Below are 72089 nucleotides of genomic sequence, written 5' to 3'. Positions count from 1 at the left end.
AAAGATGTTAATTATACAATATATTTTGTATTAGTTATATAATATGTCAAATGAAGCTAACAACACGTTAAATTGAACTTCACCAACAACAAATAAATCCCTAACTGACTCATCTTTCGTTCTTCTGTAGCCGTCGGCAAATAAAATAATCCACTAACATCATCATATGCAATTAAAAAGCATGCGTTTTCGCTATTAACAATAATCATGTTATGAGCTCTTAAAAATGATTGTTAATGGTTCATAACTTGTTGATTGTTCATAGCGTGAATCATCTGCTTGTTGATTGCACATGGTAATGCTAATGGATTCTTTTATTACACTTATCATCTAATAAGTTTATTTTGTGAACGTATCTAAAAAAGTGTCTCATCAGTTGGTAAACAAGAGGTTAAAGAGTGTTTTGTGAAGATTTGTTTGATTACATTTAAGTGCTATTTTCTGATTATGCGTATTATACATGCAACAATAAGAAAGTTTGTGTGTGCAAAATGCCATTTTCATTATCGCCAAACACATGCTTACTTAAATGAGGCGTTTTCCCTTGAATGAAGCCGATCAATTTATTTGGGCAGGTTCTTGCTGGCCATAATTTTTTTCCCGAGTCTGGATGAAAAGTTAAGCATTTAGTGTAAACTATAAACGTTTTAGAGTCTATCGTATATTTGTAATTAGCTGCATGGTTAATACATTAAGATTGTAATTAGAAACAAATTAAATATAAATTAGGGTTATGTCATTCTAGGAACGTCACGTTGCTCGTATCAAATCAAAACGGTATGAAGCCCAAAACCAAACTTGAAGTCTTTTAACGTTCTTTTTCCCTACAATTTTTTTGTATTTGTTATGATGATTGGATTCACGATGTCTTGCGTCCTACATTCTGAAATGGATCCATTAAGATTAGAGGCTATGGTTAATTTTGAAATTTATATATTTTTGTTAAACTATATCACAACCTGAACAAACACATGTTTGAGAACCAGCAAAAAACTTGGGTGTAGCTTAGACTTGGGAAGACGGCATGCAGAAGAAGGTATGAGAGTCCGTGTTTGAAAATACGAATTAATTCTAAGATTATTCGAGTGATTTAGGATTTACGTTGATTGTGATACCGAACGTGAAACTGAGTGTGATAGTGAAAGCGGCAATGACTGTGATACAACACATCAGACAAAATGTAATTTTATGACTTTTATAAATACAGAAACTAAAATTATATTTATAACAATAAAGTGTGTTTTAATGATGCATTTACTTAGAAAGAACTCTGAAAATTTGAGTTTCATCGCCGTTCTTATGACTAATGTCTTGATCTCCATCGTTTGATAATCTGTTAGTATTTATATGCTTAGTATTCAATAATTATGTTGTGCTCTTTTTCATCTTGTTGGGTTTAAGTTTTATGGCCTTCTACTATGAAAAATCAAGTAACATGGAAGCGAAATGAGCAACTTTAAACCTAACATAGAACTGAAAAGTATTAACGTAGTAGATTATAAATTTAACAAATTTATAGACATAAAATTCTTTTGACTTCTAGAGAAGCCTAATGAAATTCAAGCTCATGAGATTGGTCCGAGCGGCGGTAGCCCGTCAATGGGTTCGATGTTTATAAGGTGAAGTTTTAGTTTAGAATGGAGGATTATGTTGGTTTCTCCATTTGAGAGTATCTAAATCTCTAGGATAGCTTAATAGGGACTTGAAACAAACACCGGTAGCCTTTTAATGCCATGAGTAATAGTTTGATGTATGTACCAAGTAGTTTAAGTAGAGAAGAGAGCCTAGTAGCAATTGTGTTGTACAAGAGGTTGAAGTATGTTAACGGATGGGTAGATCAAAGACGAGTGTAACTTGGAATCCAAGACTTCGTAGGAATACATTAGGAACAATCGGGGAAATGAAGGGTTAATTCTAATAGTTCAAGTATGAAAGGCCAAATTGGTTAAACTAAAAAAGTAAGAGGGTTAAAGATTATGTAATTGTCTAAATAAAAAAACCGTCTCGGTATTTTCCGACCACTATGTGTGCCCGTGATCTCTTAGTTAATCTGTCATAGTAAGACCACGATTGGCGAACTACCTTTTAAGAAAATCCAACCCAAAAATGTTTACAACATAGGAAAAAACCAACTTTTTGTATATTTTAATTTTTTTTTATGTGGCTGTATGTTATTCAATTTAAAGACAAAAAAGTTCTCGAATTATGCTGCAAAATTTTTAAATGTCGTATGAAATAATTATAGACATTTATAAAAACTGAGAGAATTTGAAAAAAAAATAGCAAAAGTGGCCATGCTAAAAATACCATATACTCTTTTATACAATTTATTACGAACTTTGAGACGTAGATGTATTTCAAGGCTACTTATATAAAATTACTCTTTTTGTTTGATCCACACCAGCGATGATGATCGTGAAGCACCTAAGAAGTTAAAGTAATTAAATAACTTATATGTGAAAGAGTGTGATTAAATTTAAAATAGTGAAGTAATAAAAGTCGCATTAGTTATACACTATAAATTAAATAATGCATTAATTGATTATTATTTAAACAAAAAGATGAATTAATTATACAATATATTTTGCATTAATTATACAATATGTCAAATAAAGCTAACAACATGTTAAATTGAAAATTTCACCACCAACAAATAAATCCCTAACTGACTCATCTTTCATTCTTCTGTAGCCGTCGGCAAATAAAATAAGCCACTAACATCACCATATGCAGTTAAAAAGCTTGCGTTTTCGCTATGAACAATCAGCATGTTACGATCTCTTAACAATGATTGTTAATGGTTCATAACATGTTGATTGTTCATAGCGTGAATCACCTGCTTGTTGATTGCACATGGTACTGCTAATGGATTCTTTGATTACATTTATCATCTACTAAGTTTATTTTGTGAGCGTATCTAAAAAAGTGGCTCGTCGATTGGTAAACTAGAGTTTAAAGAATGTTGTGTGAAGATTTGTTTGATTACTTTTAAGTGCTATTTTCTAATCATGCGTATTATACATGCCAGAATAGGAAAGTTTGTGTGTGCGAAAGGCCATTTTCATTATCGCCAAACACATGCTTACTTAAATGAGGCGTTTGCCCTTGAATGAAGCCCGATCAGTTTATTTGGGCAGGTTCTTGTTGGCCATAATTTTTTTTCCCAAGTCCGGATGAAAAATTAAGCATTTAGAGTAAACTATACACGTTTTAGAGTCTATCGTATATTTGTAATTAACTGCATGGTTAATACATTAAGATTGTAATTAGAAACAAATTACATAGAAATTGGGGTTATGCCATTCTAGGAATGTCGCGCGGCTCGTATCAAATCAAATTGGTATGTATCCCAAAACCGAAATTGAAGTCTTTTATCATTCTTTTACCCTACAAGTTTTTGTTTTTGTTACAATGATTGGATTCACGATGTATTGCGTCCTACATTTTCAAATGGATCCATTAAGATTAGAGGCTCTAGCTAATTTTGTAATTTATATATATTTTTTAAACTATATCTCAACGTGAACGAACACATGTTCGAGAACTAGCAAAAAACTTGGGTGCGGCTTAGACTTGGGCAGAAGGCATGCAGAAGAAGGTATGAGAGTCTGTCTTTGAAAATACGAATTAATTCTAAGATTATTCGAGTGATTTAGGATTTACGTTGATTGTGATACCGAACGTGAAACTGAGTGTGATAGTGAAAGCGGCAATGAATGTGATACAACACGTGGGACAAAATGTAATATTATGATTTTCATAATACAGTAACTAAAATTATATTTACAACAATAAAGTGTGTATTTAATGATGCATTTACTTGCACTAAAGAACCCTTGAAATTTGAGTTTAAATTCTCGTTCTTATGACTAATGTCTTGATCTCCATCATTTGATAATCTGTTATTATTTATATGTTTAGTATTCAATAATTATGTTTTTCTCTTTTTCACATCTTGTTGGGTTTAAGTTTTATGGCCTTATACTATGAGAAATGAAGTAACGCGAGCAACTTTAAACCTAACATAGAACTGAAAAGTATACATAGTAGATTATAAATTTAACAAAATTACAGACATAAAATTCTTTTGACTTCTAGAGAAGCCTATTGAAATTCAAGCTCATGATATTAATTAGGATAGTGAAGAGGAGAGGAAACCACGGAAGATGAAGGCGTTTGGGAAGTCACGTGTGGGTCCGAGCGGCGGTAGCCCGTCAATGGGCCCGAGGTTAGAAGGTGAGGTTTTATTTTAGAACGGAGGATTATGTTGGTTTCTCCATTTGAGAGTATCTAAATCTCTAGTATAACTTAATAGGGACTTGAAACAAACACCGGTAGCCATTTAATGTCATGAGTACTAGTTCGATGTATGTACCAAGTAGTTTAAGCAGAGAAGAGAAGCTAGTAGCAATTGTGTTATACAAGAGGTTGAAGTATGTTAACGGGTGGGTGGATCAAAGACGAGTGTCACTTGGAATCCAAGACTTTGTAGGAACACATTAGGAACAATCGGGGAAATGAAGGGTTAATTCTAATAGTTCAAGTGTGAAAGGCCAAATTGGTTAAACTAAAAAAGTAAGAGGGTTAAAGATTATGTAATTGACTACGCAAAAAAATTTGTCTTTGTATTTTCCCATCACTATGCGTGCCTGTGATCTCTTAGTTAATCTGTCATAGAAAGACCACGATTGACGAACTACCGGTTAAGAAAATCCAACACAAAAATGTTTTCAACATAGGAAAAAACCCACTTGTGTATTTTTATTCTTATTTTTTATGTGGCTGCATGTTACTCAATTTAAAGATAAAAAAAAGTGCTCGAGTTTATGATGCAAATTTTTTTAAATGTTGTACGATATAATTATTGGCATTTTTAAAAACTGAGAGAATTTGAAAAAAAAATAGCAAAAGTGGCCATGCTGAAAATACCATCTACACTTTTATCTTAACAATTGATTACATGCATTTCTAGGATACTTATACAAAATTACTCTTTTGTTTGATCCACACCAATGATGATGATAATGAAGCACATAAGAAATTAAGGTAATTAAATAGCTTATTTGTGAAAGAGAGTGATTAAACTTCAAATAGTGCAATAATAAAAGTCGTATTAATTATACACTATAAATTAAACAATGCATTAATTACTTATTATTTCAACAAAAAGATGAATTAATTATACAATATATTTTGCAATAATTACACAATATGTCAAATAAAACTAACAACATGTTAAATTGAAAACTTCACCAACAACAAATAAATCCCTAAGTGACTCATCTTTCATTCTTCTGTAGCCGTCGGAAAATAAAATAATCCACTAGCATCACCGTATGCAGTTAAAAAGCATGCGTTTTCGCTATGAACAATCATCATGTTATAAGCTCTTAACAATGATTGTTAATGGTTCATAACATGTTGATTGTTCATAGCATGAATCACATGCTTGCTGATTGCACATGGTAATGCAAATGGATTCTTTTATTACATTATCATCTAATAAGTTTATTTTGTGAACATATTTAAAAAAGTGTCTCATCAGTTGCTAAACAAGTGTTTAAAGAGTGTTTTGTGAAGATTTCTTTGATTATATTTAAGTGCTATTTTCTGATTATGTGTATTATACATGCAACAATAGGAAAGTTTGTGTGTGCAAAACGCTATTTTCATTATGCCCAAGCACATGCTTACTTAAATGAGGCGTTTGCCCTTGAATGAAGCCGATCAATTTACTTGGGCAGGTTCTTGTTGGCCATAATTTTTTCCTAAGTCTAGATGAAAAATTAGGCATTTAGTGTAAACTATACACGTTTTAGAGTCTATCGTATATTTGTACTTAGCTGTATGGTTAATACATTAAGACTGTAATTAGAAACAAATTAAATAGAAATTAGGGTTATGTCATTCTAGGAATGTCGTGTTGCTCGTATCAAATCAAAACGGTATGTAGCCCGAAACTGAAATTGAAGTCTTTTAATCGTTGTTTTTCCCTACAATTTGTTTTTGTTATGATGATTGAATTCACGATGTCTTGCATCCTACATTTTGAAATGGATCCATTAAGATTAGAGGCTACGGCTAATTTTGTAATTTATATATGTTTTTAAACTATATCACAACGTGAACGAACACATGTTCGAAAACGAGCAAAAAACTTGGGTGCGGCTTAGACTTGGGCAGAAGGCATGCAGAAAAAGGTATGAGAGTCCGTCTTTGAAAATACGAATTAATTCTAAGATTATTCGAGTGATTTAGGATTTACATTGGTTGTGATAGTGAAAGAGGCAATGAATGTGATATTACACGTTGGACCAAATGTAATTTTATGATTTTCATAAATACAGTAACTAAAATTATATTTACAACAATAAAGTGTGTATTTAATGATGCATTTACTTGCACTAAAGAACCCAGAAAATTTGAGTTTTATCGCTGTTCTTATGACTAATGTCTTGATCTCCATCATTTGATAATCTGTTAGTGTTTATATGCTTAGTATTCAGTAATTTTGTTGTGCTCTTTTTCATCTTGTTGGGTTTAAGTTTTATGGCCTTGTACTATGAGAAATCAAGTAACATGGAAGCGAGACGATCAACTTTAAACCTAACATAGAACTGAAAAGTATAAACGTAGTATATTATAAATTTAACAAAATTATAGACGTAAAATTCTTTTGACTTCTAGAGAAGCCTAATGAAATTCAAGCTCATGAGATTGATTAGGATAGTGAAGAGGAGAGGAAACCGAGGAAGATGACGGCGTTTGGGAAGTCACGTGTGGGTCCGAGCGGTGGTAGCCCGTGAATGGGCCGAAAGTTTTAGTTTAGAATGGAGGATTATATTGGTTTCTCCATTTGAAAGTATCTAAATCTCTAGGATAGTGTAGGGCCAATATTATATATTGTTTTTAGGATTGTATATGTCGTTCTAGTTTGCTTTTGGTCAGTGTATTACGGACTCGGTACGTTTATTTTGTAGGTTTATTATGTGAACTTTGGAGAAATAGAGACCCTATATAAGGGACGCTTTACCCATTTCTCCATAACTCCAAAAACACAACTCTTTTACAACACAAGAGAACCATTTGGAAATAAAGTTTTCTCTCTCCACCTTTTTCCTCTCTTTGATAATAACAAAACTAAGATCCGAGATCCGAGTGTCGTTGGTGTTTCCGCTAACCAACAACATGGATTGATCCGAGTCAAGTTGTGAATCCATCTAGAGGACCTACAAGTGGTATCAGAGCTTTCGGCTCGACTTTTTGTGGTTTTCGGGTCAAACTTTTCGGGTTTTGATCTTAGTTTTTTGTTGGATTTGAGGTTGATTTCGTGTTACTCATCTCTTTTGGAGTCCCTTACCCCTTAGAAACACACGAGAATCACCAAATCTAAGTTTTTAGTATTTTAAGTTTTTGTGTTTGAGCTCAGATTCGGCTTAAAACTCATATCTAGGCCGATTTAGTGATTTTTAGACTAAAGTCTTTTTGACTTTTTGGAAGTTTAGGTGCTGTAATCTCAAATGTGTTTTATAATCATGTTCCTTTCCAAGGATCATCTTTCCCACCACACCAACCACATTATAGTTCAGATGAGTTCTTTGGCACTCCTAGGAGAAAGTGTTGTTTTGTGTGTGGTAACTCTTCTCACCTTGCAAGACATTGTAAGCACTGGTTCAAGCAACAAATTGATATTCAAGGCGGCTTAGTCAGTCCCCAAAAGGAGCTTTTAGTAGCCCTGATTCAAGGACTGATCAAACCGATAGTGAACCCAGTGAAATGGATGTGAGATCCTAGGTTGATAAAGTAAAACACAAAAAGAAACCCTTTTGGAAATCCAAAAAGGATAAAATAAAAAAGGATCCTAAGACTATAAAGTCCGAGGATTCACTAAAAACAGTTTCAAATCAAGAAAAGAAAAGTCCAAAATTGACAAAACCAAGGAACAAGTTTTTGCTTGGATTCCTAAGGACTGCTCTTCATCAAGTGAGGCTCCACCAAGAAATAAATGGTTATCAGGAAATAAAATTAAGTTTGGTCAATTTACGGTTGACCTTCCCGGGACAAAAGTATCCCGGGAACCCATGTATATTTAAACGCTTAGTGCATGCAGGGTCAATCAAGGAGGACTATCAATAGTATTAGGTACTTAGATAGTGATTGCAACTGGCATATGATGGGAGACGAACCCTTGCTATTTGATGATGAACCATTCGATTGCGGATTTGAGTCTTTCATAAGCGACATGGGAGGATAAACTTCAAGGAAGGGAAGCCTTGTTCAAATGGCTCAACCACATCTTTTCGAGTGTTTCTCAAACTAACCTCGTCCAACTACTTATCTCAAGTGATGGATCCAGCATCAGCTGCTGGGTCTCAGTTTGAATCTCTTCAACCTTGTAATAATATGTGAGAATGCATGCTTAAGATAGTCCATCTGACAATAACTTTGCTGACCTTTTCACTAAAACCATCGATCATGTCCGATTTGAATTTCTGGTCGAATCGCTCAGCATGATAATTTTTGATTAAAACAAGCTATCTATCCTTTTGTTTAAAATTGTAAATATTTTTCAAATATGTCACAATTTTAGAGGGAGAAAATGAGTTAAGTTTAACTCACCAAAATGATTTTCAATTTAATTCATGAAAAACAAAAACAAGTCATTTGACTTTCCAAAAAGATTTTATATTACTTTTAATAATATCTAAAAGGAATTGTTTAGAGGGAGCTCTTGCTTAGAGGGAGTCGGATAATTAAAATTTTACAAAATATTGAGAAATTGATCTGACATTTGGAAAATGATAAGAAATTATCTCTAACGATTCTAGCACATGAAAAGAGTAGATCAAAAGCCAATAAGATCATTGCTTGATGTGTAGATAGGCTTGACAAATGAGTAAGTGTCATAGTGATATGAATTAAACTATCTGCCTATGATAGTGGTTACATGCTATGAAGCAATTGCCGACTCCAACTAAAGTCATATCAATGAAGGCAGAAACGTAAATAACATGTTATATCCAAGCCTCTTTTTACCTGATCACAGTTGTCTTATATTGTCGTGTGTCAATTTTACTTTATTGTGTCAAGAAAAGAGTCAGAAAAGAAAAGAAAATTGTCAGAAAAGACAAGAAAGGAGTCAGAAAAGAAAAAGAAAAATGTAAAGATCCTTGTCTTAGGATTTTTAACTTCTGCTTTATTTCTTCATTTATTTTGATTCAAGCATTGGACTTTCTATGTTTGTAGTCATACAAGATCTGATTATTAAGGCCCTGAATCTTCTGCTTTGTTTTATTTTCTTTCTTTTGTTCAAGCCTTGGACTTTCTATGTGCGATAATATGGTATTATCCGACCTGATTGTTAAGGCCCTGAACTTGTGCTTTATTTTAATCTTTCTAGATCAAGTCAAGTGAACAAAAATAAAGTGTCATGTGTGTTAATAAGCATACCGTGATCAAATAAGAAAGGTTTAAGTCAAGTTGAGGTGATATGTCAACACAAAATAAGCCCGAGGTATGATGGAGTCTGTAATTTGTCAGATTAAATGGGGACCACATAAGCATTGTGCCTAATCTATACCTTAACATATCACCTTGACATCCAAATACTTGTTAAGTATAAAGTGGATAAATTATATCTACAATTGACTTTGGATTCTTGGCATAATAATGTCCAAATAGAAGTGTGATCTAGAATGTTAACAGATAATGTGATTCCATGTTGTGATCTTTCTCAGAAAAATAATTTAGTAAACTTTTAAGTAAATATTTTTGATATATAATATTAATTTCATCTTTATTCCTATCTTATTTTTGTTTTATTTTATGTTTCAACTTCAAAATATTATGTATATATTTTCGTAATTGTAAAATATATGAAAATGCCAAAAAGATTTTAAGTTTTTATCATGTTCGTACATAATTTATTAAACCTTGTTTATTTCAAAATCACATCTTTTATTGTCAAGGTCATCCATGCAAAGTTAATTGGAAATCTGGGACTTAAACAAATCACTTACAGGTTGAGGGACTGAAATTGGGAGGGCCTGTGAACGAATTCTTCTTTGACCCTCGAGAGGGTCTGTGAACGAATCTTATTCGTTCTAAGTTTTGTGCAGGTGTACATGGACAGATAGATCAAGATCAAGTCTGCTTGGAGCTGCAGGTGCTGAAGCGCTAAAAAGAAAATGAGAACGTGGAAGTTGGTGGTTGAAGCTAAAGATGAACTGATCGTGTTTGAAGACAAAGAAAGAAACCAGTCAGCTCAAGAAAGTCAACAAAAAGAAGATTATATGTCGAGCCTCCCGCATATGATGTTTCTAAAATTTGCTGTTGCCGATCCTTCCCAGAAAATAAGATTGAAATTCAAGTCTACAAGACTGGAAAATAAAGAACTGTTCAAGATCCAATCTAGTTCAAGATCCTGGATCAAGACAAGTACTAAGTTTCAAGAAATAAAGACGAAGCAAAGAACTTGACGAATGTTCCTCGACATACTCAATCCTAGAGGGAGATTGTAGGGCCAATATTGTATATTGTTTTTAGGATTGTATGTATCGTTCTAGTTTGCTTTTGGTCGGTGTATTACATACTTGGTACGTTTATTTCGTAGGTTTATTATGTAAACTTTGGAGAAATGTGGACCCTATATAAGGGACCCTTTACCCATTGACGTAGGCTGTCGTGGTCTACTCAAAAACAATTAATTAAGGACTTAAATACCTATAACTAGTACGGGCAAGTAAGGTGTCTCCTCAGGGACTCAAGGAAAATGCTAATTTAATATGACTAAATTAATTAATTAACTAAGGCGGACAGACGGTGTCAAGCGGTTTTTAGAAAAAGATTTAATTAAAACTAATTATTACTTAAAAAGATTTGTAAACAATATTAATTAAAAGTATTCATTCTAGGTTCGGGTTATGTGTTCCATACATTAATCACAGATTCTTTAGTCTTTGGTATTATAATAATTGCTAGTCCTATGGTTTGATTTATGATGACAAACGATACCCTAACCGAATTGTTAACACAAATGCACCCGGACACCACAATTACCAATTCTATGTCTAAGATGATTAACTCAATGATAAGGTTTAATGATTCTAGTTCAGTGACACAAGAGCTTAACCCTAAGTGTTGATGAACAACCAAACAAACGTTACACAAATCAATAATTGCAAACTCAAGCTTTAAGCAACCAAATACTAATTAAGCAAGACAAATCATATAAAATTAATCAAGCTATATTCATGAAGCACAAGAATCTGATCATAAAAGTATATTACACAAAACCTTAGCCTAGAACGAACACACACGACTAGCTGGACATCGACATAATCGTTAAAGCACTTATCTTGATGAACATACGATTGTATGACAAACCGGAAGCTTCGGGATGGCTGAAAGTCGCCCTAGAACACCTCTTCTACCTCTGGAAGTCGATATTAGCCGAATGGGGAGGTTAAGGAGTTTATATAAGGCAAAACCAAAATTTTTGGCCGACTTAAGCATCTTTGCGTATAGCGAAGATGTCCAGGCATGCTTCTTCGCGCATCGCGAAGGACAAAATAGTCGCGGCCGACATACGCGAAGTTGCCCTTCTTTGCATCTTCGCGTATCGCGAAGATGTAAAACTTCATGTTTTTCATTTTTCTTTTCTTGAATGCCTCGTGATGCGTGCACGTCCAATCTCTCACTTCTCGATCTTCGTTCCAAGCCCGTAAATATCCTCGTTAAGCCCCATAGCTTCCAATATCTAGAAACACATAAACAATGCTTGAAGTACCAATGTTCATTCATTTACTTACCTAAATAGAACTAATTAATGTATAATAATAACTAACTTCTACCTAACCATCACCCATTTCTCCATAACTCCAAAAACACATCTCTTTTACAACACTAGAAAATCATTGGGAAATAAAGTTCTCTCTCCACCTTTTTCATTTTCTCTCATTGATAATAACAAAACTAAGATCCGAGATCCGAGCGTCGTTGGTGATTTCTGCTAACCAACAACACAGATTGATCCGAGTCAAGTTGTGAGATCCATTTAGAGGACCTACAGATAGCTTCATAGGGACTTGAAACAAACACCGGTAGCCTTTTAATTTCATGAGTACTAGTTTGATGTATGTACCAAGTAGTTTAAGCAGAGAAGAGAAGCTAGTAGCAATTGTGTTATACAAGAGGTTGAAGTATGTTAACGGATGGGTGGATCAAAGACGAGTGTAACTTGGAATCCAAGACTTCGTAGGAACCCAATAGGAACAATTAGGGAAATGAAGGGTTAATCCTAATAGTTCAAGTGTGAAAGGCCAAATTGGTTAAAGTAAAAAAGTAAGAGGGTTAAAGATTATGTAATTGTCTACATAAAAAAAACCGTCTCTATATTTTCCGATCACTATGCGTGCCCGCGATCCCTAAGTTAATCTGTCATAGCAAGACCACGATTGGCGAACTACCGGTTAAGAAAATCCAACACAAAAATGTTTACAAAATAGGAAAAAACCCACTTTTTGTATATTTTATTTTTTATGTGGCTGTGTTTTATTCAACTTGAAGATAAAAAAAGTGCTCGAGTTTATGATGCAAATATTTTTAAAATGTCGTACGAAATAATTATAGACATTTATAAAAATTGAGAGAATTTGAAAAAAAAATAGCAAAAGTGGCCATGCTGAAAATAACATCTACACTTTTATACAATTGATTACGAACTTGGAGACATAGATGAATTTCTATGCTACTTATAAAAATTACCCTTTTTGTTTGATTCACACCAACGATGATGATCATGAAACATCAAAGAAATTTAAGGTAATTAAATAACTTATATGTGAGAGAGTTATTAAATTTAAAATATTGCAATAATAAAAGTCGCATTAATTATACACTATAAATTAAATAATGCATTAATTAATTATTATTTCAACAAAAATATGAATTAATTATACAATATATTTTGCATTAATTATATAATATGTCAAATAAAGCTAACAACATGTTCAATTGAAAACTTCACCACCAACAAATAAATCCCTAACTTACTCATCTTTCTAACTGACTCATCTTTCGTCCTTCTGTATCCGTCGGCAAATAAAATAAGCCACTAACATCACCATATGCAGTTAAAAAGCATGCGTTTTTGCTATGAACTATCATCATGTTATGAGCTCTTAACAATGATTGTTAATGGTCCATAACGTGTTGATTGTTCATTGCGTGAATCACCTCCTTGTTTATTGCACATGGTAATGCTAAAGGATTCTTTTATTACATTTATCATCTAATAAATTTATTTTGTGAACGTATCTAAAAAGTGTCCCATCAGTTGGTAAACTAGAGTTTAAAGAGTGTTGTGTGAAGATTTGTTTGATTACTTTTAAGTGCTATTTTCTGATCATGCGTATTATACATGCCACAATAGGAAAGTTTGTGTGTGCGAAATGCCATTTTCATTAGTGCCAAACACATGCCTACTTAAATGAAGCGTTTGCCCTTGAATGAAGCCGATCAGTTTATTTTGGCAGGTTCTTGTTGGCCATAATTTTTTTCCCAAGTCTGGATGAAAAATTGAGCATTTAGTGTAAACTATACACGTTTTAGAGTCTATCATATATTTGTAATTAGATGTATGATTAATACATTAAGATTGTAATTAGAAACAAATTACATAGAAATTAGGGTTATGTCATTGTAGGAATGTCGTGTTGCTCGTATCAAATCAAATCGGTATGTAGCCCAAACCGAAATTGAATTCTTTTAATCGTTCTTTTTCCCTACAATTTTTTTTGTTATGATGATTGGATTCATTATGTCTTGCGTCCTACATTTTGAAATAGATCCATTAAGATTAGAGGCTATGGTAAGTTTTGTAATTTATATATTTTTGTTAATCTATATCACAACGTGAATTAACACATGTTAGAGAACCAGCAAAAAACTTGGGTGTAGCTTAGACTTGGCAGAAGGCATGCAGAAGAAGGTATGGGGGTCCGTCTTTGAAAACACAAATTAATTCTAAGATTATTCGAGTGATTTAGGATTTACGTTGATTGTGATACTGAACGTGAAACTGAGTGTGATAGTGAAAGCGGCAATGAATGTAATACAGCATGTCGGACAAAATATAATTTTATGATTTTCAGGAATACAGTAACTAAAATTATATTTACACCAATAAAGTGTACTTAATGATGCATTTACTTGCACTAAAGAACCCTGAAAGTTTGAGTTTTATCGCCGTTCTTATAACAAATGTCTTGATCTCCATCATTTGATAATCTGTTAGTATTTATATGCTTAGTATTCAATAATTATGTTGTGCTCGTTTTCATCGTGTTGGGTTTAAGTTTTATGGCCTTGTACTATGAGAAATCAAGTACCTCTATTTTCCAATCACTATGCGTGCCTGTGATCCCTTAGTTAATCTGTTATAGCAAGACCACGATTGGCGAACTATCGGTTAAGAAAATCCAACACAAAAATATTTACAACATAGAAAAAACACAGTTTTTGTATATTTTAACTTTTATTTTTTATGTGGCCGTATGTTATTAAATTTAAAGATAAAAAAAGTGCTCGAGTTTATGATGCAAATTTTTTCAAATGTCGTATGAAATAATTATAGACATTTATAAAAACGGAGAGAATTTGAAAAAAAATAGTAAAAGTGGCCATGCAGAAAATACCATCTACACTTTTATACAATTGATTATGAACTTAGAGACATAGATGCATTTCTAAGCTACTTATACAAAATTACTCTTTTTGTTTGATCCACAACAATGATGTTGATCATGAAGCACCTGCGAAATTAAGGTAATTAAATAACTTATATGTGAAAAAGAGTGATTAAATTTAAAATACTGCAATAATAAAAGTCGCATTAATTATACACTATAAATTAAATAATGAATTAATTACTTATTATTTGAACAAAAAGGTGAATTAATTATACAATATTTTGCATTAATTATATCGTATATTTGTAATTAGTTGTATGGTTAATACATTAATATTGTAATTAGAAACAAATTACATAGAAATTAGGGTTATGTCATTCTAGGAATTTCGCGTCGCTCGTATCAAATCAAATCCGTATGTAGCCCAAAACCGAAATTGAAGTCTTTTATCGTTCGTTTTCCCTACAATTTTTTTGTTTTTGTTATGATGATTGGATTCACATTGTCTTGCGTCCTACATTTTGAAATGGATCCATTAAGATTAGAGGCTACGGTTAATTTTGTAATTTATGTATTTTTGTTAAACTATATCACAACGTGAACGGACACATGTTCGAGAACTAGCAAAAAACTTGGGTGTAGCTTCGACTTGGGTAGAAGGTATGTAGAAGAAGGTATGAGAGTCTGTCTTTGAAAATACAAATTAATTTTAAGATTATTCTAGTGATTTATGATTTACGTTGAATGTGATAGTGAATGTGAAACTGAGTGTGATAGTGAAAGAGGCAATGAATGTGATACAACACGTGGGACAAAATGTAATTTTATGATTTTTAGAAATACAGTAAAGTTATATTTACAACAATAAAGTGTGTATTTAATGATGCATTTACTTGCACTAAAGAACCCTGAAAGTTTGAGTTTTATCGCCGTTCTTATGGCAAATGTCTTGATCTCCATCATTTGATAATCTGTTAGTATTTATATGCTTAGTATTCAATAATTTAGTTGTGCTCATTTTCATCTTGTTGGGTTTAAGTTTTATGGCCTTGTGCTATGAGAAATCAAGTAACATGGAAGCGAAACGAGCAACTTTAAACCTAACATAGAACTGAAAAGTACAAACGTTGTAGATTATAAATTTAACAAAATTACAGACATAAAATTATTTTGACTTCTAGAGAAGCCTAATGAAATTCAAGCTCATGAGATTGATTAGGATAGTGAAGAGGAGAGGAAACCGAGGAAGATGAAGGCGTTTGGGAAGTCATGTGTGGGACCGAGCGGCGATCGCCTGTGAATTGGCCCGAAAGTTTTAGTTAGAAAGGAGGATTATGTTGGTTTCTCCATTTGAGAGTATCTAAATCTCTAAGATAGCTTAATAGGGACTTGAAACAAACACCGGTAGCGTTTTTATGTCATGAGTACTAGTTTGATGTATGTACCAAGTAGTTGAAGCAGAGAAGAGAAGCTAGTAGCAATTGTGTTATACAAGAGGTTGAAGTATGTTAAGGGATGGGTGGATCAAAGACGAGTGTAACTCGGAATCCAAAACATCGTAGGAACACATTAGGAACAATCGGGGAAATGAAGGGTTAATCCTAATAGTTCAAGTGTGAAAGGCCAAATTGGTTAAACTAAAAAAGTAAGTGGGTTAAAGATTATGTAATTGTCTACCTAAAAAAAAGCGTCTCTGTATTTTCCAATCACTATGCATGCCTGTGATCTCTTAGTTAATCTGTCATAGCAAGACCACGATTGGCGAACTACGGGTTAAGAAAATTCAACACAAAAATGTTTACAACATAGGAAAAAACCCACTTTTTGTATATTTTAATTTTTATTTTTTATGTGGCTGTATGTTATTCAATTTAAAGATAAAAAAAGTGCTCGAGTTTATGATGCAAATTTTATCAAATGTCGTACCAAATAATTATAGACATTTATAAAAATTGAGAGAATTTGAAAAAAAAAATAGTAAAAGTGGCCATGCTGAAAATAACATCTACACTTTTATACAATTGATTACGAACTTGGAGACATAGATGCATTTCTAAGCTACTTATTCAAAATTACTCTTTTTGTTTGATCCACACCAATGATGTTGATCATGAAGCACCTACGAAATTAAGGTAATTAAATAACTTATATGTGAAAGAGAGTGATTAAATTTAAAATAGTGCAATAATAAAAGTCTCATTAACTATACACTATAAATTAAATAATGCATTAATTACTTATTATTTGAACAAAAAGATGAGTCAATTATACAATATTTTGCATTAATTATATAATATGACAAATAAAGCTAACATGTTAAATTGAAAACTTCACCACCAACAAATAAATCCCTTACTGGCTCATCTTTCTAACTGACTTTCGTTCTTCTGTAGCCTTCGGCAAATAAAATAAGCCACTGACATCACCATATGCAATTAAAAAGCATGCGTTTTCGCTAAGAACAATCATCATGTTATGATCTCTTAATAATGATTGTTAATGGTTAATAACATGTTGATTGTTCATAGCGTGAATCACCTACTTGTTGATTGCACATGGTAATGCTAATGGATTCTTTTATTACATTTATCATCTAATAAGTTTATTTTGTGAACATATCAAAATAAGTGTCTCATCAGTTGGTAAACTAGAGTTTAAAGAGTGTTGTATGAAGATTTGTTTGATTACTTTTAGGTGCTATTTTCTGACCATGCGTATTGTACATGCAACAATAGGAAAGTTTGTGTGTGCAAAACGCCGTTTTCATTATCGCCAAACACCTGCTTACTTAAATGAGGTGTTTGCCCTTGAATGAAGCCAATCAATTTATTTGGGCAGGTTCTTATTGGCCATAATTTTTTTCCCAAGTCTGGATGAAAAATTAAGCATTTGGTGTAAACTATACACGTTTTAGAGTCTATCGTATATTTGTAATTAGTTGTATGGCTAATACATTAATATTGTAATTAGAAACAAATTACATAGAAATTAGGGTTATGTCATTCTAGGAATGTCGCGTTGCTCGTATCAAATCAAATCGGCATGTAGCCCAAAACCGAAATTGAAGTCTTTTATCGTTCGTTTTCCCTACAATTTTTTTGTTTTTGTTATGATGATTGGATTCACATTGTCTTGCGTCCTACATTTTGAAATGGATCCATTAAGATTAGAGGCTACGGTTAATTTTGTAATTTATATATTTTTGTTAAACTATGTCACAACGTGAACGGACACATGTTCGAGAACTAGCAAAAAACTTGGGTGTAGCTCCGACTTGGGTAGAAGGTATGTAGAAGAAGGTATAAGAGTCCGTCTTTGAAAATACGAATTAATTTTAAGATTATTCTAGTGATTTATGATTTACGTTGAATGTGATACTTAACGTGAAACTGAGTGTGATTGTGAAAGCGGCAATGAATGTGATACAACACGTGGGACAAAATGTAATTTTATGATTTTCAGATTTACAGTAAAGTTATATTTACAACAATAAAGTGTGTATTTAATGATGCCTTTACTTGCACTAAAGAGCCCTTAAAATTTGAGTTTTATCATCGTTCTTACGACTAATGTCTTGATCTCCATCATTTAATAATCAATCAGTATTTATATGCTTATAACATTACTAGAGAAAGCACCTTTAACGACACGCAATGTGTAATATACTAAAATTCAAAAACCCTAAAATAATAAATATTGAATTAACTGTGTCAGAGTTAGACAATGTAATACATCGTAAAAGCAATATAAATACTTTTGACGAATAACCTAGCGTTTGATTAAGTGAATGTTATTAGTTTACATTATGTAGAATAGCAATCTAACATCTAACAAATATATTAAAGCAAAATAATTTTGTCTACGTGTCCTTCACCCAGGTTGTCTACATAGGCTTGCATATCATCAACCTTCCATAAATCTATTTTCCACATATTCACAATAAAATTTTAACCAATGATATTGACTTTTATATTTTGTAACTTATTAATGTAATTATGATATTAATTATTCTAATTATTGTTAGAATTATAAAACTTATTAAATTTACTAGTCTTAAATTGTTCATCGTTTTTTCTTTAAAAGACGCATGCTTCGTTCAAAAATCATAATGCTCCCCATCGTTTGTAATCAGATTCTTCGCCTCATCTATAACCGGTTCTTCATGATTTGTCGGTTTCATAATCCAAACAATATTAAATATGTTCATCGTTTGTCATTATCAGATATGATTTATATTTTAGTGTTTAATCGATTTTTGTGAAGAACAACATCTAATCTAATCTAACTAATATATTAAAGCAACACAATTTTGTCCACATGTCCTTCACCTAGGTTGTCCACATAGGCTTCTATGTCATCAACCTTCCATAAATCTATTTTTCACATATTCACAATAAAATTTTAATAAATGATATTGACTTTTATATTTTTGTAAATTATTAATGTAATTATGATATTAATTATACTAATTATTGTTAGAATTATAAAACCTATTAAATTTACTAGATTTAAATTGTTCATTGTTTCTTCTTTGAAGGGCACATGCTTTGTTCTAAAATCATAACACTCCCTATCGTTTGTAACTAGATTCTTCACCTCATCTATAGCCGGTTTTTCATGATTTGTCGGTTTCATAATCCAAACAACATCCGTTCATAGATGCATTCTCCACATTAAAACAATCTTCTGCCTTTGATTTTACAAAGTAAGTTCTTCAACTGTTAATTATAAATTTTATATTTAAACGAATTATTTCAGTAAAGTCTTTTATCGTTTGATTTAAAACAGATTACAATGGAGGTTCAAAGCTTTACAATGTTGGATGAAATTGATGTTCTCAAAACATCTCGATCCACAGTTAAGGTTAAAGTTTTGAGAGTATGGACCGTCAAGGATAATAAACACTCCAAACGAGGACTTCTTGATGGAGATGGTCCTCATGGATCAATCTGTAAGTTTTTTATTGTTTTATATTTTCCTTTCTTTATGCTACTCTTTTCATTAATTATCTACACATGTTTCTTATTATTATTATTATTATTATTAGTAGTAGTAGTAGTAGTAGTAGTATTTCATGACAGGAGAATCGAATGCACGCTACGGTTTTTAAACCCGACATGTTTTGTTTCAAAAGATTTTTAAATGAACACTCTACACTGGTGAAAATATAAGTTTAAACCTGGTATTTATTTGTAAGCTTAATTTTCAAATAATATTACAAAATCTGTTACTAATGTGTTTTTTTTTATTTTTTCAGGTATAATGGTTCATTTATGTTATATTATTCCTTATTTACTAAATTATTTATTTATAAAGTATTTTCTTTTTATCTTATAGACATAGTTTAACATCTTTTGTAATATCTGCTGGTAAAAAACTTATGTCAAATATTTGTGGTGATTGAATATAATTTTTATATTTTATATTGTTTCTTGATATGTTTTCCACCCGTGTGTAACACGGGTTATTATCCTAGTAATAATAATAATATAACAATAGGACATTGGATTTATGATGTCATGTATATTGTAAAGTAAAACTAAAATTTGAAGGTTAAAACTATAAATTATTGGATACTCTAGGACAAATTTGATTATCGGTTAGTGGATGTTGAGAGAGAGAGAGAGAGTTAGTTTCTACTTTTCATAGGGCATGTGAAAAATATAAGTGAAAAGTTTAGTAGTCTTCTCATAAATTTCAGTTGTTTTGTTTAAGTTTTTTTTGTTGATAATTAGGGCCTTATTGGATGGAGAGAGAGAGAGAGAGAGAGAGAGAGAGAGAGAGAGAGAGAGTTTCTACCTTTCATAGGGCATGTGAAAAATATAAGTGAAAAGTTTAGTAGTCTTCTTGTAAATTTCAGTTGTTTTGTTTAAGGTTTTTTTTCTGTTGATAATTGGCCTTTTTTATTTTGTTTTCATATGCTTGCTTCTTGATTTTATTTTCCTTTAAATTTATTGATGTTAAAGGTTGCTTATAAACGGGAGCCGATAACGGCCAACATTACAATATGAGTAGTATATCCGTACTAACATTCATAAACAATGTTGGGTATTCATTTTTAGTCTTTTTAAAAGAAGATAAAAATTATATGTAACCACATATAAAACGGAAACTACATGAACAACAGGAGAAAACGTACTAAAGTAGAAAGTAAGTGATAACTCTTGGATAAGATGTAAATGTGTACAGAGTCCAATGTCCATATTTATTGTTGTGCTAAAAATGCTATAATCGTAATAACCCGAAGAGACTCCTCCATTGTTTGTGGTGCAATAAACTATTATAATAATCTCCATACTTCTTGTATAAATATCTTAAATATATATAAACGAAACCATTAAAAGCTCTCTGGTTGATTCCTATATTCTCTCAAGTCATCACTAGATTGTTTTATTTATAAATAGAGGTTACTCATGCATTTGACTCGAATTCACCGGTATGGGTCTCGCCAAACCCAGATAGCCCTTAAACGGGTTATAATTCTCATTAAATTAAAAATTAATCTCACCAAATATTTGATATAAAAATCCTAAAAAATGGGAATATACTAAAAATTAATATATATTTTTTTTAAATATTATTTATAATAAAGAAACAGTTTTATTGTAAAAAAAATAAGCAGGTCTTGGGTCTTAGCAAACCGAGATAGCTTTTAAATCGAGTTATAATATCTCATTTATTTGTGTAACTATTTATCATCAAACCCTAAGTATATTATTAACTTCATACTATGAAGGAGTTGTAAATATCACGGTCATGCCCAAATAAGGAAAAATCGATCAACAAATCGACAGTTAGAGGTAACACAAATTGAAAACCAATAATCGTAAACTTTAACATTACCATGTGCACTCAAATTGCAAGTGATTCGTGCTACGAAAAATCAAATGTTACAAACCATTAACACTCGTTCTTATCTAACATGCATGATGATGTCGAATATAAAAGCGTATATTTTATGTCGAGTATAAGGCTAAATAACTCAAAGTGCTCCCTAGCACTCATAATAATCTAAAAGCGTATATTTACGTAGATATATTTTATGATTAATTCAATTTTATGTATTAAAATTCAAAAACTAACAACTACAAATTAATTTTCTGTATATGACAAAATTATAAGAAGTATATAGTATAGAACCTGAAGTTCTAAATAAAGGAACCTGTAGTTCTCCTATAATAAACACATACTCATTGTATCACCGTTTTCCTTTGTAGATAAAGTGTCGAATTTGTCAAAACTTGAGTTTGCCGCCCTACTTTGTAATAAGTTTTAATTCGTTTTCTTTATTTTTATTTCCTGAAGAAATATGTATGCTAGCTCTAGAAGAGCTATGATTGGTGATTAATGGCTGATAGATAGCGAGACAACATCAATAAGCGTATTAAATGTTAAGTTAATATCCTTGAAGGACTCGAGACATGGATTTGTTCCATAAAGAAAATACAAAGTGCCATGTTATGTTTATGCAGGATATCCATCAGACTTGCACTGAGCTTGGCTATAATTCCAATACGTTTTCACTTATAAAGGTCAATGATCCAACACTTACAAGAGGCAAAAAGGAAACTAATCTAGCAGTATTAGTTAATATCGGTCCAGAAGAACCGAGCCAACATTATCTGGTAGTGTAATGTTGATAGTGTATAATATAAATGTATGAGGGGGAGTGTTATAAACACATAAATTTATGACTCAACCCAATGTTTTATGGGTTAATGTAATCAGTCCATGTGTCTTTATAAAAAGATCATACTCAAAGTTTACCATAATAGCAGTTTATGTTGATGATATCAACATAATAGGATCTCCTGAAGAGATAGAGAAAGCTGCCTAATTATTAAAGAAAGAATTTGAAATAAAAGATCTTGGCTAGACAAAATTATGCCTCGGCCTGTAGTTCGAGCATATGCGTAATGGCACATTCGAAAGAAGTCACTATCAAAGAGCTCGCCCCCCGGCTTATGGCCTTTACGCTACTACTACTGTGGAGCATTTCGGGGTATAGGTCTAACCATCTCAACTCTCTGTTTCTGGCATGCTATAGTTATTTAAATGCGCTGCCTACACGCGAATTTGCTTCCGAAGTACACCAGTCAAACTACATCCAGAAGATGTTAGTTCGTTTTAATATGACTAAACGCCATCCGTTTAACGTACCTATGGTTCATCGACCGCTAGATCCACATAAAGATCCATACCACCCTCAGGAAGAGGGAGAAGAATTACTTGGTCCAGAAGTACCATACTTAAGCGCAATCGATGCCATTATGTACCTTGCAAATAACACGCGACCTGACTTGCATTCACGGTACATGTACTAGCAAGATACAGTTCGAATCCAACACGTTGACATTGGACTGGAATAAAACATATATTTCGATATCTTCACGGGACATAAGACTTAGGTCTTTTTTATCAAAAGAATAGCAAGTCCCAGCTTGTGGGTATGTTGATGCTGGTTATCTATCAGATCCACATAAAGCAAGATCTCAAACAGGTTACGTATTTACTTATGGTGGCACCGCAATTTCATGGAAATCAACTAAGCAAACACTTACAGCAACATCTTCAAATCATGCGGAACTAACAGCACTATGATGCCGGTCGAGAATGCGTATGGTTAAGGTTAATGATTAATCACATACAAGAAGCATGTGGATTAGAACAAATCAAGAAAAAGCCGACGGTTATCTATGAAGACAATGCTGCTTGTATAGCTTAAATCAAAAAAGGCTACATCAAATGTGACAGAACAAAGCATATCTCACCAAAGTTCTTCTCAACATACGATTTGCAGAAAGAAGGGGAAATTGAAGTTCTTCAGATCAAGTCAAGTGACAATCTAGCTGACTTATTCACAAAATCTTTACCTAGAAGCAGTTTCGAGAAGTTATCACAAATGATCGGACTTCGAAGATTGAAAAACGTTAGTTAAATTGAGGGGGAGCAGTATACACGTTGCACTCTTTTCCTTTACTAAGTTTTGTCCCATTGGGTTTTCTTAGTAAGGTTTTTAACGAGGCAGCTAACTGATCCAGAAATGTCAGTTTATTCATAGGTCCTGAAGTACATAATTAACATCATCCTGAAGCATGTTGTTAATAGTGTATAATGAACGGTAATGTATATCTGAGGGGGAGTACTATAAAATCACACACACACACACACACATATATATATATATATATTATGCGTATATGGTAGTTATGGTAGTTATTTGGTAGTTATATTCTTATATATATATGTCTTATGTATTGAACACGAAAGACTACTTCTTCATTCAATAATATACAAAGTCTCTCTATATTTTCTGGTTTATAATAGATATATGGGTTATCGAAGGCGAAGAATGGAATATGTTTCTTGAATATTAGGGTTTTATTTGGGCGTGGTATGACATTTTCATTTTAACCCCTCACTTTCATGCACTCGTTTTTTAGTGGCCCTTTGTCTCTCAACTACTGAGTTTTGGTTCATTATCAATTTATCATCATATATGTTACTAATAAACAAGATGTCACCACACAAAATTTTTATTACGGGTTCGGAAAAAAAAACACATATTGATCAAATTTGAAAATCTTCTTATAATACTCCGAGTTCAAATGATTTAGCACTTATCATGTCATTTTATAAAAAAAAGATAATAATCATCTTACTTATGAAATTTGTAAATCATCCTTGGAAAGAAATAAAAACTTCTTCTTATATATTTCTTTCTAGTCTCTCTCTACTTTCTCTCTCTAAAACCCTTTTGAGTCTTTTCTTCTTTTATTTTCCGTGAGTTGTTTGAGGGTTCTCTCAAGTCTAAAAGGCCTAGTTACTTGAGGTTCAGAAGATTTCCAAGCCAAGGCTCGTCTTGTGTCTTGAGGTTCTTACTGGTCTTTCAGAAGATCAGTCATACACTCCCTCTTTTGTGATTATTTGTTAATTTGTCGAAGTATATATCATATATTTATACTAGAAAATGTAGAAAGTTTAAGATAGTTTAGTGCAACATAAACAATGATGCAATCTCCATCGATTATGATGATGATGTATTTGACTACTAAATTGGTAACATATGATTAATTAACACCACAATAATTAGCGACATTGCACTATGTAATTCTCGTTTCTTGCTAATTACACTGACATAATTCATTTCCAAGAATCAAAAGCATAAGAATCATACAAATGGCATCTTGGATACACAACCCTCCCCCCACCCCATTTTTCTTGTTGTTGACAAGAGAAGGAAGCTCAATAAGATCTTCTTTAACTCTACACAACACTGTTAAAAAGAATTTGAAATAAGAAAAGAAGTGCAGTGAAGAAACACTAACCGGACCCCGGGCAGATTACGGGTAACCTGGGGGTTAGATAGATGTTTCCCACGAGGGGTTAGACCCGGTAAAGATGGTTCTTCTGATAACCTGCAAAACAGACACCGTGAGCTTGTCACTGAGAAGGAGGGGGTTCCTCCTTGTGACCACCCTCCGGCGTGAGAATCAGACTAGATTGCTCTTTAAATATAAATGTATATTAAGAGATTGCTAGAGCAGATATCAGGTATAATATGATAAGATATGATAAGATGAGATGGTCATACCATTTGTGGTATTTATAGCCGAAGGTAGGTTTCCAAGGAGGTGTGGCCGGCTGCAACAGTATTCCTGTTCCACCAACAGTGGCCTACGCACGTGCCCTGCTGGTAGTTGGTGGGTAGGCAGCGGCTGATAGTGACCAGGCCTGCTGTGTACTATTCCTTTTCCACCAACTGCCGGCTATGCACGTGGTATGACAGGAGTTGGTGAGTAGGCAGCGGCTAATAGTGACATACAGTACAGGAGCATGCTGCTCGCCATACTGTTGTCAATAAGCTGTCGTATCTTTAGTCAGATCTTTTGCTCATACCTCGTCAGGTACAGTACAGAAGATCTTCCCGTATCGTACGGACTGGCTTATGGGCGGGAGTATTCCCCCTCCCGCCCTTGTGCGGGATTGTTCCCGGCTTTGCTCATTCCTTCAGGTGACACTGAGTGATTGAGAGCTAAGTGCCTTGTGCGTGTAGCCTTGCTGCGCGGGTGGCCTTCCCTGATGGCTTGTATCCGAAGCTGCGGGAACAGGCGGAGTCCTTCACCATTGGGAGGCATTTCCTGCGGGAACAGCTTGCGTACTGCGCGTAAGGACGTCACGTCTCTGAGCATGGTGGGTCCTGCGGATCCAGTTGGTTTCTGCGCAGACATCCCTCTTCAAGGTGAGTCTTGCGGGTCCAACTGGGCTCTGCTGGGACCTACCTCTTCATGTAGTAAAAGAAAATCTTAGATATTCATGATGTCCGCTGAATAAGAAAAATGACAAATCTGGTTTCACTTTTCAACACTTTGAGAAGACTAAGCTTTTAATTTGTTGGAGGAGTAAAGTGTTATTTTCGTCCATGTGGTTTGGCAAATAATGCGAATTTAATCTAAAAAGTTTATTTTTTGCATATGGACCTTCCACGTTTCTCAATTCTTGCCAATTACATCCAAATCACTAACCTCGTTAAATTTAATCATTAAGTCAGGGGTAGACATGTCTTTTCACTATTTCTTTATTATATGAGTAAAGTGCCAAAATCGTCCTTGAGGTTTGGTCATATTTGCGAATTTCGTCCAAAAATATTTTTTTCGCAAGTAGACCCTCGATTTTTCCCAATCGTTGCCGGTTTCATCCAAATTGTTAACTCGGTCTAAATTCAACGTTAAATTATGGGTGTTACTGTCCTTTTACATATTTGTTTACATTATTGTTATTATGTGTTTGTTTGATGACATATATTAGGGATGAGCGCGGTAACGTACCGGTACCGAAAATCTCGATCCCGAAAATCGCAAATGTTTGGTACCGGTACCGAAATGTTCGGTTCGGTACCGGTACCGGTATTTAAGGTAAAATTCGAAAAATACCGGTCTCGTATCGTACCGGTCCCAAAAACTCAAAACCTTGGTACCACGGTACCAATTCGGTACCGGCATCGATTTTACTCATCCTTAACATATATAACATTTCACGATTCCTATGTTGGAATCCAATATATTATCCGTTTGTTTGTTCTTCTTTATTTTTAGTCATATAAGGGGTTTAGCTTAGCATAATAATAATAACAATGTAAACAAATATGTAAAAAGACAGTAACACCCCTGAGTTAACGTTGAATTTAGACCGAGTTAACAATTTGGACGAAATTGGCAACGGTTGGGAAAAATCGAGGGTCTACTTGCGAAAAAAATATTATTCGCAAAGGGACGATTTTGGCACTTTACTCATATAATAAAGAAATAGTGAAAAGACATGTCTACCCCTGACTTAACGATTAAATTTAACGAGGTTAGTGATTTGGATGTAATTGGCAAGAATTGGAAAATGTGGAGGGTCTATATACAAAAATTAAACTTTTTGGACTAAATTCGAATTATTTGCCAAACCACAAGGATGAAAATGGCACTTTACTCTTTTTAGAATTATAAAAATGTAAAACAAATAAGGTTTCTTTTGTTTACGTACTCTTAATTTAAACTTCTTTTCCAGCCCCACTTGCAAAATGCCCCCAAGTTTGTCTCCATAGTACTTGTACCCTTGTCTTTTAGTCATTTAAAGTATTTTACTTTGTATTGACTAAAATTACAATTCCTCATCCTAGAATACATTACACCCAAATTTTTATCTCTCAGACCTGTTGTATTTCATTTAAATTTTAATATACCACATAATATCATATACAACCTCCTTAGAAACATGTACATATGGCTGATATTGACCAATTTGTCAAATACTTACATAATTGTGTCTTGATGACTTGATGAGTACATGACAAGTTATAATAACCAGCAGTTACATTCTTTTATTCATAAAAATCAATGTTATACTCAATTATGCCACTATTAAACAACTATTTTACAATATATCGATCATTTAACTCTAATGAGGAACAATAATTCAGCAAAACAATCATTTAACTCTAATGTTATATTCTTTTTGTTTCACCATCTTTTAACTCTATCTCAAACCGTGCCATGTTGTTCTTGCATGCCAAAGCTAGTGAGGACATATTTCAGCTTGGAAAAGTGTCGAACGAAAGAAGAAGTATTAACCCTGGTGAGTTATGGCAAGACAAAGTAAAAGCCTTAACCGATGGCGTTAAGCGTTATGGGGAAGGCAAATGGAAAATCATTCTTGATGATCCACTGTATAGTTCTTCACTCACTAAGGATGAAGGAATCATAAAGATTACCCTAAACCTGGAAAAAAAAAAGAACAATCATTCATTGAACCAGCAATCAATCTAATGTTCGTAGATAAAACTCCCAAACGTAAACTTTAATATTACCATGTGCAGGGATTCACGCTATGAATAATCAACATGTTATAAGCATTCATTCTTTTGTTGCATGCATGATGTTGCTGACAATAAGAAGGCATACTGCCGTAGAAAAAATGGATAAAACCAAAACGAGGTACAGATCTATGGGGTGTGGTGTTTCAATTTATAGCTGCTAGCTTTAGTCGATATCTTCTATAATTAATGCATCATTTATTTGATATATTATACCATTAATGTTGATAATAAATAATTAATGCATATCATTAGTTGATAATAAATAATTAATGCACCATTTAACTTATATTACATAAATAGTGCATCTATAATTAATTCATCAGTTTCAGTTTAACCATACTCATTATTTAATTTCCTTTTTTATCACTTAACTGATTCATCATCTATATTATCATCATAATTGTCATATACGTTTTTTTTTAATAGTCAAATGTTACACTTTACCGGGCTTGAACCTTTGACCTTCTGTTTTACACCTCACCACCTTACCACCCCGCCAAAATGTGAATGACCATTATCTAAGTTAATTTCTTTTTTTTTTTTTGAAAGGCCAATAATATTAAAAAAGGAAAATGAGCTACTTACAAGACGTTAGAAGCCCAACAACATATAAGAAAAGAAAAAACCTTATAAGGCGAAATCATACAAAAAACTATAATGGGAAATTCACAAAACTAAACTTGCATCAATTATCCCATTCCAAGCTTGAGCGTTTACTTCTGTTCTTCACCCATAAAAATGATGTTAATTTATGTCATTTACCATCTTCGTTCGTCACTGAAAGAGGAACATCATTAAAAATAAAATCATTTCTTGATTTCCAAATTATCCAACACTTGACCACCGATATAGATTGAATAACTAGACATTTCTCCTTATTATTTTTATGCTTACTTGGAAAATCGAGGATATCTTTCACCGAATCGAAATATGCAAGATTTGGTAATCTAACCCAATCATGAATAATCGACCAAACCCATTTGGCAACCTTGCAATTTACGAATAGATGTTGTGAAGTTTCATCATTAAGAACGCATAACACACATTTTGAGTCGCCCAAAATAACGCCTCTTGTTGACAATGCCATTTTGGTAGAAATCGATCTAAAAGTAATCTCCAAATAAAGCAATTAAATTTAATATGGACCCATTTCAACCTAAAAGTAAAATCTTTGACTTGATGATCCCAATTATCTATCTCCCATCTTAATGATTTCACCAAAAATGGCGAGAGTGACCCCTCCAAACCTTTCCACAACCAACAATCCGGATTTATAGAAATTGGAACATTTAAAATCAAATTTAAACAACATACCAATTCATTTTGTTGTTACGCCATGGTCGGATTTCTTCTCCATCTCCGTATCCATTGTACACCGTCATCATTTCGAACGTAACAATTTTTAACCAAAATATCTTTTTTCTGTTCTAACGCAAATAAAGACGGGAACAAAGTCGTCAACGATAATTCACTCGCCCAACAATCTAGCCAAAAAAGAGTTTTGTCTCCTACTCCCAATTGAAGTTTTAATCTCTCCGACATATTCACATTTACAAAGCTTGCCTCTTGATCTGAATTATTGATGTTCTTCCATGTTCCACCTAATGATGTTTTAAGCGGGATTGAATCCCACTTACGGGTACCTCTGTGAACTGCGGTTATGACTTTTACCCAAAGAGAACAAGTTCCGTTCTTATAACGAGGCCACCATTTAGCTAGGAGGGCCATATTGGCAGCCTTCAAGCTTCCAACTCCTAAACCACCTCGTTTTTTATCTAGAATGATCGTTTCCCACGCGACCCAACTTATTTTTTCTTTTTCTTCTGAACCTCCCTAAAGAAATCGTCTTCTTTTGCTTTGTAGTGTTTTTAGAACCTTTACCGGAGCCTTAAAAATAGAGAAATAATATGTTCCCAAACTACCCAACACCGATTTGATGAGTGTTAACCGACCCCCGAATGACAACACTTTTGCTTTCCATTTAGATAATTTGTTGTCAAATTTATCCATAATAGGTTTCCAGTTCCGAATTAGACACATATTTGCACCGATCGGTAGACCTAAATGAAAGAAAGGTAATTTTCCAGATTTGCACTTCATCACTTGAGCACCTCTTTCAACAATAGACATGTCCACCTTAACCCCATACAAGGTGCTTTTTTTAAGATTCACTTTTAAACCCAAAGACACATAAAAACATCTCAAAATCCGTTTAAGATTCTGAAAATTAGAAGAACACCATTCTCCAAGAAATACCGCATCGTCCGCATAAAATAAATGTGAAATACACGGCCCGTTCCTTGGTGTTTGAATACCCTTGAAATAACCTTCTAAGCATGCAGATTTCATTGCAACATGGAGTGCTTCCATAGCAATAATAAAAAGAAAGGGAGATAGTGCATCACCTTGTCGAACCTCTCTTCTTAAATCAAACTCAGCAGATGACGAACCGTTAACTAAAATCGAGGACCTGGCGGAATGAAAAGTACCTTTAACCCAAAGCCTAAACCTCTCAGGGAATCTCATTTGGGTGCCATAACGGAATCTAAGAAACGCCAATTAATAGAGTCGAAATCCTTATCAATGTCTACCTTGAAAATCATCAGCTTATTGTTAGTTTTTTTGCACCATGACACCACTTCATTAAGAATAAGTGCACCTTCAGTTATGTTTCTACCGGACACGTAAGCAGATTGTTCTTCGCTTATAATCGAACCCATCACCATCTTAATCCGATTTGCTAAAACTTTGGAAATTATTTTTGGTATACACCCGATCAGGTTAATAGGACGGTATTCCTCAATCTTCTGTGGGTCATTAACCTTAGGTAAGAGGGTAATGAAGCTAGAATTAATATTACAAATTTACATTAAAAAATGTTAAGGCTTTCGACTCTGTTAATTGGCGTTTCTTAGATTCCGTTATGTTAATAAAAAACAAGACGGCCATACACAAAATTAATATTACAAATTTACATGAAAAAAATGTTTAGATTTTTATCAAATTTAAAAGTTTTTTTATTTATACGTTGAGTTCAGATGATTTGGCAATTTGTTAAGGTATATATCGCACATTTATACTAAAAGAATTACGGGAGTTATAATAGTTTATTGACACACACAATGGAGTAATCTCCATGGGTTATCATGATGACACATTTGACTACTGTAGTTTTAACATTTGTTTAACACAACAACTTCTGTTGCTCATGTTGGACTCTATACACATTTACAGTTGATCCAAGTTTCACCGCTTCCTACTTCTGTTGCTCATGTTGTTCCTGTCTAAATTTATACGTGATTATATATTATTTTTTACTAGCTTTTGAACCCGCGTATTACACGGGATTTGTTAAATAATAAAAATAAATAATGTACGTTTTTTTGAAAGAAATAAACAAAATTAAAGGTAAGAAGAAAATAAAATATATACTACAAATAATAAGAAGTTCATAACCTTAAATTTATAAATTAGAATGAGATGAACTATTACAAGTTTACAACAATATATAACATTTGTTAATATTGTTTTGACTCATTATCCATGACTATAATGAATGAGATGAGATATTAGAAAATTAGAAGGGAAATTATAACTCATTTATCAAAATTATTTTGACTCATGGCCCATGAATATGTAGGATAAATAAGATGAGGAATTAGAGAATTATAAAGAAAATTATGACCCTTTTGCCAAAATTATTTTGACCCATGAATAGATAGGATGAATTAGATGAAGGATTAAAAAGGAAATTATAACCCATCTAACAAAATAGTCTTGCCCATAACCCATGGATAGGTAGAATGAATGAGAAGAGAGATTATACCAAAAATGAATGTGAGATTGTCACATCATCCTCATTATTTTCTTTTATTAGTAAAGTTAGATTAGATTAGATTGCCAAAATATTTAGACCCATGAATAGATAAGATGAATGAGATGAAGGATTAGAAATGAAATTATAACCCATCTAACAAAATGATTTTGCCCATAACCTATGGATAAGTAGAATAAATGAGAAGAGAGATTAGACCAAGAATGAATGTGAGATTGTCACATCATCCTCATTATTTTCTTTTATTAATAAAGTTAGATTAGATTAGATTAGATCTTCTTTAAAAATAACTAAAAAGAGTACCCAACATTGTTGGTCGTCAATGCTAGTACAAATATTATTTGTACAACCGAGTTCATGCGTATACAGTATTCTTGGCAGCTCTGTGGCTCCTTCTATGACCATCGCCAGAATTAGTAAATCTATCAATTAATGAACGGGTTTTTTTTTCAAAATGGGAAGAAAAATGAGGGGAAAATGGATTCTAAGAGAGAAGATTTCTTTTGTGTTTCTTCGACATTTCAAATGGCTAATCCTAACTAATCCTAACATGTTGTACATGTGCCGTTAGCTCTTACCCATTCAACACATTTAGCTATACCACTCAACGAGTTTCAATTTAAAAGAAGTTGTGTAATACCTCAACTGGTAGTCTAACATACCTGAAAGGAAGGTACGTCTGCAGGGCCAACATACTAATAAAATTAAATAAGCTACAATGACCAAACCAATATCATATTAATATTGAAATTTTAGTATCGAGTTCAATATCACATTCAGTACCACGTTTAGTATCACAGTTAATATGAAGTCCAATATCACGTTTTGTCGCACGCTGAATACCATGTTTAAATGCAATACTACGTGCGTTCAATATCAATTTCCGTAAGAACGCCAACATGAGTAACAATAAAATAGTAAAAAATGGTAAAAGAAATCTATCGCATTCGGTGCCAACTTAGTCCAAACAACATATTAATAAACGGATTCAAATCTATCACTAAGGGTAGACGAAATCCAAATTTGTACTAATAATTTATTATGAATGTGTAGAAGAACCTAGATCGTCCTTAAATACTCAAGAACCACAACTCTATGACAATCTAAAAAAGATTTACATAAATTCGTTTACATTAATCTGTTTAGCCAATCCGAAAACCGATGCTTTTACACTTTCCGTTAATTATTCTTTCATTAATTTTGTAATCACATTTAATATGAAGCCAGAGCCAATATCAGAAATTTCAATCGATGAAAGATAGGAATGGTTCAAGGGATGCTTAGGAGCAGCAATAGATGAGACACATACAAGTGTACAAGTACAAGAGGAAAACATCGTAATCAAAAAAGAGATATAACTAATGTACTTGCTGTTTGCACACCTGACATGCAGTTCATTTAAGTATTACCAGGTTGGGAAGGATCTGCTACGGACGGTAGAATACTTCATAGTGCTATGATTCGAGAGAATGGATTGCAAGTGCCTAAAGGTAACTACTAACTGGTTGATGTTGGGTACACCAATGGAGAGGGATTCTTTGCACCGTTTCGAGGTCAAAATACTTTGGCTAAATGGACGAAGACCGGAAAATCCCGAGGTGTATTTCAACATGAACCACTCAGTAGCAAGGAATGCCATCAAATGATGTTTTAGCGTTTTGAAGAAAACATGGGCTATACTTAGAAGCCCATCTTTCTATCCAATCAAGACATAAAATAAAATTATACTTGCATGATTCTTATGCATACCTTTAATAGAAGGGAAATGCCATATGATCCTCTAGATGATGAGGAATTTATTGACATAGATACCGATTCGGATGACGAAGATCTTGGCTCACATGTGGAAAACATTACAACAATTGGGATCTCGAATGAATCGACAAACTTTAGACAAATTTTTGGCAACATCTATGTTTAATGCATGAAAATCTAAACATCATTAACTTGTTTAGATCACTATGTTTTTAGTTATGTTATTTTGGTTATGTTTATTAAATGGATGTATTTTAGGAATAAATTTGAATATTTTTAGGTGTTTGTTATCTTACGTTTATTTTTTATACAACTTTCAAATATTTTATGTTATGTGTTTTGTGTGAAGATATAGAATTACAATTTGATTCTGAAAGAGATCTGGGAAAAATAAAAGAAAATGGAATGAAAATGAAGATGAAAAGCTTGTTGCAGCAATGCTCAATGTGCTAAATTCTGGTATTAGTTACAAATCAGATAATGGGTTTAAACATGGCTTTTACAATGTGGTGGAGCAACAACTTGCAATCTTACTTCTTTAAGCTGAAGTTGGCATAAAAGTAAAGTCACATATAGAGACGGATAAAAAAAATGAAGACTGAATGGTCAATCGTGCATGATATGCTAGCATGGAACAATACAAGTGGATGGGATTACACTAATGGCATGCTCGACGCTCCACAACCTGCTTGACAAGCTTATATAAAGGTAATGTATATTCGTTTATGATTGTAGCATTCTATAGTAATTTCGTTTACATTTTTATTTTTATATGTTACCTCTGAACATGATGTCTCCTTTTTAGGTGCATAAAAATGCAATGAAATAGAGAGGAAAGGATTGAGCGAATGGAAGAGAAACTCAAACAACTGCTGACATTCTATCAGATATAAACAGAGAAGAAAAAGTTATTGGAGATGGATTAGAAGATATAGATGTCGAGCAACCACAAAACAACCCTTCATATGCAACTTCAAGGGAAGAATCAAGTACACAACGGAAAAGGAAAAGGGGCAACATTTGGGATCTTTTAGTGAACAACTTGAACAATGGAAGTAATTTGTGTAAAGACTAGGGGGCTACAGATACATTTAATATAGTTTTCGAACGAAGAGTAATAGAGAGGAATTGCGTAACAACCTTTTTTGGGGATATGATCAAAGTTGTGGGTTTGACTATTAGTGAGTGTAACAAGGCCGTACGCAAGCTCGATGTGATCAAAGTTGATGGTAATCTTTTCTAAGGTTGATGAAGAACACAAACTTGGATGGGTAAATGACATGCTTGAAGACACGACTTGACATAATATATGGCGGCTATTTTGGATTATTTTTATTTATTCTAGTTGGCAAATTTGGATGAAATTTATTTTTTATTTTTCTGGTGGGAAACGTTTGAATGAATGATTTTAAGTTTATTTTTAATTGAGAACTTTTAATTGATTTTAAAATTTACTAGTTAAATATATATATATATATATATATTTTTCATGATACAAATTTATTGTAAATTAAAATTGGATAATGTTGTGAAAACAGGTAAAAAAATAATTTCATGAGGCGGAGGTATTTTAGTCATTTATAATAAAATTTATTCCATTCCTTCATTGTTTCCCATTTACTAAACAACAAGATAATGATTTAGTTCATTCTCATAGGGTGATGATCCGTTTCGTTCTCTCCTCCATTCTATTCCCTCCTCTAGAGGTGCACAAATCGGTTTTTTTAAAAAAACCGGTTCGGTTATTAACCGGACCGGTTTTTTTTGGCCCGGAAAAAAACCGGTTCGGTTAATAACCGGTTTTTGTATGTCAAAACCCTAACCGGTCTAACCGGTTAGGACCGGTTTAGAAACCGGTTAGAACTGGTTTTTAACCGGTTTTTTTTAAAATAACCGGTTAATAACCGGTTTTTTTCATAATAACCGGTTTTAAAAAAAACCGGTTTTTCCATTAACCGGTTCTTTAACCGGTTTTGGATCTAAAACTTGTAACCGAAATACGAACCGGCGGTTTGTAAACCGGTCAAACCGGTTTTTAAAAAACCGGTTTTCGTAAAAACCGGTTTCCGGTTTAAACCGGCAAACCGGTTCCCCAACCGGTTTTTTTGACCATCTCTACCCTCCTCCATTCAATTCCTCCTTTATTCCATTATATCCCATACCAAACAGACCAAGGTTATGCATGTAAAATTCGTTATTTTTCAAACCCAAAACCCGACCCGTTGAAAATTTTCTTTCGTTTTATTACTCGGATGACGAAGATCCCATCATCCTTACCATTTTCAATCCGTGAATATCGCCCCAAATCAAGGGAATTGATGTTACCAAATCATTTTGCCTAAAACACGCCAACTGACACTCTAATTGTGGAACATAATTACAAATTGACAGCAAATTGATTTGTTTTTAAAACCTTAACCAACCACTGCAAAAATATACATATAACACTATAAAGACAAGCTTATGTTTCAATTAAACTCATCCGCACATCCCTCACAACATCACAATAATAAACCCAAAACCAATTGCAACAAACCAAGCCAAGCAAGACCAGCTTTGATTCTGAGTTTGAATTCGTGAACCCTAGTCCCCGTTCTCCTTCAATCCATCATAATTTTGGGTATTTGATTTATGCTTTCTGGTCGTTTATTAATGATTAATCAAAACCCCAACTCAATTTCAGTCTTTAACAAGTAATTAAAGGGGATTCAGATCTAGGGTTTATTATTAGAGTGGGGATTTATATGTAAATATGTAATTTGGTTATCTCATAATTCACAAATCAAAGCACTATCCGCTTGGCTGGTGTGTCTTGCTAAGAACTCCTAGACGGTCAGGGTGCGGGTTCGAACTACCTAACCCGGATTTGTTGATTTTTTTTATATTTATTTCTTAAATAAACATTTATATATGTTTGTAAATAAGGAAAAATGAACTATTATATTGTTACCACCCGCTTAATGAGCCGAACTATATTCAAAATAAATTTTGTTTAATTTTTCTGATATATATATATATATATATATATATATATATATATATATATATATATATATATATATAATATTTCTTTTTATTTACTTGGAAAAATCAAACATAAGTTTTAATAATAATAATAATAAACCATAATAATTATGATAGTTAAACTAATAATATTTCAATTTCACTTAAACCCTATCAATCCCAAATCCGTCATGTCTCGTAATTATTTTCGTTACAGTTAATTAATGTTATCCTTAACTACTAGGAACTTTTGTTGATGTGTCCTGAGGAGCTCGACTGCTTGTATTTTAATTTTTTATCTTCGTTAATCCGCTCGTTAAAGTGAGTTTACATATATACCCCATTTTTCCACCTTTTATATATTTTGGGGGTAGCAAGTATACCTTATGTATTTTTCGAGTTTTATTGCCACATCTATTCAAAACATAATTCAATTTATGTTTTTGTGCGATTATTGCATGCTTTATGATTGCTCTATGTGCTTAAATGCTTATTTTATTGTTTAATGGTTTGGTATCTCATCTTCATCTATTCTCATCTAGTATGATCATACACTTACCCAAGTACGTTGATTTTGTATCAATAGGAACGGGTCCACATCTATTTAGTTGTTTACATTTTCATAATGTAATGCTCATCATTTACAAATAAATTGTGATTTACACACACACACACACACACACACATATATATATATATATATGTACCATCACCAACATTCGTGTTGACAAAGCCTATTTTATACATGCTAGAGGTACCAGTAGTTGATTTTGTTCAAGAACGAAGACATTAGTTTTACCTTAGGATATTCGCTTTAAATTCAATTTTTTGATGTATTTGTTCGATTATTGAATTTGTGTACTTGTTATAATGTTAATGAAATCAAATAATTATTATCGCTTTAATTAGTGTTTTTTGAGCAACTGTCCAATCTTTATGTTACGCTCCAACGTGTTGTGTCTTTGGTCGGGGTGTGACAATGTAAACGGCCAAACCAAAAAGATGAAAATGACAATCAATTCTTTAACTTAATAGTAAGGTAGCGTTTAGTGTGAGATAATGAAGGACGAAATGTAATGACTTATTCAAACGCAATATAAATAGATGTGTTTGGTTGAAAATCAGAAAGGAATGAGCCATTACCAAAGGAAAGACTTTCCTTCTAAAATGGCTATTTTTATTCCTCCCATCCACCATGTTTAATGATTCATAATTCTTATAACAAAACATAGCAACATAATACATGTGTTTAAGGGGAAAGTGAATACGGTGCTGTTAGGCGTGTAACCCTACACGTAAAACAAGTCAAAACTATGTAGTTTTGATTAAAAGACCCACTTATTTAATTAAATACCTTCCATTTTTATGAAAATCTTAATTTAGTAATTTTGAACGTGAAACCTTTTTTCCCCCTCAAACAGGATTTACTTAACTACAACTTTCTCACAAATTCCACAACAAAACATAACGGGTATGTTTGGCAGAGAGCTTTTAAGAGCTTCGAGCTTTTAAGAGCTTTAAGCTTTTAAAAAAAAGCTAATACTCACTTAAAAGCCTTATTTGGTTAAAGGAGCTTGAAGCTTTTTGGTCATGAGAAAAAACTTAAAGCTTGAAGCTCTTACGAGCAGCGTTTAGAAAAAGCTACAAGCTTTTAACATTTTAAATTACTTAAATAACCTTCTAAAATAGATACATTTACTATTATATTTTTTAGTTATGCCTATTTTGGTCATTTTATACATTTTATTAAAAGCTCCGGCTACTCTGTCAAACATCTAAACATATCTAAAAAAACTACAGCTACCATTTACCGACTTCAAGCCACCAGCTTCCAGCTACAGCTACCAGCTATAATTACCAAACATACCCAACTAAGTTAGCCTTTATCATGCTCGTACAGAGTGGCTACTATTTCTTGGTCTATTTTATTTCTTGGTCTAACTTTAGTGAAATTATATGTATAATACTTGAAAAGCAAAATTTTCCAATAAAATCACAAAAATAAATCGAATTTTGAAAAGCCTGTATACCATTATACCTTACGATTTATTGATTTATTTTACCCTTTTTCTTTTGGATTTTTAGTTATGTGTATTAAACTTAATGAGGTTATATATAATTTAATACTTAAATAATAAATAAATGAAAAACAAATTTATCTCAGGTTATATATGGAAGGGGTTTAATTACTTGATAGGTGGTTTTAATCAAAACCACGTAGTTTTAACTGGTTTTACGTGTAAGGTTGCACGACTAACAACACCGTATTCACTTTTTTCATATAGTAATTGGATACTGTAGTGAAAATTAGTAAAACAAAATATTTTGGAGAATGGTTTTTTTTCTTATTCTTTATGAATTCTATTTCATTTTTTTGTCTTTTCTCGCATAACAAAGAACACAATATAATGATATATTTTATTTTTAAAGGATAACCAAACATGACAACGAAACAATGGTAATTCATTCCATTCTCTCATTTATTAGATTAACTCTCGTATCAAATCTGACCCTAAGGTTTAAGGGAGTGTTTGGGTTCCTTAAGGTTGCATTACATCCATCCCAAATACCCACCAAGTATGTCATTATGCTAATATACAAGGGTATTTTCGTCCCAACCCAAAACATTTTCATAAACCGTCTATACCCTCACCGGAAAACCCCAATTCCACCGTCGGCAAATCCAATAATGGCGGACTCGGACCATCCGCGTCTCGTCCTTCACAACTTTCTGTCCGCTGGTGTCTGTAAGGTTCGTTACTTAATAATCATCTACATATTATAAACATATTATTATATTATTATTAACTTACAGGAGCTTGAATTCATACACAAAAGCTGCAGTACAATCGGATACAGACCAAATGTGTTTTCCACTACGCTTTCTCATTTAATTGCTACTAATTCTCCTCATTTGATTCTTCCGTTTATTACAATACGCGGTAATCAATTCAATTAGGGCATTTTTAGTTTGTGTAATGTCTGTTTACTGTAATGAGTATCTGATTATATTAATGTTATTGTAAACGAGCCGAGCCTCGTCTACTATTTATTATTAATCACGCCTTTTTTAGAAATTGCTGCCGCCGGTCCCACCTTTCACATGTTTTGTTTTCACCGGACCCCGTTGAAAAAACTTGACGGATTTGAAACTAATGTTTGAGGGCTTTTGATGGGATGGATGCTACTGAACGAACATAATATTTTTTATTAAAGTAAAAACATTTTCTAAAAAAACATGATTTAAATAATTATTATTTTACAGGAGAGAGAGGCGAAAACAAAAAAATTGTAAAATATTAAAGATTATGAATAATTAATAGGAGAGAGTAATGCGTGACAAAAATGTTTCTCTTTTATTATGTAGTATTGATAGATATATATACGTTTTTAATTATTTTTATATTTTTTGAGAAAAACCTTAAATGAGAATAGCTTCACTCGAGTTTGTGTAGTACATTAAACATGCCAAAACTCAGGCGTGAGCTTGACTGAGCAGTGTAAAAATAATACATAAAAGTCCAAAAGAGGTAAAACTTAAAAATACACAAGGCTCGTTAAGGCAAACGGACCTAAACTAACTTTATGTTGAAAGAGCTTAGCTCTTTTCAAGCTGTTAATCGATCCGATCTTTATGTGCCAAACAGACCCCGTTGAAAAAACTTAACGGATTTGAAACTGATGTTTTAGGGCTTTTGATCGGAATGAGGATACGAGTCGATTGAACAAACACCATTTTTTTATAAAAATAAAAAACATTTTGTAAAAGGACATGATTTAAATAATTCTTATTTTATAGGAGAGAGAGGCGGAAACAAAACAATTGTAAAATATTAAAGATTTATGTATAATTAATAGGAGAGAGTAATGTGTGACAAAAAAAAATTCTCTTTTATTATGTAGTATTGATAGATTTATATACGTTTTTAATTATTTTTATATTTTTTGAGAAAAACCTTAAATGAGAATAGCTCCGCTCGAGCTCGTATAGTATATTAAACGAGCCAAAACTGGGCTCGAGCTAGACTGTGCAATGTGAAATTAATACGTAGAAGTCCAAAAGACATAAAACTTAAATATAAGCATGGCTCATTAAGGCTCAAGCTTGGGCTCGATAACTAAACTGGCTTCATATGAGGCTCGAGCTCTTGAGCTTTTTATCGATCTGAGCTCGAGTAGCTCACAAGTGGCTCGGCTCGTTTGCAACCCTATTAATGTATAATTGGCATTTGATTTGCATTGGTGAATGTTAGAGAAGCTCAAAGATAAAGTAGAAGAATTCTTCGGTTGCGAGTATGAACTTTTTATCGAATTCACTGGCTTGATCAGGTACATTCTAAACATTACTCAAATTTTTGATATTAATGTCGGTTAAAACAGTTTTTTTTTTTTAAATATTTATCATATTTTAGCTGGACCAAAGGTGCAAGTATCGGGTGGCATAGTGACGATAACAGGCCATATCTGAAGCAACGTGACTATGTGGTACACACTTGACTGTTATTTATATGAATGTAATTTAAAATATTTATTGTTTATTCTTATATATTCATACTTCGATTATGTTTGAGTCTATTTGACTGCATTGACTTTTTTACTATATTTTTAAGGCAGTATGCTATTTGAATAGTTATGGTGTGGAGTTTGGCGGCGGTCTCTTTCACTTCCAGGATGGTGAACCTGCAACTTTCGTTCCCATGGCTGGTGTAAGCTTCAAACTATTGGTTTTGAACCGCCAAAACCAAACTGTATAAACCTCAAATTGGCTAACTTGCTTTGGCTGGGCGGTTCAGTTGGTTTCAGTGGTTCTTGAATATCCCTACAAAAATATGATTTTAGTCCCTGTGTTTTGACTCTTCTAACTATTTTAGTCCAAAAGTTGAATCTTGGCTTTTTTTAGTCCAGTATTTTGATATAATTATCAATCAAAGTATTGGATTAAAAAAGTCGAACTTAAGCTTTTAGACAAATGGTTATTTGGATCAAACCACATGGACTATAACCGTAGTTAACTCTTGTACTTTTGTTAGGATGCTCTGATTTACACTGCAGATAGCCGAAACATTCATTCAGTTGATGAGGTATCTTAACTTTATTTAACAATATGAAGTCACTTTGAGCTTTACGTGTCACAATTGTTTTTGGACTTAAGGAAAAAAAGCTGTAACAAATGAAAATGAAAAAAAAAAAGAAGTTAAATGCAACTTGTTTAAAGAAAAGTATGAAAGCAATCATTTTTCTGACTGTGTTATACCTACTTTTACTTGTATATGAAACCTTTTATAGTTACTTAAGCTAGTGTGATATGTGACACCATATCGCGTATAGATAGGCGTACAAAATGAAAACATTCAGGGTTTTGGTGAGTAAAAGTAGATATGCGGCCAAGGACCCGCATATGTATATTAAGGCCTATAAACGAACCGAACGGATACGGAAGTGGCATGTTCATGTTCGTTCACTTAACTTTAACTAAACAAACGATCGGACACGAACAATACATGAACAGGGCTTATTGTTCGTCTTCATTGGTTAGGAAAATGAACGTATTTATGTTCGTTGATATTAATATAAACAAACGGTTCGCAAACACCAATTAATAGTAAACATGAACATCAATCTCCTGGGTCGAAATTTTAAAAATTCACAAAAGGTGACTTAATTATAATGGGTGTTTTTTTAATTTCATAATACTAGACTAAATTGTAACGGGCGTAAAAAATTAAATGAATAACGAACTTAAACAAACATAAACTAACGATCATAAAACACCGTAAATGAACCCATGTAATGAACATAATTGAACGAACGAGACCTGTGTTCATGTTTGTTCATTTAACCATATGAACCAAAAGTTTTTTTTCATCTTCATTCGTTTATTAAATAAACGAACTTCACGCTGAACAGTGCACGAACTTTCGGTTCGTTTGCAGGCCTAGCTTATATGCTTGAAATTTTTCTGATATGAACATAGAGGTTTAATACACTCCGAAAATGGCTACTTTCATGAATTTTTTTATTCTTTATATTATCAACGTTGATTGCAGATTACACATGGAGAAAGACTCACTCTCACATTATGGTTTACTCGAGATAAATCTCATGATGAAGATTGTAAGCTAATTTCATTTCTAACTAAAATCCCGTTTAATATTAACACGAGTTCAAAAGACTACCTACCAATGCCGGCCTCACAAAACATGTACTGGTTTCCTCCTGAACAATCCACAACTTACCAGTCGGGATTCGATATACGATGTGCAAGATTACATGTTCTTGGATACCAACCTTATTCTACAAATGCAAGTGTTATTGTGGATGAACATTCATCTCGAGACTTCTTGGATATTATTCTTGAACCGTTACGCTTGGTTCGTGGTAATGATTTGTTTGACTATGAATTCGCCAACATATTACATTTACTTCAGGTACCAAGTCATTCTAAACTTTAGTTAATAAATATTTTGGGATAGTTTCATATATACCCATTCATAATGCTTGAAGTTTCTTTATTATTACTTAGCAATGTATTTATATAGAGAAACTCATATGCATCTTTGATAATGATTTTTTGTTTGGTAAATATGATATTATATACCCTAGGTAGTTAAATGCTCAAAGCGCACTCACGGCACAAAGAGTAAGCCTGTCGCCTAAGCGCAAGTAGGTGTAAACGTGCTGAGCCAAGTTGAGCCTGATCTCGAGCGCGTTTAACTTATGAGAGCCCGAGCTCGAGCTCGGCATTGCTAGTGAGAAGTATTTCGAACTCTGCTTGGCTAGTGAGTAGTTTTTTGAGCTTCGCTTATTATTTAGTATTAGTTTATATTATGTACATTTTTTAGTCATACATTTTATATATAATATAACACTAGACGGGTGCCTGCGCGATGCGGCGGGTGTTTGAACATAGACCCTGGTGATCACGTAACAGTTATGGGAGTTCATGGTTCGGTTTGAAACCTTACAACCGTTTAAATCGGCCATCGGTTAGGTTCACGGTTGGTTTTTCTTACGCTCAGTTTCAATTTTCAACGGTTTAGTTTCTATTTTCGACGATAAATAATCGTTAATAATAGTTTGGCTCGTATGTTTAACTTAAACCATCAAAACCGGCCTTGAACACGTAACATATTAGTTTTTTTAATTGAAAATCATACTCGAATTAAAGAGAATAAAATGCTCGTTTTTATGGTGCAACATTTTTTAAAAAATATTAGCGTATGAAAAAGTTATGTCGGCTTAAAAATCATGTTGGGGGGGGGGGGGGGGGTTGGTTGGTTGGTTTAAAATTAAAAGTAATAAATAGTTAAAGATGAGGGGGCAAAATTGTAAGTATTCTTTCATTTAATAAAGGTTGAGGGTAAAAAATTGTAAATACATTAAATGAATGTGTGCATTTTATGCTTGAAAGTCCATTTTGCCCTTCTTTATCATGCTTTGGAGTTGTACCATATGCTAATTATGTTGTAAATTACTTAAAACTAAAGCGTCTTAATTTGCCCATCACTTATCTGTTACATATAGTATATAGAGATAGATATGTTATTAAGTTATTTTGGCCCACGAGCTTAGTAAGTGAAGATCAGGCTCGGGCTCATTTATCAAACTTTCTTATTTTTAGGCACGATAAGTGGGGTCCAATTTAGGGTAATAATCTAATTCAACTTGTTTTCAAACACGGTGTTATAAATAAAGACAACATGGTCAAAGGCCAAGGTTACATCATCGTCTGGCTGGAATGAACATTTTGAAACTCACATTATTATTTTCTAATCCTCTGTTTTTGGGAGTTGGAACAGGTGGTTCAGTTCTACCATTGGAAGACACCTGGATTAAAACTATCAGAATTAAAAACGGAGCCCGCCAAAATCATGCCAGTTTCTACATCACAGCAGGAGAACATTCGACTTTTGAAGTTACAACTTCTAAAGGATCAACACCTAATGCAAACAATCTTCCCGAGTGGCAATTATGGTGAGCGTGTGGAGCATGATTGGGTGAGTTTTTCATGCGCAGTTGATTTATGGGAATCATATACGAGTAACTTGTGGCGTAATTTGGTTTTGAGATTGCCAAGTTGGATAGCAAACGAATCTGTTTTTGTTGACCCGAGTATAGAATGACTGCTCAACTTCCATCTTTTTGGTATTCTAGTTAATAGTTATGTTGGCATGAAAGGTTAATTGCTTTTGTAGGTTAGCAAAGGCCAATAGCTAAAAAACTTGTAATCGGTTTGATGGTGTCTAGTTTTGAATGCTTTAGTTGTAGACATGTAAGCTAATAACTTCTTCGACTACTGCCCTTGTTTGATAGTTCGACAGTTATCTATTTCCGACTACCGTTTACCTGATTTTTAAGCAAACCAAATCGTTTATGCATTCGTATAATTCCAAGCACGCCTCAATCAGTGTTGTGTTATGAAGATCATGAAAACAATGCTCTCAAGATTGAGGCGGCGTAAGGATAGCTAGGAGACGTGTACAACTGCTTAATGAATTAAGCCGAGCTGAGCCAAACCAACTTCGCTTGAGATGGAAGTTAAACCAGCCAGCCTGGCTCGGCTAAAAGGTTTTTAATGAGATGAAATGTTAATTATTTTGAATTTCTTGTATGTATAAATAGTTATGACATGAGAATAATATTTTATTAATCAATCATTTGGATATCCACAATATCTGAGTATAAAAGTTTTGCTTCCTTAGATATTTAACTTGAGTTACCTTAGTCATCACTTCTGACAGAACAATTTTCACTGTGTATGCAACTTTTCACCAATCTTGTAATCAGGCTTAACTTTTGGTTTATAGTTAACAAGGAAAATATCTTTTTCGTGCTGCCAGACTGCACGATCCTTGCGCAGTGGCGGGGATGGTGGTGGGGTGGGGTTGGCGATGCCGGTTAGAATTAGCTTCTTGTGTATAATGAACAATAAAAAAATATTTTTTTGCATTGACAGTCTACACAATTCTCAACCGTCACCCGGGGAGTCACCCCCTTGAACATACTACATACTATTGTATAAGTGTTGCATCTCTTATTGTAACAATTTTTCTCTCTTAAATCATAAATAAATTCAACTGAAGTTAAAGAGCCTTGATAGCACTAAAGAACCTTAATATATTGAAATAAAAACTTGAGTTATCTGGTGTTCATACAACCAAGATCAGTAAAACGCTTAAATCAAAATTGATGACTAAATCAGTTGGTTCAGTAACTTTGCTTAAAAAAAATACCCTAAAAAAAGTTATAACTCAAAAGTAAAAAAAAAAAAAATGTCCCCAACCCCCCGGTCTTTTACTCGTTCTCAAAAAAATAAAAAAGAACAACTTCTCAGATCAACTCCGGATTGTTTTAACACCGTGTCAAGTTTTATAATATGAGTCCACGACACGGGCTTGATAACCTTGCTGACCATGATCTAGATGTATGATGCAACCCCATATAACCCTCAACCACAATCTTCCTTTCTCATTTTTAAACTGCCACAACCATTTTATCAATATTGACACGTTTGAATCCCGTAATCAGGCAACTCCAAGACCACGATATTCAACCTTATCCCAAACAACCCCCCCCCCCCACAAAAAAAAAAAAAAAAAAAAAAACCTAAAAGGTTGGCCCCTTCTTAATCTTTCAATTTGCTGATGTAATATTAAAATATATATATATTGACTTATTAAACAATGTTTGTTTGATGAGAGTACCTTTAAATTGTTGTAGCTTTAAAATATCAAAAGCTGGTGAGAACTTCGTGTCACCTTTTAATTTTGGTCAATTAAATTTTAATAATCCTGTATTGATGTAATCACGTAGTTTTGGGTGACAATAATCCCACTTTAAAAAATAAATAGTTGTCATCGGTCCCACCTTCACACTAATTGTTTCATTGGACCTCCGTTAAAAAATATATTTAATGCCATTAAGTTGTTTTTTTTTGTTTTTTTTTTTCAAATTTCGAACTGATGTGTTTAGGGAGTTTGATCGGAATGAGGTTACGGGTCGATTGATATAAAACTAACCTTGAAACGGTGCTCCAAATGGCTTGATTTTTGTTAATTAGAATTTAGACACTCGAATTGAAACACTGCTTCGTCGTTTGAAGTACCGTTACGAGGTACGAGGTAAGTTTTACATAAATTGGCTCGTATCCTCATTTTGATCAAAAACTCTAAAAGATCAGTTTGAAATTTGAAAAAAAAAAAACGTAACGGCGCTAATTTTTTTTTACGGAGATTCAATGAAAAAAAATTTGTGTGAAAGATGAGACCAATGACATCTATTTTTTAAGATAAGATTATTATCAGCCAACTATATGTATAAAGGTGAGTTTAGTAAAATTCAGTTTGCCTTTAATTTATAATTTTTATTTTGTTTCTTTTGTTTAGTTATATTTGCTGAATTAAATATTAAATTTTATTAATTTAAATATTAAATTATTTGTATTAATCTATCAAACAATATCTGTTAAAATAAAAATACATGCGAATTCATACATTTTTTTACCATGTCATATATTTTTGTACTTAAGTAGCGAAGTTGCCCAAATCTTTGCCTACGGTCTATGGTCCAATTTTTTTTTGGTTACTATTAATATTGAGTTCTCCTTAAAAGAAGAGTTGCCTTAAGAGCATTCTCATCCTACTCTCTATCTTTAAATCAAAAATTACACTAAAACTCATTATATTTTCACTCTCCATTTCAATTAAATAATACTTTTTATACCTTTTATCATTGCATTTTCTCTTTCCTTCACTCACAACCACTCTCAAAATATATTAAAAAATTATAGGGGATGAAAAGTAACTTTTCAAATATACAGAAAAATCACTACTTTTTCTAAAATATAAAAACTTTTCACACACAACACCCTGAATCACTCTCTAAATTATAAAAACACCCCTCACACAAAATAAAGGGTTGGATGAGAATGCTCTTATAACCGAAATTAATGTTGCACGCATATATTAACCGTGGCCAATTAACAAATAAGCTTTATCCTCCCAATTTTAACCGTCGCTAAATATCTTGAAAAAATTACAATTTTTGTCCTTTTGAATTAACAAAATTATGGAATGGGTCCTTTTCGAAAATGAGTTTCAATCTTTATCCTTTATTTGCATGTTTCCCTCAAGTTTTATCCTTTACACTAACGGTCGTCCATTTTCTCAGTTAGGTCTTCTCATGTGTGATGCACATGAGGTCGTTTTGGTAATTTTACTTGAAAAGGTCTCTATATGTAATTACTATAATTTAAAGGCCATTTATGTTAATAAAATTTAAACTTGAGGCCCACTAGTATAGTTTTATACGCACGCATACATACCCAGTACTCTAAGAATTCAGATTCACCATTTGTATGTCTCTCTCTCTACCACCACAACCCTAGAACAAATTAAACATCTGAACCATTTATTTTCGGAGGGCATTAATAAAATCGAACAGGGAGGCTCAAGATCGAAGAAAAAATAGAGGTAGGGGAGTTATCGTATTCAAGTGTGGGCGGGTGTTAATGTAGCCAGAGATGGTGGAGGTTCATAGATTTGGGTGTCATCGGTTAAGAGATGTTGACAGTGGTCTCAGATCTAATTTACTAGTGATGGTTCATGTATTTGGTTGTTTTAGATCGGATATGTGATGGTTCACATGTCGGTGGTGGTTGGCAAACAAGAACTCATCCATCGGACGGTGGTGGATGACGTGGCGGCGGCGGTGAAAAAATGATGCTATTGGAAGCTATTAACAACGAATTGATGTTATATTATTGATTCGTAACATCCGTTGAATGGTGGTGGATGACGTGGCGGCGGCGAGGTGGCGGAGGTTAGGGGTTTTGATCGGAATGAGTGGTGGATGATGTGGTTGGATTATTGAAGCAATTGGTGGTGTGATTTGAGAGAATTTGAAGGTTTGAAGGATGGAATCTAGGGTTTGGTTTAATAATATGAAGAAGAAGATGAATGCAAGGTTGTGAATCTGAGAGAGAGAGAGTGAGAGAGATGTGAATCTGATAAGTTTATTTTTCTTTTTTATTTTTAATTAAACTACAAGAATGGTCTCTATATTTTTGTTATGTTTACACAAATAGGCCTTTAAGGGTAAAAAGACTAAAATACCCTCATGTGCATGAGTTAACTGAAAAACTTAACATTCGTTAGTGTAAAGGACAAAACTTGAGGGAAACATGTAAATAAAGGATAAAGATTGAAACTCATTTTCAAAAAGAACTCATTTCATAATTTTGTTAATTCAAAAGAACAAAAATTATAATTTTTTCAAATATCTTTTTAGGTAGTGCATAATTTTGAAACCAATGTGTTAAAAGACTTGTTAGTAGTAAAAACTATCATCATTTATTATTTTATGAAAGAGAAACGTAAAAATATATCATTATTGAGGAATTATTTTTTTTATTATGTATATGTATATAAATTGCTTGTTTTGTAGATGTGTTTTCCATTCGTTTTCCACATCAGACAATGATTCAATCAAAACCATGTTTGTTTTTTAAGTGTTTTTTTGGAAACACGTATGAAGTATACGTGGTTGTTTGATGATGTTACTACTTTTCTTTCCTTTGGTATTTGAGTAGGAAGAATAAGAGTAAAGTTAATTGGTTAGAGTGGTTGAAGAATCCTCTTTTACTTATGTAATTTTCTTTTATTGTTTTTTCGCGGCTAGTTTCTTGCTAGACGGCATTTTATAAAATATCCGCTGTTAAAAAAAATAATAACAAATGAAAAACTAGAGTTGGTTTTGTTTTCATTTCAACGCAAAGATCAAAATTCCAGAGTCAATTTACTAAAATATGTAGTAGTTTGAATATAAAATACGATGACGTGTGCAAAACAATAATTCAAACATTGACTATTAATACCAATGATTAAATTAGTATAAACACCTCTTCATAAGTCATGAAATCACCCATTTCATCTTCACCTGCACAATCCCACCACCATAATCAATCTCTCAAAAGTTATAACCAATGGCTGAACTTGTGATTTCCGCCTTCCTAGGCGTACTCTTTGAGAAGCTGGCTTCAGCAACTCTGAAAAACATCGCTCGCTATAAGGGAATTGATGCTGAGATCAAGAAATGGAAGAGATCATTAGCCCATATCCAAGATGTGCTTACTGATGCTTCTGAGAAGGAGATAACGAGTCAATTTGTGAAACGCTGGCTGAATGATCTCCAACATTTGGCTTATGACATTGATGACGTACTCGATGAGTTGGAAACTGAAGCTATGCATAGTGAGTTCATCCACGAGCCAGAAACCATCACAATCAAGGTTAGAAAGCTAATCCCAAGTTGTTGCACGAATTTCTCAAGAAGTACTATCATGCATGGCAAGTTAAATAGTATAACCATCAAATTACAAGATCTATTAGAAGAGAAAGCTACTCTTGGTTTGAGTGTGAAACACGAAACTAGATCAAAAAATATAAATAGAAGATTACAGACTTCTTTAATGCATGCATCCAATATTGTTGGACGACAAGCTGATAAAGAGGCATTAGTCCAGAAGTTATTGGGGGATAAATCATGTGATCTAAACTTTAGCATTGTTCCCATAATTGGTATGGGCGGGGTTGGTAAAACAACTCTAGCTAAGCTTTTGTATGAAGAAAAGCAAGTCAAGGATCACTTTGAACTCAAGGCATGGGTTTGTGTTTCAGATGATTTTGATTTCTTCGCTATATGCAAAGTTATATTTGAATCTGTTACGGGGGAAAACAAGAATTTTTCAGATTTAAATCTGCTTCAAGTAGCTCTTAAAGATCACCTAAGGGAGAAAAGATTTCTATTGGTGTTAGATGATGTGTGGAGCGAAAGTTGTGAGGATTGGGAAATGTTGGTTAGCCCGTTTCATGTGTGTGCTCGTGGGAGTAAAATCATCATGACAACACGGAAGGATCATTTGCTCAAAAAGTTGGGTTACAATCATCTAACCCAACAATTGACAAGCCTCCCAGATGATCATGCGTTGTCTTTAGTTGCTCTACATGCACTAGGTGTAAATAACTTTGATTCGCATTTGTCGCTCAAACCACTTGCTCTAGGTATTGTGAAAAAATGTGAGGGCTTGCCTTTGGCTTTGAAAGCACTTGGAAGATTGTTATGTACGAGAAAAGATGAAGAGTATTGGAAACATGTATTAGATAGTGAGATATGGAACTTACCGGTAGAAAATGAGATCGTTCCAACCCTTATACTGAGCTACCACGATCTTTCTGCACGTTTAAAGCAGTTGTTTGCATACCGCTCCTTGTTTCCCAAGGACTATGTGTTTGGCAAAGAAGAATTGATTCTATTATGGATGGGTGAAGGCTTTTTGCACCAGTCACCCACAAGGGATTCAAAAGAGTAGATCAGGGGTCAGAAATACTTCGAGGAGTTGTTGTCAAGGTCATTTTTTCAACACGCACCTAATAACGATGCGTTGTTTGTGATGCATGACATGATGAATGACTTGGGAACATATGTTGCTAGTGAGTTTTTTGCAAGATTAGACATTGAGGCAAATAAAGATATTGGGAAGGAAACGTTGGAAAAGTGCCGCCATATGTCATTCATTCGTGAGAAATTTGTAACTTACAAGAAGCTTGAGATATTTAAAAAAGCAAAGAGTTTGAGAACATTCCTGGTGACAACTGTTGGGGAGGTGAAAAGTTGGGAAATTTTCTTCTTATCCAAGAAGGTATTGACTGACCTACTTCCTGAGTTACCATTGTTGAGAGTTTTATGTCTGAGTGATTTTGACATAAGCGAGGTACCAGAGTCCATTGGTACTTTAAGTCATTTAAGGTATCTTAATCTATCTCGAACATTAATCACCCATTTACCAGAAAATGTTTGCATCCTCAAAAATTTAGAGACATTGATCGTATCTGACTGCTATGGTTTATCTAAGTTGCCCAAAAACTTCTTCAAGCTTATAAATATGCGACATCTTGACATTCGGGGCACAATCTTGGATCAGATGCCATTAGGGATTGGTGAGTTAAAAAGCCTACAAACTCTCTCAAAGATAATTATCGGAGGTGAAGGCGCATTTGACCTAGCCAAACTTAAAGAGTTAAAGAATCTATGTGGGAAAATTTCCATTGTGGGTTTGGACAAAGTACAAAATCCAACACAAGCACGGGAGGCGAACTTCTCACAAAAGAGACTTAATGAGTTAGAGCTTGTATGGAGTGAGCCATACGGTTCAAGAGACGAAACACTTGAAAAGGAGGTCCTGAATGAGTTGAAGCCTTGTAGTGATAAGTTAATGCAACTCAAAATTCGGTCATACGTGGGATTAGAGTTTCCAAATTGGGTAGGTGATCCCTTGTTTCTTCGATTAAAGCATGTGTCAATAGAAAACTACAAAGGATGTATGTCTCTACCACCATTTGGGCAGTTGCCGCTACTTAAAGAATTGTTTGTTAGTGGTTTAGAAGGGGTGAGAGCTGTGGGTTTGGAGTTACTTGGGACTGGTCATGCATTTCATTCACTTGAAATTATAAGTTTTGAAGATATGCCATTGTGGGAGAAATGGTCAACCAACAGCAGGGTTTTGTTTCCATGCTTACAAAAGCTTCATATAAAAAGATGTCCAAATTTGGTTGAAGTCTCACTTGCAACACTACCTTCATTGAATTTTCTACAAGTACGTGATTGTGGCTTCCTTGAACGTTCTACAAATAGAGGGATGTGATTCTAATGTGTAGAGAGAGCTAGTTCAAGTAGCTTCATCAATTCGTGTTCTAAAAATTATGTCTTTCAGGGCTTCATTATGTGGCATGGAGAGGTTTAATAGGATATCTTGGCGCTGTTGAAGAATTAAGCATTGAATTTTGTAATGAAATCAGATACTTATGGGAATCAGAAGCAGTTGCGAGTAAGGTTCTTACGAAGTTAAGGAAACTTAGCGTGTTGGGTTGTAAAAATTTGATGAGTTTAGGAGAGAAAGAGGACAGGGAGGATAATTGTAGGAGCAACCTCCTAATGTCTCTTAAGAAGTTGAATGTTTCTTCTTGTGGGAAAATGAAGCATTGCAGTTGTCCTGAGAACATTGAGAGGTTGAGAGTCACCAGTTGTGATTCACTTGAAGATATCTCCTTACCAACAGGAGGGCAGAAACTCAAGTCACTTGAGATTTGGACTTGTGAGAATCTATTGAATAGGGAGTGGGGAGGAAAAAAGATAAAAAACCGCAGAAGCATAATGCTTGAATATGTAACTATAACTTATTGGTTAAATCTAAAATCAGTCGTTGGACTGAATCACTTGGTTCACCTCACGACATTGAAAATATCACATTGTGATAGCCTAGAGGTATTTCCTGACAATGAGTTGTGTAAGTTAACCTTGTTAAAGAGTCTTGGAATAACAGAATGCCCGTGTATGGATGCTTCTTTTCCTCGTGGGATTTGGCCTCCCAAATTAACTTCCTTAGCAATTGGGAAGTTAAAGAAGCCCATGCTAGAGTGGGGGCCACAAAATTTTCCAATCTCACTTGTCGAACTAACCTTATACGGTGACTACGGAGTGAGTATTTGTAATCAGTTTTATCATCTTCTTCCTTCATCTCTTACCACTCTTCAATTAATTGAATTTGAGAATTTGGAATCAGTTTCAATGGGACTACAACACCTCACCTCTCTCCAAGATTTGAGTTTTCGGCACTGCCCTTGTCTGAATAAACTGTCCCGTCCCCAAAACCACACCTCCCTCCAGCATCTCTCTATTCACGATTGCAAAAACATGATGGATTTACAAGAGGTGTTTTTGTCTTCACTTTTGAGTTTAACAATCACTTATTGTCCATATCTTAAAGAAAGATTCAATAAAAGAGGCCGTTACTCGTCCCTCATCTCTCATATCCCCTGTATTAGCATATGAAGGCCGAAAATGAAAGAAAGATGCAGTTAAAGAGACTCTAACTGGCACCTGATAATCTCCTTATTCCCTGTATCAACATATGCCCTCAATCATGAAGTTAATATGAAGGTATGCCTCCTCTTACTAAGTGACTGTCACTTTGCTTTCTATCAAATAAATAAATTTACTATCTGGTTGTTAACATGACCATGCTTATTGATTATTACAAAAATGTTTACTATTAATTCGACACTCTTGATAGGTTCGGCTTCCTTGATTTTGAGTCGTCAAATTGGATGTTGTTGGTTTCAGTCAGGCATAACTATAATATACTCAACATAAACTTACGTAAGATTGTGAATGGGAGACTACATCAACTCAACGACATTCGATTCACAAAGTCGAGTCAACCCCTTTTTGAATGCCAATCGTGTCCGGTAGCATCTATAAAGCATACACCGAATTAGATGAACAGTTGTTGGTATGTTGATTGATACATTCACTTTATTTGTCTGTTTCTTTTACCATTAGTTTCTTAGGTGTTACAACATGTATACTTTATTGGTCTTCATGTGATTGCTGTTGAGATTTAGAAATAGCACATTAACTAATATGATGGTTAATATATTGTGTTTTATGACTAGGTTGTTATACCTACAGGCTTCTTTAGGCTTTTAAACGAGTTTATTTGTTTAACTTGTAAGAATAAATATATTTTATATATTTATTTATGTGGCCATCGCCATCATTTATATTATAATATATCAAAATAGTTAATTATACCTTATTATATATTAGCTTGATGGGGCCATATTACCCTTACTAGTTAATAAAGGGTTCCCATTGGGTGTATATATAGAGAGAATAAATTAACATTAAAACCTAACCACACACACATAACAATTTTGTGTGCCTTCTCTCTCCTAAAACCGGGTTCCTCTCAAGAACCTTAACACCATCCTTAACTATACATCTTAAAGGGGAACCCGATCAAGATGACAACCATGTCGACTACGTCATATTCTGCTGCGGTTACTACTCTCCCTACTGTAATAGGTTCATAGGTTTAATATTTATCATGTTTTCTATTACTTTCATGAAGAACTGATCAACATGTAGTATCAGAGCGATGTTGATTAATCAGTTCTTCATGTTTTCCCAAAATCTGAAATTGAATTAGAAGACATGGACTAAAACTTGATAAAACCCTAATTTTTTTGTTTCTTTTTTTTCATGTTCTATTAGGTAAACAATTTATAAAACTGGTTATAATTGCTAAAATTCATATTTAAAACTCTAATATCCTCGAAATATGTTAAAACTATGTTTAAGATTTCAATTCTAGTAATAAAAAAGATAAAAAAAAAACTTATTAAAGATTCCTCAAAGATGTTATTCATGTTCATCATAAAATTCGAAGAATCATTCTTATTTTAAACGAATTAAAGGAATAAACCGTGTTTGTTTCCATTTTGATTGATTTTTATCTACTAAAAATTTTGAAACATGATATAATTTATTAATAAAAGATTTTGAAATCTTAGATAAATATAATTAAATCATTTTAATAAGAAAACATAATAATCCATAAAATTTTGAATATTTTCATCGTTGTCACAAGTTCTAAGTTTTATGGATTATTATGTTTTCGAAAAAAAAGTAAAAAAAAAAAAAATAATTAATCACGATTTTTTAATGGGATTTATGGTTCATGTTCCTTAAAGTTTCTTTAATAATTTTATTATATTTATTATTAATATTATTATTGAAAACTCAACTTAATTTTAAGAGAACTCATTTAAAGGAACTCAAAACTAGATAATCCAATTTTTCTTGAACTAACTTTTTGTGAACATAACTCATGCGAACTATTATTGTGAACTATAATTGTGAACTAATTTTTTTCCCCGGGCTCTAACCCATACCTCGCAAACCCCGGCGAGCTCAACGCCTAGTTCAATTCGCACTAACAGGTGGTTTGCTATTAACTAATTAAATGTTTTGTAAACATTTAAATCTTATAAATTTTACAAAACATAAATGGCTTAACTTGAATGAATTTTGGTGTATCACTTCTGGCCAAAAGTGATGTGTTACATCTACCCTATCATTCAAGTCTAACTAAAGCTTTTGTTAGTTTTGCCTAACATGATACAAATGTCTCACTTCTGCCCAAAGGTGATGTGTTACATTTTTATATAGCAAAACTAGCCCGTGCATAACTAAAATAATTGTCTCACTTCTACCCAAAGGTGATGTGTTACAATTATTTTGCACACTTACTTAAATAAATTTTAATTCTGCCCAAAGGTGATTTATTTTTTGTTTAAGTAGAACTTTTAATTATAGTCTATTAGTTTGATGCTAATAATAGACATATCATATCTTCAATAAAATATAATAATCCTCACATTAATGATCCTTTATTAATCTAATGATCATAAATTTTAATGTATATTATTTTAATATCCCATAACATTACTCACTATAATTTTCTTTTATAAATAACTATCTCATCCAAATCATCCACTCTAATATTAAAACATAATGTAAGTTTTACATCATAAAAAGTTTCAATAACATTTAGCTCTTCTCGGTTTTGATTATCCCTCAAGACATGATATGACAATCCTATCGCTCTTTGTAATAACAATAATTCTATTGAAAACTAGAGCATAAAAAATGGGACGAGTCAATCATAATGTTTCTTATGATAATGATAATCAAAAACTTATTTAAATAAATGTTATCACTATAGTTATTCTAGATTTAGTTTTTTCTAAAACTAATCAAAATAACTCCTAAGATTCATGTACTCCTTAAAAATTCTAACTATAAGGTTAAATGCATTACTGAATACATCATAATGTACAATATCATGACCCATAAAATTAAGGGCTCACACTTGAAAATAAGTACAGTTTTCTAGTACATTGCATACTAAATTTTCAATAGTACAATTTAATGCCTTAAGAATCAACTATAACACTCAGAAGTACCAAAGAAAAATGAGTGTGTTGATCAACAACATATGTATAAGGAAAAAAATATGTATAAGAAAATATATATATATATATATATATGTTACTAGAAATAAGATGTTATTCAACTCACTACCACTACAACCTAAAAGAGAATAATCCTAAGGTTCATGGACAAAATACAAGTATTACTTCTAGCTTTAAGTTCTCTAAGAAGAAGTCTCATTGCAAAAATATGCCATTAGATTTGGCATAAACAAGACTATCCATAATTCAAAAGAACAAGTAGGTAAAATTGATAGTTGTATATTAATGATATTTAAGTATACTAATCATAATATTCCCATTAACACATGATTGGTTGAGTCTAGTTCTATATGTTTACCTAAAATCAACAAATAACTAACATGAGTGTTAGTGGCAAGTTTAAATGTTAAGGTTATTAGAACCATGATAAACTGTCTTCTAATTACACTTTATGATACCTAAAATATTCTAGAGATTAATCAGAATTTAGTATTAATACTTAAGTTACATTATGACAGTTATGAGGTTTGCATAGCCAACATAAAGTCACCCTTACCTTAAACTCTCATATTATTTGTTATCAATATATGGATTAAAAGATTTATAAAATAGAACTAGATGATACTATATACTTTCACAACTTTTGTTATCATGAAAATTAAAAATTTAACAAAAGATAAATGAGACCTATAAAATTCATCCATTAAAACCAAATTTCATGACAAATCATGACATGGTTGATGAGGGTGATTTTTCATACAATCTCATTCTTAGTGATTTTAAATCATGTGTTAGATGCCCTAAACATTATTTGGTTTAAGAAATAAGTATGGGTCCACAAGAAGTTATATGTCATTTACATTCGTGTAACTTATTCAAACAAAATATTCAGACATAATTCTTTTATCATATAGAAGGCTATCTATTTGTATCTAATCTGTCTTCTATGGTCCAGGGTCTTAAAGAGATCCATTCATATATACTTAATATGATTTCTTCTAAATATGTCCATAAGTTTATTATGACATTTGGACGTTAATGAAATCAAATCAAGTCTAACATATATATGACAGATTCCCACGTCACATACATCATTGAAACTTCTCTTATATTTTTCCTAGAAACATTAAAGATCAGTGGGAGCCTAGTGTCTCAATTATAACTTATAAGATTTGTAAGAGGTGGGGGAGTGAAAACTTGATTGTATCTCAATTGCACCTCTTGTACAAGACACTGCTCCATCACAACACTATTCCATCAAAACTTATCTCTTTAGAATTTACTACTACTCTTACAAAAGTTTCATTGTTTTTTAAATGTGGGCATACTCTAATTTCTTGCTAAAATAATCCTCACAAGAGAAACTACGACGACTTACATCATTAACTTGTTTTTCCATTAGAATCTATTGGTCTTTAAATATTGACCCTAAGCATGCAAATTTCCTAAAGGCTTCTAAGGTTAGTGGGAGCAGTAAAAGTTCTTATAATGACTTGTTAGAAGTGCAAGAGGCGGGGGAAGAGAGTCATTAAAATTTACTCCAAATTTAACTCCGGTTATACCTCTTGTACACCATACTGCACCAACTCTTACACACTTAGAATCCTGAAAATAATAGCAACCTAACCAAGAGCTAATCCATAAAACTGAAACTTCTAATAAACCAAATAATCAACTCAGGAGGACATCTAGGTTTTAAAACCTACTAACTTTGATGGTTATACAACCTCCCTAACTAAAGTTGAAATGGATGTTGGAAAGTTTACTGATTCTACGTCTTCTAATTAAACCATTTGCATCAATCAAGCTTCCGTGTGAATAAAGCTATTATTAGCAAATAACTTCATAAGTCAAAATAACGTTTGAGATTTTGTTGAAACACGTAAGGGTGTTCATAACTAAACTAAATCCTAATACAAACGTTAAAGACACTAGGAAGCACGATTGATTGTTAAAGGTTATATGCAAAAGGGAATTAATTATCAAAGAATCTTATAACCTAATTTACAAAAGTTTTCTTTGAGGATCATCGTTGTACTAGTAGTTTATAATAATTAAGAGCTACGTTAGATGAAAATTAAAACTACTTTCCCTAACAACCGTCTTACATATTTATATGTTTATAAAACAACCTAAAAGTTATAAATTGAAGGTCTAAGAACATTTAGTCTGTAAGTCAACAAAATCTATATATGGGTTAATGCAAACATCAAAATGTGATGAAATATTTATACAATTATTTTCATCAAAAACCAAGTGGATTAATGTACCTACCTCAAGATGAGTGGGAGCAACTAAAACAAACTTGTACTTATACAAATGGCATTCTTTTGATAAGTATATGTTACATAAGTCAAAGCATTGCTCACACATACTTTGATATGATAGATCTCAAAGATATCTTTTTACATTATAGATATCAAAACATACCGAGATAGACCCAAATAGACATTAGTTTTGTTCCATAAATTTTACCTTAAATGGGTCCTTACATATGCAACAAACAATATTGCTCTCTTTTAGTTTTCGAGGATAATTGGATCATTGAGATTATTTCCTTATGCTTCATTAAGTAGAAGCCTTATGTAGGTTCAAGTCTATACTTGTTCAGATATTACTCAAATTGCAACACACTAGATATGTCTAGATTAATGTGAAGTATCTAACAAAGTACCAAAGTATCTTTAAAGAAAACAAGAGACTATAATTTAAAAGAAAAGGTCAGAACTCAAACCGGTTGATTACTCTAAGCATTGTTATGTTCAAATATAACAAAATGTAATTTTTGGAATGTATTCTTATGTAAGCAGATAAATCTATCTCATAGAGGAGTCATAATGAACTGATAACAACAACCTAATTAATAAATGTTGTTGAATATTTATCAGCGGACTCATAAGTTTATTAGCTCCATATGAATTGTATATTGAAGACTTACTGTGATAAAGTCAACTACCATGTTTTCTCAAATAGTAATAGTTCAAGAAGTGCTGCATTAAAATTTCGATATGAAATCAATTATTCGTTTATGAACGAAATGAGGAAACTAAATTTTCATATCGAATACATTCATGATATGCTTAAGGATCCGATAACTAAAAGTCTATCACCCATAAGTCTTATGTAAGCGCTTAATAATTAAGACGGGATTACTAATGGCCATGTATAATTGCATATCGTACTATGAATGACTAATTATTAATTTTCCTCAGTTTTGATTTTGTAAGTCTCTTAATACGTTCTGCATGTATAATGACATATAGACAAATTATAATACAAATTAAATGTTCTAAAGGGCTTACTTGAAAATTTTGATCATAACTACTTATGTTTTAAATAAGGACTGCAATATAATTAATGAGGGTCTTGAGCTGATGTTCAATTCAATGACTGTATTTCTCTGCTCCAGTTTAAGTTCAAGGCTAAAACGAGTGTAACTCCTAATCAGGCTTATCTAATGCTCATAATAAATGATTACTCGGCCAAGTGGGAGAATGTCAGAATAAATATATTTTATATGGCCATCGTTATAATTTATATTATAATAGATCAAAATAGTTAATTATACCTTATTATATATTAGCTTGGTAATTGTTGATGGCCCATATTACCCTTACTAGCTAATAAAGGGTTTCCCCTTGGGTGTATATATACAGATAATAAATTAACATCAAAACCTAACCACACACACATAACAATTTTGTGTGCCTCATCTCTCCTAAAACCGAGTTCCTCTTAAGAACCTTAACACCATCCTTAACTATACATCCTAAAGGGGAACTCGATCAAGATGACAACCATGTTGACTACGTCATATTCTGCTGCGATTACTACTCTCCCTGCTGTAACAGGTTCATAGATTTAATATTTATCATGTTTTTTATTACTTTCATGAAGAACTAATCAACATAACTTTAACCAGACAAACATTTAAACATGAAAAATTTATTTTGTTTACAGATGGTGCAAGTTATTTTGTTTAGTGAATAAGATTATCATATTTGATTCGTGTCTCATTGATATTGTTGTTGTATTTGTGGCTCTTTCATCCTTCATAAAAATGAATATGTAATGCACGATTTATGGATTTTTTTTGTTTTGTAGGAACTCACTTTTGTTTTGCTTAATAGAGCTTATGAGTCTTCATCTATGTATTACTTTTGGGTTGTTTTTGTGTTTATGAGTCTAAATGTGTATTTGCATATTTTTCATAAGCCTAATTCGGTTCATCTGAATTTTCCTATAGTATACAAATTGATGTGTCGAGGCTGCTATATGGGAGGAGCCCGCAGTCCATTTCAGCATGGACATCGTTCACAAATTTCACAACCAGCAACTATAGTAGTCATGCTTATTAAGGTTTTTAAATTTTAATTGGATGCCGAGGTCAGTTTCTTTTCTCTACGTTGTCTTTGAGTTGATGATTAGTTAATGAGTTGTAAGTTTTATGTTAAAATACATTTTGGGTTACCATATTTGATATATAGAGGTACACAAATCAGTTAACAGGCTAAACCGGTTCAGGTTATAAACCGGACTAGAAATGATTAGTCAAAACCGTTTAGGTCCAAATAGGTTCATGTTAGAAACCGATGTTGACAAAACAAAGACAATGTAGATGCAAATAAATTATTTACATGCCCAATCTTAACAAGAGTCTTGATTTTAGGTCTAAACCGGTTCAGGTTAGAAACTGATGTTAACAAACCAAAGAAAAATGCAGATACAAATAAAATATTTACATGCCCAGTCTAAACAAGAGTCTTGATTAGCTAAAGGATAACATGGAACCTCTTTTACTTTACACTAAGGGAAAGTAAGTCATATACTCATTGGTGATTTAATTTGAGGTTCATGTAGTTAACCTAATAGTAACAATAAACGAATTTGGCAATGAGTTCCATCGAATTATTAATTATGATAGTAAGTTCCATCTTGCAAACCACAAAAGTTTCAATATGTTAAATTCGATGACTGATATAGATGTTGAACCAGCTTAAGCATATTGGTGCAACTATACTGCAATACTTGCTTTGCTTTAATGTGGAAGAGTTTGTTTTATGTGGGTTAAGTAATAAGTGCTCTTCAGTCTCCATCTAGATACATAAGTCAAAATAACAAACGTTACTACATCAGCATATGTGGCAGTATTCGGGATTGAATGTATTCGTATCTTGATGAGTCTCCGATTGTCTATTGCAAGCGACACGACAGCAGCAAGACATGGGCAATTCATCTTGCAAATGGTGATCTGATCCACATGCACTAAACAGACATGCACACACAGTCTGTACTTGACATGAACTATTTCAGAAGCATTGTAGGTTACTAGGCAACGGAAGAGGATCTCAGGTGATGGTTTAATCGGTTCTTGAGCATGAAGTAGAAGAAAGACTACCTTAACTTCAAGCTCAATAATGGTAAGTCTTATCACCATCCAATTGAACTCGATCCAACCACCGGGAAAAAGAGGAAAGCATGGCGGTACAAGACACACAAAGATGGACAGCCAATTTATCATGGAGAACCGCGTCTGCCCAATCTATTCCATCACTTCATATGCTGGGAGTTTGATAACAGCACGGGGGAAGCAGTGATTCACTTCAAAGACATACATTTCCTGCGCTTCTTTGACAAGCACAAGCTAGCAGCCCTTAGCAAAAAAGACCTGCTAAAGCTGTACAACTCCCCCATGGCGACTGTGGAAGATGTGCGAAAGGATGACATTGATCAAATAGTTGAGATGTTCAACAAGTATGCGCACTATCTTCTTGAGAATCAACTATATGATTATCCTTCCGCCTTCGAATATGAGACCGACTAAAGATAAAGGGTACCGAAGTAAATTCTAAAGACTAGAGTGAGATTGTAGAGCCCGATTTTGTATATTAGTCTTTTGTATTTAGGTAGCTTGTCGGTTTCGTTTATTTGTATGTTTGGGCCCGAGGCCTTGTTCAGTTGAGCCCAATGGGCCGAAAATAATGTTAATAGAAGCATGGAAGTCTTCCGCTATAAATAGTGAAGACTTCGCATGCAAAACAAGCTTTTGCCAAACATCTTATCCTAAAACCATCTGCTCTTTCTTTCTACACTCACTTTCTCTCCTACCTTCTTGGAAATAAACCAAACACTCCAAGATCCGAGATCTTGGTTAACCACTAGTGATTTCCGCTCGCTAGTGGTCCAGATTGACTCGAGACCCCTTAGTTGTTAGATCCGTCACGGGACCAACACAATGTTTTGTGATGTTTTCTATATGCCTAAGTTAAAGATCAATCTTTTTAGCTTAGGTCAGTTGGATGAAAAAGGATGTAAGATTAAAATAGCTAATGGGATATTGATGCTATATGATAAGAAAGAGAGATTATTGATGAAGGTTCAGAGAAATCTGAACAGGATACACAACATCAAGCTTCAGGTTGGTTGTACTTTTAACAACTTTGAAGATAAAAGGAAAGAAAGTTATGATGTGAAACCGATTATGAAGTGAGGCAAATTCGGTTTGGAACGATCCCAAATGATTTGTTTGGAGTTCCTGAAAGTATTGGTCAAGGACAAGTTGATGAGAAGAAGCTAGTTGAGGAAGAAAATAGCAATATGCCTTCTAAATTAAGCACAGTAGGAATGAATGCTAAGTCTGAAGAACTATTGAAGCAGGTATGGTATAGTTAGAAGAAACAAAAGCAAGAAAAAGAATAATTCAAGATTAAGGGGGTGAATGAAGTTTAATCTTTAATTATTATTACAGTTGAGGGTTTATATGTTGTGTTTTTTTTACTTAATTGAATTGTAGTAGGTTAAGGAAAGTTTTTGTCTTGGAGAACAAGTTTAGTAATTGTTTTGGAGGGAAAGTTTAGTAAACCTATAAATATGGCTCTAGGTTATTGTTTATTTTGTGTGTCAAGGAGTCTCTTTCTTTATATGCTCGTGAAGTTCGTTTGATTATATGAAAAGAGTCGAACTAGGATTGTCACCCCAATATCTCATGTTCGTTTGTTTGATCCGTCTGGGCCAACACTCATAACGGTGCTAGGGTGTGGCGCTTTCATGATGATTTGGACGGGGAGCACGCCTCATTACATATGCTCTTAGTGAATGCACATGTTGCTTAACTTTTCTGATTGTTAATATTTTTCTTACAATAGTGGTTAAATGTTTCAACACCCTGCTTGTTTTTTCAAGGGTTCTCATCCTTCATCCTTTAGGACCGTCATGCCAAAGCCCTTCGGTACTCTTCTTCTTTTGATGTACTATTTCTCCTTCAATAATGTTTGGTTGGATGGTAGGAGTTTATACAACACACGTCTCGTTCCTTTACATTCTTAGAAACTTGTTTTCTAAATAAATAAGAAAATAAAACCTTATAACCGAAATTAATGTTACACACATGCCTTAACTAGGGCCAATTAACAAATAAGTAATTTTTCTATTGAATAAAGACCATGAGTTTTATATATTCCTAATTTTAAATTTTAAATGTGACTAAACTCAATATCCTTCAGTAGTAAAAGTTATCATCATTTTACTATTTAATTATGAAAAAGGTTAAAAATGTAAATTCTAAGGAAAAAATATCAGTTGTGCCTAGCACACAACAAATGATGTGTGGGGATGGTAAGATAGGTACCGCTAGTGATGCTTGGACAATGATCTGATCGACCTGTGCAAAACAATCATTCAAACGTTGACTATTAAAACCAACGATTGAAATTTGTAAAAACAGCTCTTCACGAGTCACAAAATCAATCTCTCAGAACTTATAATTAATGGATGAACTTTTGATTTCTGCCTTCCTAGGTGTGCTTTTTGAGAAGATGGCCTCTGCAACTCTGAACACCATTGGTGCTGAGATCAGTAAATGGCAGAGATCGTTAGTCCATATTCAAGATTTGCTTACCGATGCTTCTCAGAAGGAAACAAAGAGTCAATCTGTGAAACTTTGGCTAAATGATCTCCAACATTTGGCTTATGACATTGAAGACATACTCGATGATTTGGCATCCGAAGCGATGGATCGTGAGTTCACCCACGAGCCAGAAACCATCACCAACAAGGTTAGAAAGCTAATCCCAGGTTCTTGCATGAATTCCTTTAGAAGTACCAGGATGCATGGAAAGTTACATAATATTACCATCAAATTACAAGATCTATTAGAGAAGAAAGCTACTCTTGGGTTGAGTGTGAAACACGAAACTATGTCAAAAAATATAAATAGAAGATTAAAAACTTCTTTGGTCCATACATCAAGTATTGTCGGATGGCAAGATGAGAAAGAGGCATTGATCCATCAGTTATTAGAGGATAAATCATGTGATCAAAACTTTAGCATTATTCCCATAATTGGCATGGGCGGGGTTGGAAAAACTACTCTAGCTAAACTTTTGTATGAAGAAACGCGAGTCCAGAGTCACTTCAAACTGAAGGCATGGGTTTGTGTTTCGGAGGATTTTGATAGCTTCGCTATATGCAAAGTTGTATTTGAATCTATAACAGGGGAAAACAAGAATTATTCAGATTTAAATTTACTTCAAGTAGCTCTCAAAGATCACCTAAGGGAGAAAAGATTTCTGTTGGTGTTAGATGATGTATGGAGCGAAAGTTGTGAGGATTGGGAAACATTGGTCAGGTCGTTTCATGGATGTGTTCATGGGAGTAAAATCATCATGACAACACGGAAGGATCAATTGCTCAAAAATTTGGGTTACAATCACCAAACCCGGCAATTGAAGAGCCTGTCAGAAGATCATGCTTTATCTTTAGTGGCTCAACATGCACCAGGCGTAAATAACTTTGATTCACATTTATCTCTCAAACCACTTGCTCAAGGTATTGTGAAAAAATGTGATGGCCTACCTTTGGCTTTGAAAGCACTTGGAAGATTATTATGTACGAGAAAAGATGAAGAGTATTGGAAAAGTGTATTAGATAGTGAGATATGGGATTTGCCAGTAGAAGAGGAGATTGTGCCAGCCCTTAAACTAAGCTACCATGATCTTTCTGCATGTTTGACACTGTTGTTTGCATATTGCTCCTTGTTCCCCAAGGACTGTATATTTGACAAAGAAGAAGTGATTCTATTATGGATGGGTGAAGGGTTTTTGCGCCAGTCACACACGAGGGATTCAAAAGAAGAAAGCAAGGGTCATGAATACTTTGATGAGTTGCTATCAAGGTCATTTTTTCAGCATGCGCCTAATAACGAAGCGTTATTTGTGATGCATGACATGATGAATGACTTGGCGACATATGTTGCTAGGGAGTTTTTTTGCAAGGTTAGACATCGAGGAAAAGAAAGATATTGGGAAGGAAATGTTGGAAAAGTACCGCCATATTTCATTTTTTCGTGAGGAATTTGTAACTTACAAGAAGCTCTAGGCGCTTAAAGGAGCAAAGAGTTTGAGAACATTCTTGGTGGCGACTGTTGGGGAGGTTAAAGGTTGGGAAAGTTTCTACTTATCCGATAAGGTTTTGACTGACTTACTTCCAGAGTTACCACTGTTGAGGGTTTTATGTTTGAGTGCCTTTAACATAAGTGAGGTACTAGAGTCCATTGGTACTTTGAGGCACTTAAGGTATCTTAATCTATCTCGAACTAGAATCACCCATTTACCAGAAAACGTTTGCACACTCTATAATTTAGAGACATTGATTGTATCTTATTGTCGTAGATTATCTAAGTTTCCCAAAAACTTCTTCAAGCTTGTAAACATGAGCCATCTTGACATTAGGGGCACTCCTAGTTTGGATCAAATGCCCTTAGGGATTGGTGAGTTAAAAAACTTACGAACTCTCTCCAAGATCATTATCGGAGGTGAAAGTGCATTCGGCATATCCAACTTAAAGAGTTAAAGAATCTATGTGGTAAAACTTCCATTGTGGGTTTGGACAAAGTGCAAGATGCAACACATGCATGGGAGGCCAATTTTTCACAAAAGAGGCTTAGGGAATTAGAGCTTGTATGGAGTGGGCTGCATGGTTCAAGAAACATAACACTTGAAATGGAAGCCCTAAATGAGTTAAAGCCTTGTAGTGATACGTTAATGCAACTCAAAACAAGGTCATATGGGGGAGTAGAATTTCCAAGATGGGTTGGGGATCCCTCGTTTCACCTATTGAAGCATGTGTCAATAAGAAATTGCAAAAGTTGTATATGTTTACCACCACTTGACCAGCTGCCGCTGCTTAAGGAGTTGTTTATTTGTGGTTTGGTAGGGGTGAAAGTTGTGCGTTTGGAGTTACTTGGGACTGGTCATGCGTTTCATTCACTTGAAATTCTAATTTTTGAAGATATGCCATGGTGGGAGAAATGGTCAACGGACAGTATGGTTTTGTTTCCACGCTTGAAGGAGCTTCATTTAACAAGTTGTCCAAAGTTGGTTGAAGTCTCACTTGCGGCACTACCTTCGTTGAATGTTCTAGAAGTAGGTGATTGTGGTAGTTTAGTTGGAGTGTCTCTTGGAGCACTTCTTGCATTGAATGTTCTACAAATATATGGATGTGATACTGATTTCTTGAGAGAGCTAGTTCAAGTAGCTTCATCAGTTAGTGTTTTGGAAATAAAAAGAATTTTAGGACTTCATGATGTGGTGTGGAGAGGTTTAATAGGTTATCTTGTCGCAGTTGAATAATTAAGCATCAAATGTTGTAATGAAATAAGATACTTGTGGGAATCAGAAGCAGCTGCGAGTAAGTTTCTTATAAAGTTAAGGAAACTAAAGGTGGAAGGTTGTGATAAACTGATGAGTTTGGGGGAGAGAGAGGATGGGGAGGATAGTTGTAGGAGCAACTTTCTAACATCTCTTAAGATGTTGGATGTATATAATTGTATGAAAATGAAGCAATTCAGTTGTCCCGAGAACATTGAGAGTCATTAGTTGTGGCTCACTTAAAGATATCTCTTTACCAATCGGAGGACAGGAGCTTAAGTCACTTAAAATTTAGGCATGTCGGAAGCTATTGAACAGGGACCGGGGAGGACAAATAAACGAAAGAAGCATAATGCTTGAATATCTATATATTACTGATTGGTTAAATCGGAAATCAGTCATTGGACTGAATTACTTGGTTCACCTCAAGAGTTTGAACATAGCACATTGTGATAGCCTAGAGGTATTTCCTGACAATGAATTGTCTAGTTTAACCTTGTTAAAGAATCTTGGAATAACAGATTGCCCATGTATGGATGCTTCGTTTCCTCGTGGGGTTTGGCCTCCCAAATTAACATCCTTAGTAATCGAGCAGTTGAAGAAGCCCATATTGGCGTGGGGGGCACAGTATTTTCCAATCTCACTTGTTGAACTAACCTTATTCGGTGACAATGGAGTGAGTACTTGTAGTAAATTTTCTCATATACTTCCTTCATCTCTTACCTCTCTCGGATTATTTGAATTTAAGAAATTGGAATCAGTTTCAGCGGGACTACAACACCTCACCTCCCTCCAAGATTTGACTTTTGGCGACTGCTCTATTCTGAATAATCTAGCTCATCCCAAACATCAACACCACACCTCCCTCCGACATCTCTCGATTGACAATTGCCAAAACATGATAGATTTACCAGAAGCGATGTTGCCTTCACTTTTGAGTTTAAGAATCAACCATTGCCGAAATCTGAAAGAAAGATGCAATAAAAGAGGCCGTTACTGGCCCCTCATCTCGCATATCCCCTGTATCAACATATACCCTGAATCATAAAAGTTAATATGAAGGTCTGTCTCCGCTTTGAACAATTTTAAATAAAAAACTGATTCATTTGCTTTCTGTCAAACAAAAAATTTATTGATTACTCTTTTTCTTGTGTGAATACAATGAGAATAAACACATTTCATTGTTTGTATATGATTATCTGTTAAAGTTGTTCCACGTAATTTGGAAATGATGATGAAAATAGTTTCATACGAACAAACACTATGAGATATAGAAATCATGCTCACTTAAATACATGTTTCTGTTTTCATCATATAGGTCGGTTTTGGAATAAAGTTTTTGTTACTCCATTCCAGCATTGGCGATCCATCAATGGTGGACTTGGACCATCTGCATCTCATCCTCCACAACTTTTTGTCCCCTGATGCCTGTAAGGTTCGTCACTACTCAATTCAATAATCATTTACGTCTGCATGATTATTGTGATTTGATTTAGCGTTTTATGAACAAATTTTTTAACTCACTGTTGGTACAATTGTTGTTTGGCCCAAGTGTAAGGCCCAGCCCAAGAGTTATTAGGGTTTTATTATATTTGGTAATGTCTTAGCTAGCAAGTTTGGTTAGTATATATAAGCTGAGTTATGGTTAGACATTAGAATAAGAAGTTGGTGCAACCGAGTTAGGGTTCATCAAGAGTCAAACCGAGTTAGGGTTTAATAGTTTGTAATCAGTTTTTTGAGTTATATTTTCTGATTAGTATAAACGAGAGTTATTTGTTTAGTTTGTGTTAATTATCGATCTGGGACTTGAATTGGTATCAAAGCCAAGTTGGGTTTCCAAGTTTAAGAAATCGATAATCGGTAAGTGGCGAAAGGTGGCTTGAGGAGGAGCTATCAATTTGCGCGTATCGGAACCAAGTTGGGTTTCCGAATAGGGGTCAATTTGTTACAGCAGGTCAGTCAACCGTGTCGGCTTTCTTTGTTGTCCTGCTGCGAAGATCGAAAAGCAGGTGGAGTTCGTTCCTGCTTGTGTCAGTTTCTTGTTTTGCGAATAAACAAGAAAAGAAATTCTTGAATTGAGGAATTGCCACATACCTTGTTTTAGTTGTTAAAATTCTCTGTTATGATTGGTTGGTGATGAAAAAAAGTAAAGAAAGAAGTTTGATTTTCTTTTATACAAGGAACTCAAGATATAGCCATACAGGTGCTTGCTTTGGTTATAAGGAATACGAGAAAAGAATTTAAACAAAGTTTGGTTTAAATTGTTTTGCTTAAACAAGTTGATTTATCCACTCTTGCCTGGTATTTTTACGAGTTGAACGAGTGGGTTCAATTCAGAGTTCTTATTTTATTGGGTTAAACGAGTTAGGTTTTAACCAAGTTTGATTTATTTTTGTGAGCAAGTTGGTTTGGTTCTGAAAATTTGTTCGGAATTGATTGGCTTGTATTTGTTTCAAAGAAGTGGAGAAAAGGGGTTTGTCGACGTCAATGGCAGGTGACGAAGAAAGACCAATAATCCAACCCAAAGCGAGTGGAGGGATATCTCTACAGGTTTCAAAGTTGAATGGAACTAATTACATCACATGGGCGATTGTGATGGAAGTGATCTTGGATGATCAAGACCTATGGGAAGTTGTTCAACCGGAAGAGGGTGCGGCTATTGATGAGAAGAAGAATAAAAGATCGTTTTTGTTTCAAGTGGTTGATGGTGATATTCTTCTTCAGATTTCTCAATACAAGAATGCCCGAGAAATATGGATGGCTTTGAAGGCACGTATGTTGGGGCCGAGCGAGTTCAAAAGGCTCGACTGCTAACGTTGAAAAGTGAATTTGAGAAACTCAAGATGGCGGAAAACGAGACTGTTGACAAGTTTGCAGGAAAAATAACAAGTATGGTTTCAAAGCAAAGAGTCTTGGTTACATGTTAGAGCAAGATGTCTTGGTGAAGAAGTTACTGGATGCGGTTCCAGATAAACATTTCTAACTCGTAGCCTCAATCGAGCAAAGTGTTGATCTTGATAGTTTGATGTTTGAAGATGCTGTTGGAAGACTTAAGGCGTTTGAGGAACATTTACGAGGGAGAGAGCACGCTTCAAATACACAAGGTCAGTGGAAGAGGCCGTGAAACCGGAGGTCAAGACCGAAAAGATGAGGACCAAGATGGCTGCGAAAACCGAGGTGGTCAAGATCGTGGGTCAAGTCATAAGGGACAAAGAAGAACCGATGATCGTCAAAGGGGAAGAAAGGATAGATCACAGGTTCAGTGTTATAGTTGTGATGAGTTTAGTCACTTTGCGACTATATGCCCGGAACGTATGAAGAAAAAGGAAGAATCTAATTTGAACAAAATTGATGATTTTGATCCATCTTTATTTATGATTAAAGGTGATCAAAAGACAGATTTACTGAATGAAGACGGTGTGATTCTAAAGCGTTTCGAAACCGAGCCGATGGAGAAAGATGTTTGGTATCTCAACAACGGAGCATCGAATCACATGACGGGTAATAAAGCGTACTTTTATGAATTGAATTAACAAGAAACGGGAACGGTGAAGTTCGGAGATGAATCTTGTATTGATATTCGGGGAAAAGGGTCGGTCTTAATTGAAGGGAAAACGGGGGAGCAACGACTGTTGACCCATGTTTACTACATCTCGAGCCTACAGTGCAATATCATAAGTGTTAGTCAAGCAACGGAAGGTGGATTCGAGATTCATATGAAACAAGATTTGCTAACCATTAAAGATGATGTAGGTAAGCTTTTGATGAAGGTGACAAGGACCAAGAACCAATTGTACAAGATTAGCCTCAAGATAGCAAGTCCAGGTAAACGAGATAGCATTGGAATGAAGAATTTTGCAGGTCGGGAACTTCAAAGTGTTGGACTGAAATAAGACAAACCGGTTATGAGTCAGATTCCAATTAAAGATCCAAGTTCCAAAATTCAAAGTCCAAAGAAGAGTGTTCAAGAAACCAAACGTGTGGTCAAGAAAGTGATTTAAGCCCAAGGGAAGACGAGTAATGATCAAACGAAGCAAGTGTTACTTCAAGCTAAGTGGAGCCCAAAGAACATTGTAAGAGATCAAGAAAAGCCTCGGGAGAATCAAGAGAATGACGACAAGCGTGAAGTTGAAGATCCGCCACTTTCGAGTAGGAAATTAGGGGGTGAGTTGGGTGAGTCAGATACAACAATTGAGGGGGTGATTGTTGGCACAATTGTTGTTTGGCCCAAGTGTAAGGCCCAGCCCAAGAGTTATTAGGGTTTTATTATATTTGGTAATGTTTTAGCTAGCAAGTTTGGTTATTTTATATAAGTCGAGTTATGGTTAGACATTAGAATAAGAAGTTGGTGCAACCGAGTTAGGGTTCATCAAGAGTCAAACCGAGTTAGGGTTTGATAGTTTGTAGTCAGTTTTTTGAGTTATATTTTCTGATTAGTATAAATGAGAGTTATTCGTTTAGTTTGTGTTAATTATCGATCTAGGACTTGACTCACAGGAGCTTAAATTCATACACGAGCTTGAATTTATGTCTGTAAGCTTTCTCATCTCATTGCCACTAATTCTCCTCGTTTGATTCTTCCATTCGTTCCATACGTGCCTACGTGGTAACTAATTGAATTAGAGGGCTTTTTTCTTTTTCTTTTTCTTTTATTTCTAGACTAGGCTCGACCACCTAGGTTGTTTACGAAAGCTCGAGCTTGCCGAGCGGTAGGGGTGTGATGGTTCGTTTTGGGTTTGGTTTTAGACTAAAACCGAACCAAAAAAGGTAACTTCGGTTTATTAAATTTTTGAAAACCAAATCATTTGGTTTCGGCTTTTTCGGTTTTGCTACTTGAGCTAGAAAGCTGTGGGCCAGAAATAACAAATATGTCCCCACACAATGAAATTGGGCTAATATTTTTTTTTTTTTGTGTTTTGTATA

The 72089-nt window shown here is 33.7% G+C and overlaps 1 protein-coding gene and 3 pseudogenes across 1 annotated transcript; all 4 read left to right on the top strand.

Annotated features, from left to right (window-relative positions):
- The first annotated feature begins 33653 nt into the window (after window positions 1-33653).
- LOC143627737 (uncharacterized) lies at window positions 33654-34944 on the top strand (annotated as a pseudogene).
- A 5932-nt stretch (window positions 34945-40876) lies between these two features.
- On the top strand, window positions 40877-44769 carry LOC143627736 (uncharacterized). Its single transcript, XM_077097496.1, has 6 exons — window positions 40877-40975; window positions 41059-41131; window positions 41257-41352; window positions 41677-41727; window positions 42694-43074; window positions 44446-44769. Exons 1-6 carry the CDS (start codon window positions 40893-40895, stop codon window positions 44767-44769), a joined length of 1008 nt encoding a protein of 335 aa, XP_076953611.1. The 5' UTR covers window positions 40877-40892.
- Window positions 44770-49628: 4859 nt separating this feature from the next.
- On the top strand, window positions 49629-53533 carry LOC143627760 (putative disease resistance RPP13-like protein 1; annotated as a pseudogene).
- Window positions 53534-64286: 10753 nt separating this feature from the next.
- LOC143627759 (putative disease resistance RPP13-like protein 1) lies at window positions 64287-67504 on the top strand (annotated as a pseudogene).
- The last annotated feature ends 4585 nt before the right edge of the window (window positions 67505-72089 follow it).

This window comes from Bidens hawaiensis, unplaced genomic scaffold, assembly GCF_021521415.1.
Source record: "Bidens hawaiensis isolate Kalapana, Puna unplaced genomic scaffold, B.hawaiensis_p1.1 tig00004733_1, whole genome shotgun sequence".
Taxonomy (NCBI): domain Eukaryota; kingdom Viridiplantae; phylum Streptophyta; class Magnoliopsida; order Asterales; family Asteraceae; genus Bidens; species Bidens hawaiensis.
The sequence above is the reverse complement of the archived record's forward strand: the minus strand, read 5'-3'. Positions and strand labels throughout refer to the sequence as shown.

Coding starts and splice junctions, on each gene's coding strand:
- LOC143627736 (XM_077097496.1), top strand. CDS start 40,893: ATGTTAGAGAAGCTCAAAGATAAAGTAGAAGAATTCTTCGGTTGCGAG. Junction 41,132..41,256: donor TGAAGCAACGTGACTATGTG/GTACACACTTGA, acceptor TATATTTTTAAG/GCAGTATGCTATTTGAATAG. Junction 41,728..42,693: donor ACATTCATTCAGTTGATGAG/GTATCTTAACTT, acceptor CGTTGATTGCAG/ATTACACATGGAGAAAGACT.